Genomic DNA, 72,089 nt, shown 5'->3' on the forward strand with positions numbered 1-72,089 from the left:
AAAGGATGAAAAGCTGGTGGGCCGGCAAGAAGACAAAGAGATGGGATCTCGCAGTCCTTATCAATAATAATAATAATAATAATAATAATAATAATAATAATAATAATAATAATAATAATAATAATAATAATTTGAACGTTATGTAAAACATTCGTGCGCTTTTATATATTAATAAGATTATAATTTAGGAACCTGATCGTAATGTATAAGGTTAGATATTATGCAAATATGTATCTTTTATGGTGATTTGGCTACAATAAACTCTTACTTTTCATGTCTTGGTATCGTTGCATCTTACGGAATTCCTATTCATTGCGAACACCAGAACTGTACATAAGTTTTATTGCTTCATCGGAAGATGCTGTAGACTGGGAGGATATGAAACTCAGTGACTTTCATGTCACGTCTTGTGTTGTGTCCCATGTACTTATAGGTGTACGGAGGTGCATATGAATGCAGTTTGCGGTTGGCTGTAATCTCAAAGAAGAGCCAAGAATGGCAATAACGTTACTCAGAAAACGAAGACACGCTGAGCAAGGCAATAACCTTTCTTCTTCTTTTTTTTTGCAACATCTTAGAAGAAGAATTACTTCAGCGATCGCATTTCTGATGAGATGCAGAGACGTAAGAGAGAAGCTTCCAATCTGATCCCCTGTATCTTACCAAGAGTGAGATCATTACGATTTTGCTCCCCACTTCCTCTTCAAGGTTTCCGATTTGGTATATCTGTCAGAATTTTCGGACTCAGCTTTCTCATCTGACCTCTTCTAGTCAAATCTGTTTAGCTTCCCACCTCAATGGCATTATATTTGTTTGGCCTGGAGAGAACTGATTACGAGAATGCTTTCGACCATGTGAAACATGAAATATTGCTGCATATTCTACATCATATCGACATGGGTGGTAGAGATAACCGAATTATTGCCAACCTGTTTTGAAATCAGAACGCATCAGTTAAGGTTGACAGCACGAACAACTGTGCTATTGAAATAAAGCTAGGAGTGAGGCAAGGCTGTGTTCTATCTCCAATCCTCTTCAATATTTACTCTGAAAAGGTATTTTCAGAAGCACTCGAAAGAAAACAGGAGGGCATCGTTGTTAAGGGGATCACAATCAATAATCTGCGATATGCAGACACACTGTTCTGCTTGCAACAAGTGCTGAAGTTCTGCAGACATGACTAAACTGTGTGTTCGAACAGTGCTGCAGCAGGACTGCGTTTAAAACACACACAAAAAAAAGGCCAAGTAATGGTCATAAGCAAAGCCCGGATTTTCATGCCGTAACAGGTTAGATTGCAAATTAAATTTGGTTAATAGGAAGTGTCGGCCACCCGCTCTTCCATAATGTAGCAAGAGTAACATAAATTATAGGAGTTCTGATGGGGCGTACCCCTAATGTTTATGCAAACTCCATAGCATAATCGTTGTGAAGGTAGATTATACCTACTGCTCGCTTCAGAAACATTGCATTCTAACCTATTAATGCAAAAAAATCCGGGCTCTGGTCATAATTAAAGATGTCATTCAAGCTGTTAATTTGACAGTCGCTGACACATCACTGGAGGAAGTCCAACAATTTAAGTATCTCGGCAGCGTACTTGATCACAACTGGAACAATGCTGTTGAAATTAGGTCCCAGATTGAACAGACAAGGACTTCATTCAAGAGAAAGAGCAAACTTCTCTGTAAATGGGGCTTTATGATCAATCTCCGTCTCCGTTTACTTCGGTGTTATGTATTTTCTGTCTTATGTTATGGTGCCGAGACTTGGATCCTAACAGAAAAAAAACACCATACAACTTCGATCTTTTGAGATGTAGTGCTACCGACGCCAGCTCAGAATATCATGGGTTGACAGAATACGTAACCCTCAAGTAAAATGAAATGTCGTATGGCTTTTAGTGCCGGGATATCCCAGGACGGGTTCGGCTCGCCAGGTGCAGGTCTTTCTATTTGACACCCGTAGCTGACCTGCGCGTCGTGATGAGGATGAAATGATGATGAAGACAACACATACACCCAGCCCCCGTGCCATTGGAATTAACCAATTAAGGTTAAAATCCCCGACCCGGCCGGGAATCGAACCCGGGACCCTCTGAACCGAAGGCCAGTACGCTGACCGTTCAGCCAACGACTCGGACAACCCTCAAGTACTCTAACGCGTGAACAAAGAGCTAGAGGTCATGCAAGACATCAAAAAGAAGAAACTTGAGTACTGCATCATTCGAAACGATAAATATAGACTCCTTCAGCTTATCTTACAAGGTAAAATTGAGGGAAGGAGAAGTAGAGGAAGAAGGAGAATGTTTTGGCTAGGGAATATACGAGAATGGTATGGACTCAGTATCCCCACTCTTTTGCAATGAGGATATGGTACAGGAAGAAGAATTAGAAGAAGGAGAGACTTTCATTTTCAAGTTTTTCATGTTCAACGTGGAGATTTTGCTACCTTTATATTGAGGTATGCATATCAGTAATAATTCTTCTCATGTGTACCAATTCTCTTAAGCTCTCGGTTACGTAGAGCCAGATAATCGGTGGAATTTCATGCTTAAGTTATTTATATCCTGAACTAGTGCGTGCCAAAGGCTTCGCCCGCGTTTCTTTCTTTCTTTCTTGCGAACCGGCCAAACTTAGGACCACGCCAATACCACTTCACTTCCTTCTAATCATCCCTTCTTCCTTCCTCTTTCTCCACAGTGCCTTCATTCTTTCAGAATGTTGCGCTCTTCTCTTTTCAGTCCATCTTCCCCCTCTGCGCTCTTTCTTTTCTTCAACCAGAACTTTTATGTTGGAAAGTCTTTTCCTGAATTGGTTTCTATCACGACATTCTTCATCTGCAATTCCTAACCTCTTGAGTTCTTCCTTCATCTGCTTGGCATATCCCCCCTGGCTCTTCAAGTAGTATATTTTATTAAAAATTTGTTTATTTAACCTTGCTGGATCCATTCTGACCATGTGTCCATAGAATTGCAGCCGTCTTTTCCTTATTGTTGTTTCCAAGTATTATGTTCTTTTGTATATCTCCTTATTTGATCGTAATCTGTAGTTTCCCTCTACCACCCTTGGGCCGTAAATCCTCCTCAATATTCTCCTTTCAATCTTTAGTAGTTTTTCCAGGTTCGTTAGTGTTGCTGTTTCCACCCCATACAGCATCACTGGTTTTACCACAGCATCATAATGTCTTAGTTTCGCAATGATGGAAAGATTCTTTTTGTTATAAATGGCTTTGGTGGCAATGTTTAGCCTTTCCAACTCAAGTCTTCTATTTTCCATGGCCTCTTTATCCATCCCGTTGTTTCAACCGAGAGAGATAATCCACCTGATAGCCACCCCTATTATAGAATCGAAAGATCGGCCTCCTAATCAGTTCATATGGAAAATATTTATTTTAGATGATGTTTGGATTAAGCAGGGCTTGAGTCATCAAACATCAGGCGGATTGTCTCTTTCAGATTTTATTTGAAAAAGAAAATACAACACATGGTACTTAAAGTCGGGGAGTACAAATGGTGTATAACAATCGCCAATGAATTTTTCAACGCATAATCTGCTATGGTCTGGATAATGATGTCCGGGAATTCGTTTATTCATAAGAAGTTCAGCGTCTCCTTAGGAATTGTCTGTCTAGCACCGATCATAAGGCCAATGACTTCCCATTTTGTAATTTCATACTTATTTCCGACATCCTCAATACATGGTTCATATTTTGCCTTTTTCTCCTCACACAATAATCAAGGCTACTGTTCATTTTCCTCGAATCTTTCAGTGGGATCATTCACCATACCGCACCTTTCGCCCGGACGATGATAACAATATCAGCTCGTCTTGTGGATCCATTCGCGGAAAGACATCCTTATTCTTCATACATCTCGAAGTGGTGTTGCTTACGGGGACTTCCAGCAGTCAATGTGTGAACTGCATTGCGTCGATTGATTTTCATCAGCTCTTCCTTACAACAGAACCCTTTCACACGATCCACTGTTTTCCACGCCACTCCACTCCATCAGATGTGTACAAAGGGGCTCGTAGCATTCACACTAGACACTTAGTGTGGCGAACCTCCCTCCACTCTCACCGACCGAAGCTCACTAAATCAGATTGGTTCGCTCAGACGATGAACAATGTGTGCGCCACAAGTACGAAGTTTTTGTTTCAAAATCGGTTCCATTCATAGATGATGAAAAGTTAATAATAGAAATACAAAATCGTCCTTGTCTGTGGGATTTACGATCGACAGACTATTCAAATAAAATAAACTTCAAATGTGGAATTAAGTTTCCCAATAAGTGATTTCAAATTTTGCCGAAATGGCCATGTCAAAAATCAACTGGCAAAGCACAGGAATCAAAATCAATGGGAAAAGGCTGAGCAATTTAAGGTTTTCAGACGACATTACACTTTTGGCCAACGACATCGATGAACTACAAACTCTAATACAAGATCTTGTCTCAGCCTGTCAAAAAGTGGGACTATCCATGAACCTTTCTAAAACCAAAGTAATGCTCAACAAATGGGCCCCAGGAGGAAAGCTGCATGTGGGAAACACCACATTACAACAGGTCAATGAATTTGTCTATCTTGGGCAACTTGTAAACATGAAAGGGGACTTAAGACCGGAAATCTTCCGACGTATCAAACTAGGATGGCAAGCCTACGGAAGAAATTCTTCAATCTTCAAATCCAACATGCCACCCCACCTAAAGAAGATAGTCTTTGACCAGAGTGTTCTCCCCGTACTGACTTACGGTTGTGAAACCTGGGACATTGAGCGAGTTTGTTAAGCAAAAACTCAGAACAACCCAACGAGCTATGGAACGGTTCATGCTAGGCTTGACGAAGAAAGACAGGAAGAGAGCAGATTACATCAGGTCAGTCACAAAGGTCAGTGACATTTTAGAAAGGGTGTTTACCCTAAAATGGCAGTGGGCAGGCCATGTTGTTCGGAGAACTGATGGTAGGTGGACAAAGCTTTTGCTGGAGTGGTGTCCGAAAGATCATCTCAGACCAAGGGGAAGACCACCGGACAGATGGGATAAAGACATCCGGAAGATTACTGGGATCAATTGGCAGAACATCGCTTAAGACCGTCCCAGCTGGAGAGACCTCACGGAAACCTACCTTGCTTCGGACTTAAAGAGGCCACATCGTAAAAACGATTGAATATGGCTGATAGTGATAGTGATATGCTAACAATTTATTAAATATTACAATAACATAGGTCACTGAGGTTTTTAGCAGTCTGTATTTCAAAAGAATTGTTTTCAATTAAATTACATAATAACGTTTTCTTATTCGTGAGAACCAGCAGTGTTTTATTTACAGAAATTAGGTATAGGTAGCAAGGCCGTACTGGTAGCTCACTAATCAGTCGTTCAGACGGTCAACATTGTGCGCGTCAGAAGTTCGAAGTTCGAAGTTTGTCTCAAAATGTCGGTGGAGTAGGCCCACATTTTCTCATGTTGGTGTCCTGACACTGTGAACTTGCTTCAAGATTGGCAATTCATCAAACGAATTCCCACTCATACGAAAAAGAAAAGAACTTTTTTGGATCACTGCTATGTTCATCTAGAAGAAAGGGATGAGCTCCTTGTTCTAGGCGATACGAATTCAATGGATGGACCCAATGAAACCTAGTACTCTTCTTTTCTCCTCAATCTTCTATTGGTAATAATATAAATCCCAAGGATAAGGTTCACGTCCATTTTTCAAACTCAAACTGAGACGTAAAAGATGTGGTGGGGACTAGAAGTTGCCGGAAGTGGAGAGCAAGGAAAAACAGTGTGTCTGAGAGGTGGAGTGGAGTGGCGTGGAGTGGAGTGACGTGGAGTGGAGTGGCGTGGAGTGGAGTTTAGCGGCGTGGCGTGGAGTGGAGTGGAGTGGCGTGGAGTTGAGTGGAGTGGCGTGGCGTGGAGTTGAGTGGAGTGGCGTGGCGTGGCGTGGCGTGAAGTGGAGTAACGTGGAGTGGAGTGGCGTGGCGTGAAGTGGAGTGACGTGGAGTGGAGTGGCGTGGAGTTGAGTGGAGTAGAGTGATGTGGAGTGGCGTGGCGTGGAGTGAAGTGGAGTGACGTGGAGTGGAGTGGCGTGGCGTGGAGTGGAGTGGCGTGGCGTGGATCGTGTGAAAGTGGTCGAAGGTTTCGTACTCGTCACATCTTCCAGGGAGAGATCGAACTGGGATGACCTTACAGTTAATTTTAATTGCTTCTGTCCATTGTCCACATGACATACCTTTCTTATTACTGATCCAAGCGTTTCCTTTCTTCCAAGGGGGAAAAGAATATCACTCCCTTACCCTTGGATTGTAAAGTGCACCAACTTCTAAATGAATCTGCGCGGATTACTTTTCATACGAGCTCCAGAAGAGGGTTTTTGAGATATTCAACTTGTTCCTTGCTAAGTGGAAGGTGTTCAAGGCAATAGGTGATTTCAGTACGGAGCTCTCTGGTGGCTTCTATGTATCGGCTTCTCACACGCATCAACCTTTTGCAAATATTTATATGCGGAATGAGAGGCTCCCACTGAGCTTTGAAAAGTCCAGGTCTTCTAAAACTGCGTGGTGCGTAAATCATTGCATGTGTGGCATCAAGAGGTAAACCAATAATTTCTTTATCGGAACTCCTTATAATGTTATCAAGGTTACCAAACAATTTCATTGTCAGGTTTTTCAGAGGTGCTCACTGGAATGGGTAGATTAAACTGTTTCCCAACCATTTATTTAAAAGAAAAAAGAAATATTATAACACACACAGTTTCTACATGAATTGCATGAAATGCATTATTTTCTTTTTAATTACATTTTTATTTTCAACGCTTTAGATACCGGGTTGGTGGATGGTACAAATAATATTAAAACATCATCAATGACCTCATTATATAAAAATAGAATCTAATTTTCCTTAAAGAGCTTCTGGATAAACGATAGGTGTCCTTCCATTAGGTGCCTTTCCAACTCTTAAACAACCCATGTACAGCTGACAACGGGAGAATCACCATTTTTGAAGATCGAGTCCTACAATTTTAAACGACTGTCCTGTTTTTTACAATTTGCTGTACGTCTTATGCGACGATGGGATAGGAAAGGGCTAGAGTGGGAAGGAAGTAGCCGTGACCTTAATTGAGGTACAGCCCCAGCATTTGCATGTTGTGTAAATGGGAAACCATGGGAAACTCTCTTCAGGGCTGCCGACAGTGCCTTGTTAATGCACATAGCGAAACTCAAACGAATGATGAACTGCAGACGTCTAAAATGAAACGGTATAACAGAACGGATTGTTTGAATCTGAAGAATGAATTCTACTTACAATTAAAATTATTAAAAGTAATATAAGTAATGGATGCCTTTGCTGGCAAGACCTAGTGTTTACACTGCACTATGTCTTCTGGTATAGGCTAGAGCAAATTTGTTACTCGCATTCACCTGCGTTATTCTCATCCTTGGCTTTGTTTTGCAACATGAAATTGACCGAAGTATGAGTGCTTGTAGTACTGCCATTCCTTATGCAGCCAGACCCTGTTATGAATGGTTTGCTCACAGATTCGGTTAGTGCGGGCATTTCAGTGGATTTGACAGACTGATACGTAATAGCAACTTCCGGCTCAGTGAGGAAAGCAACGGGAAACTACCTCATTCACGCCTCTTCAGTGACACCTGGACCACCTATGACGGCTGATGGCAGAGCTGTTGAGGATCCAGCCAGCCTTAGGGCTGAGGACTCTGCATGCATACATACATAAATAATTAATTAAAGCAGATCTTTACCTGAATAAAGATTCATCTAAGATTACGCCTACGTTAAAAATTTCAGATATCTGCGTGCTGTAGATTTGGCTGGACATCGCACACAGGCAAATAATTCCAGATATCACGCAATGAATATGGCTACTCGTGAGGGGGATCGAACATGGCTTCCTACGCTATGAACTTTTAATAATAATAATGTTATTTGTTTTACGTCCCACTAACTACTCTTTTACGGTTTTCGGAGACGCCGAGGTGCCGGAATTTAGTCCCGCAGGAGTTCTTTTACGTGCCAGTATATCTACCGACACGAGGCTGACGTATTTGAGCACCTTCAAATACCACCGGACTGAGCCAGGATCGAACCTGCCAAGTTGGGGTCAGAAGGCCAGCGCCTTAACCGTCCGAGCCACTCAACCCGGTTATGAAATTTTAAAATGGCTCATTGACTTGTATTATCTATCTTATGTACGTTGCCTAGCGATAGTGTATATATGCATTTAATCCTGGTGGCAGCATGTTGGATTGTCATATCCCAACACACGTTTTCAACCGGTTTTTCGTTAATAACTCTCCAAAGAACGCGGAAAGTAAAAATCCGGCTTCGAGGTGGATTTGGATCCCTTTCTATCTACCTATGTTAAAAATTTCAGATCTCTACGTGACGTAGATTTGGCTGGGAATCGCGCACAAACAGACAGCCGGACAGATACAAACTTCCTTCTGTTACAGCGTTTTCCAAACATTTTGTGTCTGAGGCTCTCTTAGCATATCGTATTCATGTTCAAGGACCTCCTAGGCACAGAACATAATACTGAATTCAGTGAACAAAAAACAAAATTTTGTAATGAAACCATGTTTGATTGTATTCATATAATTTAGGACCAATATTTACTTTCCTTAAATTTAAATGTAACTTCATTTACAAAAATATACTTTATATATCCCCCACGGCACTTATGCCCCTTGAAAGGGCTTTGGCCTGCCCAGCGACCGCTGCTCAGCCCGAAGGCCTGCAGATTACGAGGCGCCGTGTGGTTAGCACGACGCATCCTCTCGGTAGTTATTCTGGGCTTTCGAGTCCGGGGCCGCTATCTCACCGTCAAATAGCTCCTCAATTCTAATCACGTAGGCTGAGTTGACCTCGAACCAGCCTTCAGGCCGAGAATCGAACTCGGGGCCTCCGGGCGAGAGGCAGGCACGCTACCCCTACACCACGGGTCCGGTTTGAAGGGAACTGACCCAACGGCACGTGGTGTTCCCAAGCGGTCACCCATCTAAGTATGGACCACGCCCAATGTTGCTTAACTACGGTGATCGGCCTCTACAGTACATTAGTTCTGTTTCTGTACATCGTTTTCGTTTGTGTGAGAGGAGAAAACACACACACACACACACACACACACACACACACACACACACACACACACACACACACACACACACACACACACACACACACACACACAGGTAGGTATGTTGTCACGAAAAACATTAAACTGAGTATTTCCTTTTAATAAATTTTAGGGTATAGGGGGATATCATGGACCCAAAAGAAAAACAAATTTCCCTCAGCTATTTCAGATATTTCTAGCGTTACTAAATCCACGATGACTGACTGGAGACAACGGTTTGAAGCTACATGTCCTTTTTCGACACCACCTGATTTTTTCGGTGAATATTTCAACCTGGGATCCAACAGAAGTCGAACCTCGGCCGTCCCAGTGAAATGTCAGCTGACAACTGATTACATCAGTTTACTAAACGTTCGGATCCCCCCCGCCCCGTTAAATTCGGCTTATGCCATTCACATTGTGCCTTACGTTTTCACAAAGCGTAGTTAGGTGGCGTCAAAATATTTCATGTTAGAGTATTATTTTCAAGTTAACGCAGACACGCTTCAGTAGATACTTTGAGGTTATTTATGAAATGTTCCTACCAAATCGATGGACATAACAGCTTTTCCATTCATATACGCTTTTCTACATACATTAAATGAGGTCTTACCTTTATTCTCCTTATTATTAAATGAAACTATTTATCTTCAGAAGTTGGATCACAAAATATGAAATACATCTTTATAAAAATGGTACTTCAGTGGCACTTTATTTCAAGTAAAGGACTTACATAAACTTGAAACAATGGGCAAAACAGCTTGGACAACAAGTAAGTAAATATACAGAAAAAATATTCAAAATTGTGGCGAATATAAATTGCACCTCCATGTTCGTTTAAAATGTTTCCATCCTACAGATATGAAAGACAAGCACTCGAGACCTAGTTCACAGTTTTTGTAAATGGCTAGGAACTTCGGAAGGATTTAAGGCCACTGGTGTTCTGAAGGAGGATAAACATCTTGTCACGAACAGTCTTCAAGCGATGACTATCAGAGATAGAGGTTACGAAACACACGGTGGCCCACCTGTCGAATACGTGCTGGAGCAGTCCTCTTGCTGCCGAATACAAAAGGACTAGTGTCAGAATGAACTATAAACGAGTATACTACTGACTGAATGAACTGCAAAAGGGTGAACTCGGGGAGGTTGAATTATAAATAAGTGAACTAATACGAGGGTGAACTAAAGTAAAATAGTGAGAGGACGAACTATTTATGAGTGAACTAGAGAGAGGATGAATTATATATGAGTGAACTGCAGAGAGGATGAACTATAAATGTGCAAACTAGAGGGAGGATGAACTATTTATGAGTGAACTAGAGAAAGGATGAAGGATAAACTATGCATGCACGAACTAGTGAGAAGATGAACTATATATGAGTGAACTAGAGAGAAGGTGAACTATAAATGAGTGAACTAGAGAGAGGATGAACTATATATAAGTGAGCTAGAGAATGAAGGATGAACTATAAATGTGCACTAGAGGGAGGATGAACTATTTATGAGTGGACTAGAGAAAGTATGAAGGATGAACTATTTATGAGTGAACTAGAGAAAGGATGAACTATAAATGTGCAAACTAGAGGTAGTATGAACTATTTATGAGTGGACTAGAGAGAAGATGAACTATATATGAGTGAACCAGAGGGAGGATGAACTATATATCAGTGAACTAGAGAGATAATGAAGGATGAACTATAAATGCGCAAACTAGAGGGAGAATGAACTATATTTGAGTGGACTAGAGAAAGGATGAACTATATATGAGTGAGCTAGAGAATGAAGAATAAACTATAAATATGCAAACTAGAGGGAGGATGAACTATTTATGAGTGAACCAGAGAAAGGATGAAGGATAAACTATGCATGCACGAACTAGTGAGAAGATGAACTATATATGAGTGAACTAGAGAGAAGGTGAACTATAAATGAGTGAACTAGAGAGAGGATGAACTATATATGAGTGAGCTAGAGAATGAAGGATGAACTATAAATGTGCAAACTAGAGGGAGGATGAACTATTTATGAGTGGACTTCAGAGAAGATGAACTATATATGAGTGAACTAGAGAGAAGGTGAACTATAAATGAGTGAACTAGAGAGAGGATGAACTATATATGAGTGAGCTAGAGAATGAAGGATGAACTATAAATGTGCGCTAGAAGGAGGATGAACTATTTATGAGTGGACTAGAGAAAGTATGAAGGATGAACTATTTATGAGTGGACTAGAAAAAGGATGAAGAATATACTATACATGCGCGAACTAGTGAGAAGATGAACTATATATGAGAGAACTAGAGAGAGGATGAACTATATATGTGTGAGCTAGAGAATGAAGGGTGAAATATAAATGTGCAAACTAGAGGGAGGATGAACTATTTATGAGTGGACTTCAGAGAAGATGAACTATATATGAGTGAACTACAGAGAAGATGAACTATATATGTGTGAACTATAGAGAGGATGAACTATATATGAGTGAGCTAGAGAATGAAGGATGAACTATAAATGTGCAAACTAGAGGGAGGACGAACTATTTATGAGTGGACTAGAGAAAGGATGAAGGATAAACTATACATGCGCGAACTAGTGAGAAGATGAACTATATATGAGTGAACTAGAGAGAGGTGAGCTATATATGAGTGAACTAGAGAGAGGATAAACTATATGAGTGAGCTAGAGAATGAAGGATGAACTATAAATGTGCAAACTAGAGGGAGGACGAACTATTTATGAGTGGACTAGAGAAAGGATGAAGGATAAACTATACATGCGCGAACTAGTGAGAAGATGAACTATACTGCGTGAATTAGAGAGAGGATGAACTATATATGAGTGAACCAGATGGAGGATGAACTATATATGAGTGAACTAGAGAGAGAATGAAGGAAGAACTATAAATGTGAAAACTAGAGGGAGGATGAACTATATATGAGTGAACTAGAGAGAAGATGAAGGATAAACTATACATGCGCGAACTAGTGAGAAGATGAACTATACTGCGTGAATTAGAGAGAGGATGAACTATATATGAGTGAACCAGATGGAGGATGAACTATATATGAGTGAACTAGAGAGAGAATGAAGGAAGAACTATAAATGTGAAAACTAGAGGGAGGATGAACTATATATGAGTGAACTAGAGAGAGAATGAAGGATGAACTATAAATGTGCAAACTACCGGGCGAGTTGGCCGTGCGGTTAGGAGCGCGCAGCTGTGAGCTCGCATCCGGGAGATAGTGGGTTCGAACCCCACTGTCGGTAGCCCTGAAGATGGTTTTCCGTGGGTTCCCATTTTCACATCAGGCAAATGCAGGCTGTACCTTAATTAAGGCCACGGCCGCTTCCTTCCCATTCCTAGACCTTTCCTGTCCCATCGTCGCCATAAAACCTAACTATGTCGGTGCGACGTAAATCAACTAGAAATAAATAAATAAATAAATAAATAAATAAATAAATAAATAAATACATAAATAAATAAATAAATAAATAAATAAATAAATAAATAAATAAATATGCAAGCTAGAGGGAGTATAAAATATCTATGAGTGGACTAGAGAGAGAATGAAGGATAAACTACACATGAGCGAACTAGAGGGAGGATGAACTATAAATGTGTGAGCTAGTGAGAGGATGAAGTATAAATGGGTGAACCCAGGGAGTGTCGGCTACAACTGAGTGAACTAGTGAACTATACTAATGCTATTTCTTTTACTTTCCACTTACTATGTTTACGGCTTTCGAAAACGCCGAGCTGTTGGCATTTCGTCCCGCAAGAGTAAAAGAAGCATGAATGTATGAACTAGAGAGTCTGTGAACTGTAATTGAGTGAACTAACGAGTGAATGAGTAAACTAATTAATAACGGCGTATGGCTTCCTCGGAAGTCTGGTGCAGATCTTTCGAAATATCGTCTATGGGAGAGCTGTGCATCTGTGAGGAGAGGGCCCTGATTCTAATCTTGAACACGACAAACAAACCCAGTCCCCGAGCCAGAGGAATTAACCACTACAGGTTAAAATCCTCGAACCGGCTGGGAATAGAATCCGGAATCCCTTGCGCCATGGAAACGGACAGTGCAAGAATAATAAAATTAATCGCATGGCTCCAGGTAATGTGTGCTAGCATTTTTAATGGACGCTGTTTAGTTTGCCTGCGTGTCAATTTGGAGCTTCCGTTTTATTTTACCCGATGAAAAAGAAAGTGAAACTGTGATCGGCACTGTATGACCTAATTTAAATTAATTTAGTCATGTGAACATTACATGTGTTACCAGAGATATTTTAAATACCACCCTCGTACGGCATAGTAGTAGTAGTAGTAGTAGTAGTAGTAGTAGTAGTAGTAGTAGTAGTAGTAGTAGTATTTATTCATTCATCATGTCGTTTACATATTTACAGGACTCTGTTTTATATATACATAACTCTTCTAATAACATTATTACTTGAGAAATATTAATCTTGTAACAAAACCACATATATTACTGAAGTAGTAGTATTATTATTAACATATTAATACTTAAAATAAATTGAACTTGTAACTATCTCTTGCACACATTATTATTATTATTATTATTATTATTATTATTATTATTATTATTATTATACAAAATCACACCAGCCTCAACAGAGTCGAGTAGATATCACTAAAATACCACGTAAGGTGAAACCTTGTGTGTAGTAATTTAGAATATTAATTACATAGAGAGAAATATATTTTAAAATTATGCCTGAAGTACGAGTATTGGTATGAGTGAATTACGGATAGAACGCGGAATGGACTTCTTTTCTGTCCTTCACAAGCCCGACTACCTCTATCGGTCTTGAACACGCGATATTGTGACCTGGATGCCAATCAATGCTCTACCACTTATTCCCAGAGGCAAAAATTAAACTTAACTTTATATTTTAATGCAGAAATCATTTTCTTGCCAGACAAAGTAGAGGTCCCCATACAACGAAAAAACGTAAAATGAAGCAATTTCCTCAACTGTGCTGGAAGTTGAAGGGCTAAAGGGCCCGTAAAGTTTTCAAATTGTGAATCTTGGATAGGTATATCAAACTTAAAAAAACACCCACATTTCGAAAATAACTCCCGCCCTAAACGCAGTTCCGGGGAAATAGCCTAAAATCCCTTGTTTCTTTTACTTTTTTCTTTTTTAAATTTAAATCCTAGCCAATTAACATATTTACATAATTCTTTCTGTGATGTGTCCCATGGTTCAATACCCTCAGGCATATTTGATTTTTTGAAAAATGTCTACACAGAATGAAGTTATAAGTGAAACTCTGCATTGACTCACATGAGCGCTCTTAGCGGTAGAAAAAGGCAAACTGCTAATCTGATCAACCGAATAACGATGATTAAGAAACGGATTATAATTTTTAAGAATAAATAAAGAATGTATTCTCATGATTTATTATATTTTATTTACCTAAAATATTCCTAGGATGTTTTTAATATTGAGTTGCTTGCCCGAAGGGCTTTATCCAATTTGCTTTACGTAGCACCGACACCGATAGGTCTTATGGCGGCGATGCGATAGGAAAGGGATAGGCGTGGGACGGAAGCGGTGGTGTCTTAATACGTACTACAGCAGTCTTCTTGCTGTCGAATATGAAAAAATCAGTGACAGAATGAAGTATAAGTGAGTGAGGGAATATTCTACAAATGGGTGAATTCGGGGAAGACGAACTAATACGAGTAAACTAATGATTGGAAAAGAGGGTGAACTATTCATGAGTGAACTAGTGAGAGGTTGAACTATAAATGAGTGAACTAGTGAGAGGTTGAACTATAAATGAGTGAACTAGTGAGAGGGTGAGCTAGAAATTAATGAACTAATGAGAGGGTGAACTACACATGAGTGAACTAGTGAGAGGATAAACTATAAATTAGTGAACTATTGAGAGGGTGAACTATAAATGAGTGAACTAGTGAGAGGGTGAGCTATAAATTAGTGAATTAATGAGAGGGTGAACTATACATGAGTGAACTAGTGAGAGGGTGAACTATAAATGAGTGAACTAATGAATGGACGAACTAGCCTATAATAAATTATTCAAACAGAGAAAATTTAAAAATGGAATACTATCTTCAGGGCTGAGGACAGGTGGGTTCGAACAAACTATCTTCCGATTTAAAGCTAACCCAATTCACGTACTCACTTGCTCGGTATCATCTTAACTAATGAGAGAACTATAAACGAGCTAACCAGAGCTAATGAGCTAGTAAACGAGTGAATTCAAATTTACACCAACAGGTCTTACTGAATATCAGTTTTGTTTCAATTTCACTCCTTGTTTAGAGTGACGACAGTTCACTATCAGTGGTAAGGTGGTAGTGATGGTGATTATTGTTCCAAGAAGAAATAGAACTGGGAAACCATCCTCAATATAAGAGGTGGAAAAGGGGAGACTTATATATACCAGGTCTATTCAACATTCATCTATGAACTATCTACGAACAATATTTAAGTTGGGGTATTTACGTACATATTTCCCGTAGTCCTCTATCACTGTATTGTCCTACATAGGAGGCTTGCAGGAGTGTCTCAATGGCGCACTAACCGCCAGGATCTTGGAAAGGTGTAGCTATCCATATGATGAGCCCACTGCTACACTGGAGCGAAACACTGGTAATTTCATAATTGAAAAAGCCCAAAGATGTTAAGTAATTTCTATAGTGTTATCCAGGCTGCTTATTCGTATTATTTATGTTCGAAACAGACATATAACACAATGGTTTACAGAAAAGGACAATGTTTGTGATTATTTCAGCTTCAAATTAAGCTGTAAATAACTGTTAAATTACTATTCACCAATTCTGACATTGCTTTCAATATAATACTTTTCATCGTTGCAATCTCTATTTTCCTTTTGATGACATGACCACTTTCTTGAAGAACCTATTTCTTCAAGCAAAGTTTTGTTACCTTTGAAATATTTATGAAATTCCAAAAAAATTGAAATATTTCAAATTGTATTGGAAGCTTAGTACTGATTGTATTATCTCTAGTTTAAATTGATTCAATTTTGTCTTGGACATAAATTGAAGAAAACAGTGAGGTACTTACAGGACACTCTTATCTTCTTAATTCAAGGATATTTACTTACCTACTTAACACCAAACACAAAACATAGCGATATTTAAGACTGAAAACTTCGGTAGCTGTACATAAAAAAAATGAAATTGAGATGTGTGGATCAAAGATTCACCTCCTACATCAAACTGCTCATTGACGAAAAATAGAGAAAAGTGAATTATACCGCCCTCCAGTGACCAGCTAGTAAACCACATGTATCTGAGTACGCAGAAGTTAGTGTAAAATACTCGTTCACCGCTTAAAACTATAAAATATTTTAGATTTAGTGGTCAGTAACAATGATTATTTGATAAAATAAAACAGTGATAGATCAAGTTTTCAAATTAACTAATGCAGTCACCTGAATTAGGTAACGTTTTTAACTTGCAAACATACTTCATTATAGACCGTTATGCCTTTCAGCGTTCAATCTGCAAGCCTCTCTGAATTTTCTGAACACCAGCGCAATCTTCTATTTGTAACTAGTTCTGTCGCCTCGTTTATTTCTATGCCTCTTATCTTGGAATAATTGGAAACTGAGTCTAACCATCGTCATCTTGGTCTCCCTCTACTTCCCTTACCCTCCATAACAAAGTCCATTATTCTCCTAGGTGACCTATCCTCCTCCGTACGCCTCACAGGACCCCACAACCGAGGCCGGTTTATGCGTACAGCTTCATCCATCGAGTTCATTCCTAACTTGTCCGACTTGTTGGTTGAATGGTCAGCGTACTGGCCTTCGGTTCAGAGGGTCCCTGGTTCGATTCCCGGCCGGGTCGGGATTTTAACCTCCATTGGTTAAATCTAGTGGCCCAGGGGCTGGGTGTTTGTGCTGTCCCCAACATACCTGCAACTCACACACCACATAAAACACTATCCTCCACCACAATAACACGCAGTTACCTACACATGGCAGATGCCGCCCACCCTTGTCGGAGGGTCTGCCTTACAAGGGCTGCACTCGGCTAGAAATAGCCACACGAAATTATTATATTCCTAACTTAGCCTTTTTACTCCTCATTCCGAGTACACTCCTGCCATATTCCCCGCACTTTTTTTTTTTACCAACAATAATTCTTGCTATTTTCACATACTAGCTTATGAATAAGATATCCTGAGTCCACCCAGCTTTCACTCTCGAAAAGCAAAGTTGGTCTGAAAACAGATCGATGTAAAGATAGTTTCGTCCGGAAATTGACTTCTTCCTTACAGAATAAGTTACTGCTGATCGCAACTTGTATTAGCTTTCCTGCAACTTAATTCAATGCGTACAATACATCCTAAATATTTGAAATGATGTACCTATTCCAACTTCGTATCCTCAGTTTGACATTCAAAAGACCTGCACCTGGCAAGCCGAATTTTTCCTCGGACACTCCCGGCACTAAATACCATACGCCATTTCATTTCAGTATATTAATAATGTAAACTATGAACAACAAAGGTGAAAGATTACAACCTTGTCTAACCCGTTAAAGTTCTTTGAACCAAGAATTCATTCTAGCATAAAGTAAATTCTTTCCACCTTTCATGTAATATGAGTTATACTATATTATATGAAAATGTACTCAAATATAATATAATGAAAACTTCGCAAATCTCAACCGTGAAAATACGGAAAACTCTTATGTCCAATAATAGGCCTATTAAGCATTTTTTAAGTTGGCTACACCTGCAAGTTTCTGAGATGTTATGAAACATAATGATAAATAAACCTATTGAGAGGCTGATTTTGAAATATAAAGGAAAATCGTTTTTGCTTCTCCTGTATAATTAGTCAATCGGCCATACTGTAGATAGAAGGATTTCATTCCTAAGTGACGTTGATAGATCAGTTTATTATTCTGGTGCTATAACATCTGGAATATAAAGCATTGAAACACATAGCATATGCTACCGCAAACATCATTCTTCAAACAGCAACTGGTCAAAGACTAAAATCAGTATTATCCTGTGATCAAGGGCACCAACTCTATGGGGTCCAGGTCTCCTCGACCCATTGAAAATTATTTCGTAGGAGCAAGCCTCCCTCCAAAACTAGGTTATTGAGTGCTCGAAGGACCATATTTCCAAAGTTGTTAGGTTCGTTCGACTACTACGAATGATCCCTAAACCAATGTTTACAGGAGAGATGTAATTCGTGAGTCTGAGAAGAGTGAAAACTACTCGAGATCAAGAATTCAATGCTAAGCGTCTAAAACATCTTGGAATCCTGAACGTTATTTGAGAGTGTTAAACTCTTTAAACATGAATTCTACAGCTAATGCATTCATTTCTAGGGCGCAGATACACGAGTCAACTTTTGCTATAAATATGCAAACTGAATTGTATTTGCCAGATAGAAAGTCTGTAATTTATAATACCAAAATCATCGTGGATTGGTGCAATATGTAATTATGTATAAGGCAATTGAAATACACGAATAAGTCTGTATTCATAGTCTGTTTACTTCTTTCAGTGCTTTTTATTAATGAGATTGTGAGCATAACGGCAAAGACCCTCCGCTTGAGACCAAAAACCAAGTCTAAAAAAGGTGGATATTGTCAGAGGTTCCCCCCCCCCCCAAGCAAAATTTTTAAGATTTCATCCCTGCCTATGACCAAAAGTCTATAGTCGTGATTGAACTCACTTCACTGTGGCTTATGAGTCATAAATATATAGCAGTGATAGGGGGAATCGCTCGCGATTTATATTACAATATCGGTCCAGATCCCAAAAGAGAGGACATTTGCCGAAATCTCCAAAACAATCCTTGCCTGATAAAAGAGGACGTGTTTGGTAACAAATGATGACATATACCAGGTATCCTTGTTCTGAGTCACTCAAATACAATGCACAGACTGAGGGAAGTAATCACATATTTAGATCTTCATCAAGTGATAGAGATAAGGCTTACGAAACCCACAAGAAATCTTCACTTGAGACGATCCAGCTGTCGAGCTTCCAAAAATGTGGAACACTTGGTGTGTCGCAACACCAGTCGTGTTCGAACGCTTTTAACGCGATTCAAATCACGTGCGTTGTACTGCAGCATGGGCCACACATACTCACACACAGACTAAACACTCCGCATATGAATTGAAGCTGCTGTACCTTACTTACAAGGCAGTCACTATAGCACTCCCAGGCAAGAGATGGCCACTAGGCGATCTGAACCCCAAGAAGGAAGGAGGGATGATGAAAGAGTACGGAGAAGATATTACTGGTGCGGAGAAGTAGGCCACTTTACCAACTCTAGAACTGTATAAATTTCTTGAACTTGATTCTCTTCTTGAACCAGTTGAATCATTACTGGACATTTGACTACTTTTAGGAGATGACCTTGAGTTTGAAGCAAGCGACTTTTGCATATTAGCTGTGGTTGATACTCGGCTATTTTTTGGGGAAGACCTTGTATTAGAGAATAATCCTTGTAGTTTAGGAGTGCTGGAAGGAATATTAGTGACAGGAGATGTTTTTGCAGCTGTAAAATCGATGCGCACAGTATCGGGTGAGACAGTTGATGGTGCCCCAATTCTGCTTTGCATTACTGTTGGCGAAGGGGGAATTTCAAGACCTGGTACTGAAGATGATGTTACAGAAGGAGGAGCAGGTTTGTTGACTTCCTTCCCGATACTGTTCTTCATCGGATAACGTCGTACCACAGCATTAAATCCTTTCACAGAATCCACGGTGTATTCGACGACCCGACGAGTACCATCTGGTTCTAACAGACTGTAGCTTCCTTCGACGACGTCGCCGTCACGAGTCTCCCGTAAGGATTTGGAATCTCCGGAGACGCCATCGTCGATGTTGTAACCGTAGTTGTACTTGGGGTTGGAGTCGTATGGCTCTTTGGCGGCTGTCGCTAAGGACAACGTGATGGCCAAGATGATGCACTGCAGAAGATATACAGAAAGATCAATTAATAAAGGATATCAGGCTACATATGGAATAATAATAATAATAATAATAATAATAATAATAATAATAATAATAATAATAATAATAATAATAATAATAATCAAACTAACACTGGGGAACACTATATCGAAAACAAAGTTCTTAGGAGAAATCTGTGACCCGTTTGAAATAACGACAGGTGTGAGACAAGGAGACGTATTAATGGATTATCCCCGATTCTTTTCATCATCGTATTGGAGAAAATACTGAAAACCTGGGAATAAGTTCTGAAATTGGAAGGAATAAGTCGAATACACCAGGGGATAAAAGGACAGAACCTAGTAATCATGTGTTTAGCTTCTGCAGATGGCCTTGCCTGTAGCCAAAAACCGAGGAGGTGCTCAAAAGGTGCCGAAGTGCCGGCACGATATCGCCTAAAAACTGGTCTTAACGTCTCCTATGAAAAGACTGAATATATGGAGTACAACAACCAAAATGAAACATATTTGGAGGTAAAACATTTATTATGCGTTTGTAGGTGGCGAAGTTAGGTCTCTTGCCCCTCTCTTACACTTAACCATTCATCATGGGGACAGAGTTTGATTACTTAATAGTATAGAGTAAATAATAACCTACACAAAAATACATTACACTTTTCTAACTCACATTCATTCGATAATCCAGTCGTAACAAGTCAATCAGCTGCATTCAGCAGGTAGTCTCGGAAAGCAGTCTTAAATTTAAGTAATGAGGTGGTATTTCTGACACTCACAGGCAGGGAATTCCAAAGTCTAGAATCCGTCACAACAAAATAATTGTTATACATAGGCTCGGTTGCATAAAACATTTGATCTGAGTTTAACGAGGAAAAATGGTTGCCAGTCAAGTTGAACTTCGATTTTCCGTTGTATAAACGCTAATCTAAGATCATCTCGCCTCGATCTAAGTTCAGATTTGACTGCCGAATATTCGTCGGTTAATCTCCTTGAACCTAGATCATTATCATTCATATTAAACAATGAACTAGACCTGAAGGCTCGAGACGTGTTTGCTTGTATCATATCTGCTTAAGAATACCGTACCTTAATAATATCGAGGCGAGTTATAAATATCTTGAATGCAAGTAGTTAAATAATGTTGCTAAAGATCGCTCGATTTTTCAGAAGTGAGGTTATGTGAATATCATATAATATCACGATACTGCTTCAATAATTAATTATTTTAAATTATGTTTCAAGTTTACAAAACAAAGCAATTGTGTAACATAAATATTTTCTTTAGCAGGAATGTCAAATTATTCCGACGTTTCGTCTGATGAAGAACAGTTGATTTTACGACGAGCTCCTCGCGTCTTTCGGCACAGACGGAATCCGATGATTGAAATGAGTGATCAAATGTTTAAAATGAGATTTCGTTTATCGGAAGATGTTGTGGAACGACTGGAACTAAAGTCAAGGGATACACTACAAAAACATACTCAAAGAAATTATCCCCTGTCACCCATACTAATAACTCTTAGGTTTCATGCTACAGGAAGTTTTCAAATAGTTGTTGAAGATCTCTTTAACACTGACAAGTCAACGGCTTTCTCTTTCAACTTTGGTATCACCATATCGGTTCTTTTATTTTCTATTATATGTTTGTACCTTGATAGTACAATATCCACCAGATCGTCCTTTTCTTTCGGTGTGAAATTCGCAGAACGCTCCTTTGAAGTTCCTTCCATGTTTACTTCGCGAGATTTTAATATTATCTTCTTCTCCTTCTTCGACAGTCACAGCAATTTCGTATTTCATTTTTTTTACAGTCACGGCCAGCTCAATCCCACCATTTAAGCATTATCCAACGGGCCGAGCTATTTCGTATTTCATTTGTTTTGCGGTGTTGCCACGTCCACTTTTTTGAACTCCGATTACATTTGAACTACACATGTGTAAACCGAGTTCAGTTTTATACAACGCGATGAAGTCGTAACTCAGTTCATTTTCAGAACTAAGTTATTAATTAATCTCCAGTCAGATGTCTCTATACAACCGGGCTATAGAGGATCGGTGAACATGAATAGAAAGGGAGGAACCAAAGCGGGTATTACTGCTGTGAAAACCGAGCTCGATAGCTGCAGTCGCTTAAGTGTGGCCAGTATCCAGTAATCGGGAGATAGTGGGTTCGAGCTCCACTGTCGGCAGCACTGAAGATGGTTTTCCGTGGTTTCCCATTTTCACACCAGGCAAATGCCGGGGCTGTACCTTAATTAAGGCCACGGCCGCTTCCTTCCAATTCCTAGGCCTTTCCTATCCCATCGTCGCCATAAGACCTATCTGTGACGGTGCGACGCAAAGCAAATAGAAAAAAAAAAGCTGCTGCGAAAAGAAGAAAAATACTTAAGCTGGGATGAAATCTATAGTAGTCATTCTTCAGAGAGCGTCCGTAGTTTATCAGGTTTCAGCCATGAAATAGTGTGATAGTACGGGGTGATATGTGTATTGTAACTCAGATTGTATACAGAATGTTTCCGTAAGAGCGTGCAAACATTACTTTTTTGCTATTTGTTTTACGTCGCACAGACACAGATAGGTCTTATGGCAAACGATAGGATAGAAAATGCCTAGGAATTGGAAGGAAGCGGCCGTGGCCTTAGTTATGGTATACCGAGCTCGATAGCTGCAGTCGCTTAAGTGAGGCCAGTATCCAGTAATCGGGAGATAGTGGGTTCGAGTCCCACTGTCGGCAGCCTTGAAGATGGTTATCCGTGGTTTCCCATTTTCACACCAGGCAAATGCCGGGGCTGTACCATAATTAAGGCCACGGCCGCTTCCTTCCAACTCCTAGGCCTTTCCTATACCATCGTCGCCATAAGACCTATCTGTGTCAGTGCGACGTAAAGCAAATAGCAAAAAAATATGGTACAGCCCCAGCATTTGCCTGGTGTGAAAATGGGAAACCACGGAAAACCATCTTCAGGGCTGCCGACAGTGGGACTCGAACCCACTATCTCCCGATTACTGGATGCTGGCCGCATTTAAGCGACTGCAGCTATCGAGCTCGGTGTGAAAACATTTAACAGGACATAGAGAATGCTCTACTGAACAATGTGATGTAGGGAACATGTCTACCACTTGTCTACCACTTTGTCTCACGTTACTGTTTTACCAGCTTATTCGCAACTAACATGCGTACTAGTTTACACGTACCGCGCTGATTATTTACACGTACATTCATTATTTCCTGCAAGGAAACAAGGAGGACGTCATGAAGCAGGTTTTGTTTACTTTATCAGTCCGTAAGGTGGCTCTGTTGTATCGTACTTACATTGTCCCAGGACAGAACGTGCTATGAATCACGCACGCATTGAGGTTGATGGACGTCAGTCTCAGCACATTTTGTGAGATACAGTGAAAATGGTACGTTCATTGTATCAGTGATGGTATTAACTGTAACTAATGTAAATTTAAACGTACACAGTAATGTGATTGTGTATCTATTATCTCCTTAAGCCGGCTTCTCCGACCCCAGGTTACCTACCTCAAATTGTTCAGTGGAGCATCCTGTATGTCAGGGCCTCTCAGGGTGCATGCACTGTGCACGGTGCAAGAGACGACTTGGCTTGGTTGACCAGAGTGCAGACCCCCCACTCCTCGATTTGGAGCAATAGCGCTTACTCTCTCTTTCCTCACGCCTGTCTCGCTCGCTCCGCCTGTCTCCCTCTGCCCCACTTGCGCCGTAGCGCTCCAAATCCAGGCTGACTTGAGCCGAGCATAGGCGAGTTGAGCCGAGCTTAGCCGAGTAGCCCAGAGACGAAGCGTTGATCCGAGCCATGCCGAGCGGCAGCGATGCACAGTGCACGGAGCTCTTGCGCCTCTATCTGCACGCGTGAGATTTTGGGCGTTTGAAAGGCCCTGCTCTATGTCCTGTTAAATTCTTTGCACGTTCTTACAGAAACACCCTGTACAAATCTAAGGCAACAATTAAGCGCTCGTTGAAGTTTCGAAGTCTGCTCTTTTGTTGCGTCTCCAAGAATGACGTCACAATAGTCGAGGATTGGAAGCACTAGTGTTTGTATGAGTTTAACTCTCACATTACACAGGAAAAATATTGGTGTTTCTTTTAACCGAATGAAGTATGGAAAAGATTTTCTTACAAACATTTTTAGTGTGTTTAGAACAATTTAAAATTTCGTTCATTGTCAATACAAGATTTCTCACAGTTTAGCTGAATGGAATAATTCTGCCATTCAGTATAACTGGAGGAATAGTTTCGTATCGTAGTGTTGAAGTAGAAGGGAAGATTAAAAGGACAAACAAGTTCAAATACCTGGGTGACTGGATTCAGTTAAAAGGACTGGATAAAGAGGCAAACAAGACAAGAGCCAGATTCTGGCCTACCAGCTACCACGAAACAGGTCTAACAAACGGGCAATATCCTACAAGGCTAAAATCCGACATTATAACTAAATAATAATTTTGTTTGCTATTGGCTTTACGTCGCACCGATACAGATAGGTCTTATGGCGACGATGGGACAGGAAAGGGCTAGGTCTGGGAAGGAAGCGGCCGTGGCCTTAAGTAAGGTACAGCCCCAGCATTTGCCTGGCGTGAAAATGGGAAACCACGGAAAACCATCTTCAGGGCTGCCGACAGTGGGGCTCGAACAGCTCAATAATAAAAGCGGAAGCATTGTACACTTCAGAGTGTCTTATTTTAAACAAAAAAGGGGAGCTGCAAGAACTCGAGAAGAAGAAAACGAGGATTATGAGGAAAATTCTGGGGCCGCACAAGACAACTGATGGGACTTGGAAGAAAATAGAAATGAGGAGTTCTACAAGTACACTGAAAAATTCCGGACACAATACGGAAACAAAGGCTCAAATTCTACGGACACTTAGTAAGAATGAATGATTAGGACTCACCGAGAATATCTTCAAATATATCTTGGGGTTAAAAACCATCTTTAAGTAGGTAGAAGAGGTCGAGAAGGATGCGGAAGAAGTTGGAATTACATTGCAGATGATCCACAATAGAAGATAATTCAGAAGGAAAGTCGACAGTCTAAAATAATTTGAATAGAAACCACTAAAAAGGAGATCCAAACGGATCATTTCCTAAGAGGAGAGAAAAATGAGAAGCGGAAGAATGAAGAGGTTCTGGGAAGAGAAGAGAGAAGAGAAGAAAAGAGAAGAGAGAAGAGAAGAAAAGAGAAGAAAGGCGAAGCAGTCTTAACTGGCTTAACTTATATACGGTCCATAGTCGGCCAAGTTCGGATAATAATAATAATAATAATAATAATAATAATAATAATAATAATAATAATAATAATAATAATAATAATAATAATTGGTAAAGTGCGGAAGTTTATGCATTTATAGATTAGAATGCAAACATACTAAAGCGTGTAACAAGTATATACGAGCCCGGAGAACGGTTCGGCTTTGACATTTGCGTAAACATTAGGGGTCGCCCTATTTGAACTTCCTGAAGTTATGCTGCACCTAATACATTAGACAAGGGCGGCCTAGACGACATTTCCTAACAGCCAAATTAGTTTGCATTCTAACCTATCACAGACTAATTACCTGAGTTCTAGATATTGGTTTTATATCCCATTAACTATTTCACAGTTTTCGAAGAAGTCGAGGTGCCAAAATTTTGCCCCATGGGAGAATTTTAACTTGGCCGTAAATCCATCGACCTAAGGGTGGTGTATTTGAGTACATTTAAATACAATCGTACTGAAACGGGATCAATCACGCCAACTTGGACTCAGAACCAGAAGGGCAGCGCTGTACCATCTGAACCACTAAGACCGGGAAGTACTGAAAGTTATTTCAACCATTAGCGGCTATGAACATCTCTAGTTAGACCTGAATATCATAACGGACAGGATGATAAAAATAAATTATATCTAAACATTACAAGATGTTTGTCCATGTTGTTCACCAGAAGTCAAGCATCCAACCTCAACACTTACAAGTTAGTGCGCACCGACCTACGAGCCGTAACAGAATGGAGAGACGTGATATACGATAAGTTCGTCATTTATCAGGTTTCAGGTATAAGGATAGACAATTTGTGTAATTGGAAACATAATCTGTGGCATTATTATTTCAGTCGAGGTAGGGGAGGAGATGTGATAAACGAGTGGCATCCTCAGTGGTTCTTCGCTAACAGAAAGAGAGGATGTGCTGTTGTAATTGATTTATGATAAGAAATGTGAAGACATATAAAAACATAAAAACGTTTATTAAGTTGTACAACATCTTAGTCGGGCCAAAACTGGAATACGCGAGCATGGTGTGAAGCCCTAGGTGAGAAATGCACATGTATCAACTTGAAGTAAATTTTCTTGCTACAGAAGGATATGTGCGTCGACTGGACATAGCGGCGATTGGGAACTAGAAATGTGTGTGTGTGTGGGGTGGGGGGGGGAGGGGCAATAAAGTATAGACAGCAAAAATTACAGGGGGTTTGGGGGTTATAGGGGTGGGGGTTCTTTTTAGCTCTTTGAGAAGTGAAGGTTGACAGTTTACCAATTTAACTGCGGTAATAATAGATTTTTGAGATTTTGATTCAATACTATATGTTACAATACAATTTTCACCACAGAGAAAATTAAATATGCATTACAATTAAAGAGAAGTACGACGAGATTATCAAATAAAAACATCATTTAGTATTCGATTAAACTCTAACGGAGTATCAAACACTAGATAGAAACTACACAGACACATTGACTCAGTGAGACTGCCAGACTGACAAATGCTCACGTCAAGCGACAAAAATATGCCAAACATATACACCTGCTACCCTTGTTCACACCCTACTGTGCGAGTCTCCACTACCTTTTGTAGTGCTGTACGAAACGGTTAGCCGCCACGCATGACATTTTATGCGTGTTTCCTCAATTAATTAAAGAAATTACAGGAAATAATTAGGCGAGAAGACAACAGGTTTTGTACATTTTTTGTGATTCCTAGTTCTACGCTGCCTGGCCGAGGTGGTACCGGTGTACTCTGTTCACCCGGAAGGACGTGGGTTTGATTCCTAGTCAGGAAGTCCAAAAATTTAAGAAACCAGTTTTCCACTTCCAGACGTGCACATGACCCTGAGGTTTACTCAACCTAGACAAAAAATAAATAACATGTTAATTTCTGTGGACAAAGACGGCTGGGAGTAAAGCTAACCACTCAACCCCATCAAGGGCCGAGGTTACGGATAGTGGAAGCCTTTACTTTCCACTCCTACAAGAGCCTTCGGGGGCTGCACAGAGATGACTTTGCTTTGCTTTTTTAGGCATAGATTTCACATTTTATTTTGCTTAGTCTTAGAATTCTAATCAGTTATTCAGTTCTATTAATTATTATACATTTTATTGTCCTGTTTTTATTTATAATGAAATATTTTCTAATACTTTCGTATGTCGAGCACGGGCCCAGAGATGACTCCGGAATTCGTGCAACTTACTTGTACCAGGTTCCTCCTGTAATCCTTCCTGTGTAACGTCGCTTCGCCAACTGTTGTCCTTTTCCAACCCCGATGGTATTAGAGTATTTGAAGCTTGAAGAGGGTTTCATTTTCTCGCCTTTTACGTCGATTCCCTTTCCCTTGTCGATACCTTCATCTGTCGAATGTTTGTACTTTTTTTGGCTACTTGTTTAACGTCACACATCGAAGGTTTTCGGTGGTGGAAGGATGGAAAAGGGCAAGGAATGGGACGGTAAGAGGCCGTGGCCTTAATTAAGGCGACACTCCGGAGATAAAAATATACTTTTACCTAATGCATCTATTTTCACGAAACTTTGTGGGAATGTCACCTACATAAAAGTAGACACATCACAAACATTTCTTTCATATACAATTAGTAGTTTTTCCAAAATAATTTCTTTTCAAAATTTTATTCTATTTTTTCTGATGAAATTTAATTAACATGTTAATGTAAACTCGTAATTAGGTAGATAATACTTCTTTTAAAAGCACTACGTATCAATTTTTCTGTACATAATTTATATAAGGAGATATAACGTACTAAAGTTTGTGCAAATTTTACGTTCTAAAATTTTGGACTTAAGAATCCCTACTACTTGAAAAAACTCTGCAAATCAAAAAATCCATACGCAGGTTTCTTAATATAGCTGTGATACATATACCATACAAATTTTGTTACATTTGGCAGAATATTATGGGAGAAAATGGGATTTGTATTGCAAACAGAGCATTATTACAGTGATAAATTGTTTAAATTCAGCCGGAATAACTTCGTGACAAGAAAAAAGGAACTCAATACTTTCAATCTCAGTCATAAAAAATAATTCACTAAAATGATCAAAATATCGATTTTTATCTCTGGAGTGTCGCAATAAGGTACAGCCACAACATTTTCCTGGTATGAAAATAGGAAACCACGGAAATTGCTATTCAGGACTGCCAACAGTGGGGTTCGAAGCTAGTGTTTCTCGAACGCAATCTCACAGCTGCGCGACTCTAATTACACGGACTTCTTGCTCGGTCGTACCTGTTTTATTCTTCCTTCAAGGTGCTTAATAATTTGAGTGTCGAGTAGCCGCTTTCAACTTCGCTCATAAATCTCTACGAAGAACGGGTAGTTTATCAAGACTGGATATATAAAGATATTCACAGATATCTCTGATTGCTTTCTTTATTTTAGTTAATTTAATATTGATTGATTATGAGCCTCTGTGGCTCAGGCGGCAACACTCCGGTCTCTCACCTCTGAGTTCCGTGGGTCAAATCCCGGTCACTCCATGTGAGATTTGTGCTGGACAAAGGGGAGGCGCGACAGGTTTCTTTCCGAGTAATCTGGTTTTCTCTGTCATCTTTCATTCCAGCAACACTTTCCAATATCATTTCATTTCATCTGTCAGCCATTAATCATTGCCCCAGAGGAGTGCGACAGGCTTCGGCAGCCGGCACAGGTCCAATCCTCGCCTCTAGATGGGGGCTTCTTTCATTCCATTCCTGACCCGGTCGAATGACTGGAAACAGGCTGTGGATTTTCATTTTTTAATGTTGATTCGTTGCTACAGAACTTTTTAAAATCCTAATTACAACAGCATCTTTTTTTCGTGCATGGTAAAGTTACGGATAACAACTTACTATTACCTAACCTAATGTAAATAAACCTAATCTAATATAAATATTGTTTGACACCACAGCTCTGCACTCCCACCGATTGTTACTTTCATTGATCTGTCTCAGTCTTATCCTTGGCTTTGAAAATATGAAAGTGACTGAGGTATGAGCGATGCTAGTAATGCCAATCCTTATGCAGCTTGGCAGACAGATATGTAATAGCAACTTCTGGCTCGGTGAGGAAAGCAACGGGAAACTACCTCACTCCTCATTTCCCTAGTACGCCTCTTCAGTGATACCTAGGCCATCTTTGACAGCTGATGGCGGAGCTGTTGAGGATCTAACCAGCCTTAGGGCTGACGACTGAACATACATTACCTAATCTAATGTAAGTAAATCTAATCTAATCTAAATCTTGTGTAATTCCACAGCTCTGCACTCCGACCGAAAAATCGAGCAGAGAGGGCTCTGCCGTGACTCTACGCCTCTGTATCCGGGAGACGAAGAGGGGCTGGTCCTCACGGTCGGCTGTCCTGAGGATGGTTTTCCGTGGTTTTCCATTCTCCTGCACTAAGGCGAATGCCGGGACATTTCCTAGTATAGGCCACGGCCGCCAACCTTCTCACCTTATACGCACATCTCCTGGTCTGAGAGACGGCGTCACAGTGTAGGAGGCCCGCCTCCCCCTTCAGGGAAGGAATGAATACGTTTTAATAGTATCCCCAACCTCTACCACTCTCTCCTCTTCACTTAACGCGGTATCGTACTCCATTCCCTCCGGCTCCCATTCCGTTCTCATAATAATAATAATAATAATAATAATAATAATAATAATAATAATAATAATAATATTTGCTTTACGTCCCACTAAGTTCTTTTACGATTTTCGGAGACGCCGAGGTGCCGGAATTTAGTCCCGCAGGAGTTATTTTACATGCTAGTAAGTCTACCGACACGAGGCTGGCGAATTTGAGCACCTTCAAATGCCAGGGCTGAGCTAGGATTGAACCTGCCAAGTTGGGCTCAGAAGGCCAGCGCCTCAACCGTCTGAGCCACTAAACCCGGCTCCATTCTCATACCTCCCACTTGTATATCATCATTCCCTTCCCTAGATTCGAATCCTATGTCCTAATCCACATCCAACGTGCCTTCCTTCGAGTCCTCACCAAGAACACCCCTCCCTTAACAAAACTCCTGCGTGATCTGCACCCCTCTTCCCCACTCTTTATCCATGCTCCTCTAGAAAAAAGAAGACATATCAAATACGATTTTTCTTGCTATCTGTTTTACGTTGCACCGACACAGACAGGTCTTATGGCGATGATGGGGTACGAAAGGCCTAGGGATGGGAAGGAAGCTTTCGGTAAGGTACAGCCCCAGCATTTGCCTGGTGTGAAAATGGGAAACCACGGAAAACCATCTTCAGGGCTTCCAACAGTAGGCTTCGAACCCACTATCTCCCGGATGCAAGCTCACAGCTGCGCGCCCCTAATCGCACGGCCAACTCGCTCAGTCAAATTCGGTTAGCCAATAGGCCAAATCCCTCAAATCTCCTTATTTCCACACGTCTCTTACCCAACTCCTAAATCCGTCACTTCAGCTTTAACCCATCTGAATCTACTGGCCAGAGAGAAGGCATCATGTTCTAGGTGGCCCGCCTCCCACCTCAGCGGAGGAATGAAACCTTGCTTAATAAAAATAATAACCTGTCAATTTAAGATCGTTTCTTGACTATGCCAATCCATTTCGTAGCGTCTGTGGTTTAAATCTATTTTCATTGGAATACCAGAATTTCTTTTGACATTATTGACGTATTTTTATTATTATTTCTGTTTTATATTCGCCGGAATATGGACTGAATTTCAACGAATTCTCTCGAGTTCTTCAGTTCACAGTTCTCGAGTACGACGAATTTTCTTTTCCTCTTTTGGTACTAGGGCACGTAACAGTTCTACAGACACTCCAGCTCAGCTGCCCATTTCAACATTAACTTGAAGAGAACAATCTTAACGTAAATAACAGTGACTGATTTAGGCAACTTCATGACTAGAGCCCAATTTTTTTATGCATTAATAGGTTAGATTGCAAACTTACTGAAACGAGTAGCAAGTATAGTCTACCTTCACAAAGTCTATGCTATGGGGTTTGCATAAACATTAGGGGCATGACCCCATCAGAACCCCTATAATTTATGTTACTTTTGCTACATTATGGAAGAGCGGGTGGCCGACACTTCCTACTAACCAAATTAGTTTGCAGTCCAACCTGTTACTGCATAACAGTCCGGGCTTTATTCGTGACACTACGAGATAAAAGTAGTATGAAGGTTTCTGACTGGTCTGCCAAACAGAACAGGTCCTTGATTATACCATTTTAAAACTAATAAAAAGAGTTGTTAACTCAGTCGTCTGAGCAGAGAGAATGATATCCTTAATCCAAACCAGTTTAGAAGTTGACGGGCTCTTTGCGTCCTTGTAGGGACAAGAAAATAGAACATATCAAAAACCGGTGAGGTAGCTATATAGCTCACGAATTGCTTCCAGCAGACGCGTGTGCGGACCATGTATTTCAAGATAATGTTCTCCGAGAGGATTAGGACAGTCATTTCGGTGGTACAGACTGTTCGCCAGAAGCTGCAGTTGTATATACACAAGAACTAAGCTGTGGGCTTGCATTCGAAACCTACTGTCGGCAGTTTTCAAGATGGTTTCCCATGGTTTCCCATTTTTCATATGAGGTTGTAACTCAATTACCGGTCGATTCTTTCCTACTCCTAGACCTTTCCTATCCCATCGTCGCCATAAGATCTGTATGTGTCGGTGTGATAAAGCAAATTGTAAAGAAAATGGACTCTAGAGTCCCTTCCTCTAGGACCTAAGGTATTATATTCTACTGTTTTTGAGGGTAGGTTAACATCGGAACCACTAAGCCAAGCCAGACTGATAAACGTAAAGGTCGTTCTCGACGGTTTCAGAGTGGGTCTCGGCCCACAACTGGTCACGGCTGGGCCGTGGCCCGACAGCTCTGCAATCCGACAGGCCAGCCTAGCAGACGAGGGGTGGCCACGGTTCTACCGTAGCTCTACGCCTTTGTATTCTGGAGACGGAGTGGGGCTGGTCCCCATCTTCGGCTGTCCTGAGAATGGTTTTCCTCCCCCTGTGGGCGGGTGCGGTAGAATAACCCCCACGGTATCCCCTACCTGTCGTAAGAGGCGACTAAAAGGGGCCCAGGGACTCTGAACTTCGGAGCGTGGGTTGGCGACCATGGGGCCCTTAGCTGAGTCCTGGCATTGCTTACACTTACTAATGCCGGGCTCCTCACTTTCATTCAACCTACCCGACCTCTCTTGGTCAACTCTTGTTCTTTTCCGATCCCGACGGTATTAGAGCACTCGAGGCCTAGAGAGTCTTTCATTTTCACGCCCTTCGTCGCCGTTGTATTTCTTTGCCCGATACTTCCATTTTTCGAAGTGTAGGATCTCTTCCAACTTTTTCTCTCTAATTAGTGTTATGTAGAGGATGATTGCCTAGTTGTACTTCCTCTTAAAACAACAATCATCACTACCACCAGAATGGTTTTCCATGGTTTTTCATTGTCCTGCACTAAAGCGAATGCCGGGAAAGTTCCTAATAGAGCACGGCCACGGATAGGAAAGGGCCAGGAGCGGGAAGGAAACCACTGTGACCATAATTAAGGTATATGCTGGTTCGTAAATTGAAAACCACGGAAAACCATCTTCAGAGCTGCTGACAGTGGAGTTCGAACCCACTACTCCTCTAGTGTCTGTAACTGAGAATGAATGAAGATATACAGCTTGGAAAAATAAATCTGGCCCGGGAAATATTTGTGAGACTGACGCGAAATTAACCCTTGCCAATGGACAAGAAATGCTGGAAACCGCGATTTCTATGCACCAATAGGTTGCTGTCATATGTCTCCGCGTACGCATCTCCGATATCTTCCGAGTACGTTGCTGCGTCATTACATGTGAATGAGTGAGAGGAGGAGACGTATTTAGTGACCAGTTGTCTGCAACATAAAATGATGCTCACGATAATACAACGCGTGTTTTTGTCGAGTGTTATGCGAAGTACGATTCAGGGAAGACCTGTCTGTGCAGGAGTTTAAGACTGGAAGTGTTTTAGCAAAACCTCCAGCAAAGTCTGCAATACAGAATTTAAAGGGGGAGGGGGGGGGGAGACCTAGCTCAACACGGGGAAAATAGGCCAATATTCATTCGATTGTTATATATGCTACAAACGTTGTTGACAAATGCTGCACATATCCCAGTATTGGCATGCTTAAGAGCAATCAGAAGCAACTTCAATAATGTCAAAATTCTAATTATAACATTTTAAAATAGAATGTTCAAAATTTCCCGACTTTTTAACAATATATGCCAACGGCCGTAGCCGTGTTGAAACACCGGATCCCGTGAGATCTCCGAAGTTAAGCAACATTGGGCGTGGTCAGGAGTTGGATGGTTTGCCACGCGCTGTTGGTGGGGGGTAAGGGAATGGAGGAGCGGAAAGGAACTGGCCACCCTACCGCACGTAAACTCCGGCTCAGGAACACCTCTGCGGAGGTTCGGACCTGCCTTCGGGCAGAATAACCCTTACCTTACCGTAACAATATATCACGGTTTCCTTCATAACTCTCTTACTGATTCACGGATAATTATGATTTTTTCAGAGTTTCCTCCCATAATGTTGTACTACAATCTGTACCTCATTCAGATCAATACGATTTAAATTCGATTTTATATGACATTTTTATTTAAAAAGCTATTAATAATTTCTGGTGTTCGGAATAAAAACGCGACAAAAAAATCCAAATCACAGTCTATTTTAATGATTGAGATTCATTTTGTAGCTGGAGTTTTGATACACACTTTAAAAATGGAAAAGTACGAAAATTCTTATAAACTTGGAATGTATAAGGGAAACAGTCATATACTGTTAAAGAGGTGGGAAATTTTGAATATTTTTAAATATTTTAAAATATTAAAATTATTAAATTCTGACATTATTGAAGTTGCTTCTGGTTGCCAGGAAGCATGCCAACACTGGGATATGTGCAGCAATTGTCAACAACAATTGTGGCATATTTAACAATGGAATGAATATTAACCTATTTTTTCCTTTGTTAAGTTGGGTCTCCCCTCTTAATGGTAAATTGGGGTGAAACAAGCTCTGTAGCGAATAAAATCCGTAACTATCCGAAAATGGTTCGAACACCAGAAAACATTGCTCGAGTGAAGGAAAGGCCTGGACCGAAGTTGAACTCCGTTTGTCTGTGCAAGTGGGAATTAAGGGACCGTCATGTCGAAACATTATCGAAAAGGACCTGCTTCTGTATCCTTACAAAGCGTCCAGATGAACCTTCGCGTGTTGAGTTTCGCCGGTGGTTTCTGAATTAAGTAGAGTCAGAACTTTTAGGATCCTCTGTTTTTCATTTTTTCAAATGAAGACATTTCCAGCGTCTTCTGTGATGTTCGTTAACAAAGGCAATCCCCCGTCATTCCTATTCTAGTAGCAAGAGCAATTCTGATGCTGTTACTCTTTCGTCTTTGTGGTCGAACCGTCGGAATATTTACAACGCCAGTGCGCCTTAGGACCCCCCAAAAGAAGAGACATTATTTGTCGGTCAACATTCTGTCGAGTTCTTCATTCACGTGACTTTCATCACCCTTCCCTTCTGTTATCCGTTTCCCCGACTCTCTTATTTCCTTCTTTCAACTCTTTCGATTACGGTACCATACACCTATAATTTAAAAGTATTATCAATCGAATCATAAACATGAAAGAGGGAACCAGTGAGTGGGTGAGTGAAATTGTTAGCGAACTATGAAGATAACATAATGTGAACTACAAATTGGCGGATTAGTAAGTAAAATAAAATTTAGGTACTGTAATTATGAATGAGAAACCAATAAGAGAATTATGAAAGAGACAATGTTCTGAAACAAATAAGTAAATGAAATACAAACGAGGGAACTAGCTACTGAACTATAATGATGGAACCACTCGATGAATTATAAACAAGACCGAAAACTAAAAGAGCAGACTAGTTATTGAACTGCAAATGAGTGAACTAGTTAGTGAACTACGACTGAATCAATGAACCGACTGTCAGCGATCTAGTTGATGAATTGTGACAGATGTCCGACTCGTTGGCTGAACGGTCAGCGTACTGGCCTTCGGTTCAGAGGGTCGCGGGTTCGATTCCCGGCCGGGTCGGGGATTTTAACCTTAATTGATTAATTCCAATGGCACGGGGGCTGGGTGTATGTGTTGTCTTCATCATCATTTCATCCTCATCACGACGCGCAGGTCGCCTACGGGTGTCAAATAGAAAGACCTGCACCTGGCGAGCCGAACCCGTCCTGGGATATCCCGGCATTAAAAGCCATACGACATTTCATTTCATTGTGACAGATTCAGTGGACTACAAATGATTGAGCTAGTTAGTGAATTATGATTGATTCAGTGAAGTGCGAGTGAGTGAACTGGTTGAATCGTGAACAAAACCTTGAACAACGAGGATTGTACTAGTTATTGAACTACAAATGATTGAAGTAGTTAGTGAATCATGAACGACTCAGTGACCAGCAAGTGTTTGAACCAGTTGGTGAAATATGAATAATTGAGTGAACTATTTAGTGAATTGTGAATGATTCAGTGATCTACAAATGATTGAACTAGTTAGCAAATTATGACTGATTCAACAGACCGCAAGTGAGTGAACTAGTTGGTGAATTATGAACGAGACTGTGAACTAAAAAGAATGAACTAGTTATTAAACTACAAATGAGTGAATTATGACTGAATCAGTGAACTGCACGTGAGCGAAGTACTTGGTGAATTATAACAGATTTAGTGAACCGCAAATGATTGAACTAGTTAGTGAATTATGATTAATTCAGTGAACTACAAATGAGTGAACTATTTGGTGAATTATGAATGATTCAGTGAACAATGAATGACTGAACTAGTTAGTGAATTATGATTCATCCACTCAACTGCAAGTGAGTGAAATAGTTATTGAACTACAAATGAGTGAACTAATTAGTGAACTGAAAGTGAGTGAATTAATAGGTGAATTATGAACGAGACCCTGAAGTAAAAGGAGTGAACTAGTTATTGAACAACAAATGAGTTAACTACGTAGTGAATTATGATTGGTTCAGTGAAACGCAAGTAATTGACCTACGAACGAGACAGCAATCTCACAGGAGGGAACTAATTATTGAACTACAAATGGCTGAACTAGTTAATGAATTACAAATGATTCAGTGAACTATAAAGGATTGAAAAAGTTGGCGAATTATGAATGAGAGGATGAACTAAAACGAATTAACTAGTTATTGAACTACAAAGTGAGTAAGTGAATTGCAAATGAATGATATAATACGATCCCATTAAATGAATGAACTACTGAGTGAATTATACGCGAATGAACTAAAGAGATTAGTGAACGCACCAGATAATTTTAGTTTTCCCTCTATGTCACAAAATAAAAAAACACACACGGCTATACCTGCGACATATAGGGAGCTGAGGGCAAGAACCCCAAATGTAAACACCATATTAATCGAATATTCATATTTCACTATAGGTCACAATGATAATGCTATTAAATAAAAATTAAAAAAAAACCTTTTGGCACAAGAGCCCCGAAGGGCGTTGGTCCACCAAGCGACCGCTGCTCAGCCCGAAGGCCTGCAGATTATGAGGTGTTGTGTGGTCGTATGTCGTGCCCCTGTAGAAGTGTATTATTAGTTACTTCACGTGGTGTCTAATTGTCCTAATAATAATAATAATAATAATAATAATAATAATAATAATAATAATAATAATAATAATAATAATAATAATAATAATAATATTGTCATTATACCTACCGGTAACATGGTGAGATGCCAACTCCTCGAGCTTGTCATCCGATATCCATACAGCAGGTACGTCAGGTGTTGGCAAGCAGATCCTTCTTAACTGGCAAGCAAGGCTGTCAGGTTTCGTATAAATACCGGTATGGCCACACCCATAAGACCAAGCCGTAACCCTTGAGATCTTTAATTACAATACTTTTGGGCTAACATTCGGTCCCACGACCCGTGTATTCGACTTCATTGATAGGCGGTGCAAGTGTGAAGACATTCTTTGATTTACTGTAGCGTAGCCAAATCGATTTGCCAAGTGTTGTCGGGGCTTAATTATATACGGGCCAATACTGTGGATGTTACGTAGGACCAATGGTTGTAGGCCTACTTCCTTATTCGGGCAAAGCTTTAGGCTGAACTCAGGTCTATCACAGGTTCTTGACTATATCTTCTAGTTCTGCCTATTGCTATTTCTTCATGAATGAAATATTTTGAACATGGATATGTTTTTTGGAGCCTCCGTGGCTCTGAAGGCAGCGCGTCGGCCTCTCACCGCTGGATACCGTGGTTCAAATCCCGGTCACTTCATGTGAGATTTGTGCTGGACAAAGCGGAGGCGGGACAGGTTTTTCTCCGGGTACTCCGCTTTTCCCCGTCAACTAGCATTCCAGCAACACTCTCCATTATCATTTCATAGCATTTATCAGTTATTCATAAATCATCTTAGGAGTGGCGACCCCATTGTAATAATAGCCTATATACTGTATGGGCCGGCCCCGAGGTGTAGGGGTAGCGTGCCTGCCTCTTACCCGGAGGCCCCGGGTTCGATTTCCGGCCAGGTCAGGGATTTTACCTGGACCTGAGGGCTGGTTCGAGGTCCACTCAGCCTACGTGATTAGAATTGAGGAGCTATCTGACAGTGAGATAGCGGCCCCGGTCTAGAAAGCCAAGAATAACGGCCGAGAGGACTCGTCGTGCTGACCACACGACACCTCGTAATCTGCAAGCCTTCGGGCTGAGCAGCGGTCGCTTGGCAGGCCAAGGCCCTTCAAGGGCTGTAGTGCCATGGGGTTTGGTTTTGTATACTGTATGGTTCATTCATTACATCCCTGACGCGGTCAAAGACTGGAAAACAGGTTGTAGGTTTTTTCATATTTTTTTGGACTGGGGGTCCATCTGAAATTAGTGTCATCAATACAGCCCGGATTTTCACGCAAATGCATATTCCTAAATAAGCTACTTACACATGTAAATCTTTGCAAATATTCGTTTTTCACTAATCATTTCGAAACAACAGTACTTTTTCCGTGTATGTTTGCATGTTTTGGCCTTTTAGAGAGAAAAGTCATGCATAATGCATATTTTGGAAATTTTGGATTTAATAGCGAATAATTGGACATTTATATTGGATTATATGACTTTTCTTCTCACTTTGACGCATATATTATGTTAGCTTGCGTGATAGTGCCCTTTTTTGAACATGGGTTTGCAGAATTTGGCACTGTACGTCCACGTTATTTGTCTATTATTGAAACAGAAAGAAAATGTATTCCTGGTATACTACTTGACAACAAAAGTTAGATGCATAGAGGTCCTATAATCCAGTTAGCCACGCACGTTCTCATCTCTTACCTGAGTAAACATTGACATAAGCGGGAAAAAATCCATGTTGACTGCTCTAATCCTTAGAAATAAGGTGTCTCAGTAAAAACTGAACCCTAAATTTTGCTATACTAAATGACTGCTATTTACATTTTTCGTCCATGTTAGACGAAGAAATCAAAACTTGAAACACACTTCTGTGATGCCGCGTTACTTGAGATAGCAGCTTACAAACCTTAGTTTCGCGCTGAATCCTGTTTTGTTTTCCTGGAATTTCCTACCCCGAACTCCGAACTTTCACTGGTCACACGTCTGAGGCCAAAATAATTGAGAAAAGAAGGGAGTTGCAAGGCAGCACACTTACACGCTTCAAATTGTAATTTAGTGTTGGACTGTGCCGTGAAGTGTTGGTATCATACCACCTGTTAAAAGTCTACGAAGAGATCTCGTATCTAAATGGATTGAGGGAAAGGAATTTGTAAGTCCATTCTTTTGCTATTTGTTTAACGTCGCACTAACACATCGAAGGTTTTCGCCGAAGGAAGGGTGGGGGATTGGGAAGGTAGCGGCCGTGGCCTTCATTAAGGTATAGCCTCAGCATTTGCCTGGTGTGAAAATAGGAAACCACGTAAAACCGTCTTGAGGGCTGCCGATAGTGGGGTTCGAACCCACTATCTCCCGAATGCAAGCTCACAACTACGTGACCTTAAGAGTACGGCCACTTGCTCGGTTAAGTTGACTTTAGAAAAGAGATAACTTAACATAGGCCTATACTTCGTCCTAAATGTCTTCATTTGAGTATTAACCTGTCACTTCTTGGGAGGTAGAAAGATCATTTTCTGCATTCAGGAATGATGTGTCAAATAAACGAATTATCTTAAATGAAAAATATCCGTATAAATTAGTTGTTGTACAGCGTTTCAAAAAGAAATCATAATATAACAATGTGGAACTGAATTTTAATAGTGCTTATTGTCTAGTTTATTGTGCATGTTCCGTCATTTGATAGTGCATGGAAATACGGGCTCTTGTCATCAGTTTAGCGTTAACAAGTTAGCGCGGACAGAAAACCGATAACTTGGTAACTAGGCAACCGGTGTTCGTCCTTTGTTTATACGACTGTAAGACTTAGACTTAGTCTTCGTCATCTTTCTCACGTTATTACCGAGTGCCATTTTGTTGTTCTTGAAGGTAATTAAATGAGAGTCCCGGGGCGAAACCTATGCCCTTTTAGTTATCTGTTTCCCTCCTTTGCTCGGATGGTCGTTCGGAGTGCAGAGCTGTCGATCCACGGACCAGCCGTGGCCACTTGCGGGCCGAAGCGAACTTTGCAACCACCTGCCAGAACTGAACTCGTTTTGGGACTTCCTTGTGTGCCCTTCGGGGGCACACAAATGGATAATGAATGGTTGGACCACCGACCGTTAGGTTAGGTTAGGTTAGGTTAGGTTAGGTTAGGTTAGGTTAGGTTAGGTGAGGTCCTATGTCTCATGACGGTTTGTTAGTAATTTCTTGTTTAAGCTCTATTTACGTTGAGAAGTAGTTTAAGGTACAGGCTTACGTCTAAAAATAATTATTTAAAAATTGCATTACATTTTTCTACGCCAAACGGTACTTACCTCGTACTTACGAAACACGCCTCGTATTCCTTGCCACGAGTCGATATGCGTAGAACGATATCGTCTGCAAATCAGATGCTCATTTCTCAAAGGCTTTTCATAATAATCATGTTAACTATTTTTACGGTTTGTGGAGACGCCGAAGTGCCGGAATTTAATTCCACACGGAGAGACTTTTCACTGGAATATATCATTAATAATACAAAAAGTATTATATGTGACAATATACAAAACAATAAACCAAGAAATACTGAACAGGAATTCGAAAGCTTCGTAATTTTATTTTCAAGTGAGAAATCTACTCTGGGATGATAAAATACTCCGAAAAGCTAAACTGACCATGTTCTATACCTAGTTAATTCCAGTTCTCACCTATGGACTCGAAACATTTACCGTATATTACAAGGTATATGGTCCAGTCAACAGAACATCAGAACAATGAACCAAAAGACCAGGAAAGACAAGGTTAGAAACGGAGCAAACTGGAAGGAGGCTGGCATCAAAATACCTGGTACCGAGCTTTCAGAAAGATGCAGGCTACAATGGTTTGGACATGTCATGAGGATGGACGGCACAAAAATAGCAAGAAATTACTTTGACCAAGAAGTAAAAGGGGAGAAGACAATAGGCAGCTCAAGGAACCGACGGTTGAACACAGTTAAATGGAAGGCAAACAACAGCAATGTCAAGTGGGAGGAGATAGAGGAACAGAAACTACACTTTGACAGGAAGAAATGGCGAGCGCTTGCACACCACACCCGGGAAACTGAAGCTGGAAAATGATGATGACAATTAACAACCCTGTTTGAGACAAAATTTGAAAACATCGCCCCCACCGTTACCGGATATTAATCCTGTTTCTATACACGACACACGACATCCGGTGACTTGAATAATAGCAATCACCGGGCAGGTCTCAATATAGAATATTTTCTCGTCTGACTCTAGAGTAGTAAAGCTGTTCATGGATAGAGTTGTGGAGGATAACATGTTTGAGTGCATTTAGAAACTCTGTAATGTAAACAAACAAGGTGTTCGTTATGTATGCGGGTGGTGCAGATTTCTCTGCAATGCAATGTTTGGCGCTGTGTAGAGAGGCCAATCTTTCGATCTGAGTGATGTAATACTGGCACACGAGAGAAACTCGCGTGGGTGTGACAGAGGTCACGCCTATTTACCTGTCAAGATTCTGGCAGAGTTACCTGGTATTTCTGATGATATTATGATGCTATGATGTTCATATATTTCCAAAGAAACCCTTCAAAACATATCATCACTTGAATATTTTAACCGCAGAGGCTCTCGTGTTGAAAGCGTGAGTTGGGGATCATGACGCCTCCAAGTAAGTATGGCATTATTTTCACTTGCGCCATGACTTCCCTTTCAACTTTGCTATCTGACCTCCCTTAGAAAATTATTGTTCTCTTCCGAACAAAATGGTATTAGGTTTCCAAGGCCTAGGGAGCCTTTCATTTTCACGCCTATCGTGACCCGTCACTTTCTAGTGCCAAAAATTCAATGTCAAAGGTTTTGACTTCTTCATTATCCTCATCTGACTATTAGACCTACAACCTGTTTTTCCAGTCAGTGACCGGGTCAGGGATGGAATAAATGAAACCGCCATCTTGCGGCGAGGATAGGAATTGTGCCGGCTGCCGAAGCCTGTCGCACTCCTCTTGGACAATGATTAATGACTGACAGATGAAATGAAATTATATTGGAGAGTGTTGCTGGAATGAAAGACGAAGGGAAAAACCGGAGTACCCGGAGAAAAACCTGCCCCGCCTTCACTTTTTTCAGCACAAATCTCACATGGAGTGACCGGGATTTGAACATGGGACCCAGCGGTGAGAGGCCGACGCGCTGCCGCTTGAGCCACGGAGGCTTCTAGTAAGAGATTAGAATGCAAACTATTATTAGGAAATGTCGACTAGCCCGCTCTTCCGTAATGCTGTGAGAGTAACATGAATTCTAGGGCTTATGATGGACCGTGCACCTACTATTTATGCAACCCTCATAGCATAACCGTTGTGTAGGGTAGACTATACTTGATACCAGCTTAAGTAAGTTTGCCTAAACAACCGGGCTATGCTGAGAAAGGATCGCAGTTTCGTTGAACTTCCACTGAAAATAATAATCATCACCTAACACCAATGAAGGAAAATGTGAAAGTAGAGCAGGGGATGGAGGGGAATAAGAAGAATATAACAAGGAGGAAGGGGGGAGGAGGACAAATAAAAATGAACTTTCCGGACGAACTGGAGGACGAAGAGGAGAGGGAGGAAATACAAAATGAGATGTGTGTGTTGAGAACTACAACAAGATGAATGAGATAAAGGAGGATTATTAAACGAAGTATGAAGAACTAGAATAAGATGAGAAGGTAGAATAATTAGTAAAAAAAAACAAAAGGAGATTTGCTCTATAGATTCACGATGAGGCAACGCAGGCAGTTGCAAGAGCTACGGGAGGAAGAAGAGGCAGAATAAGTAGTAACCGAAGAGGTGTCTCTGAACAACTAGAGTAAGAGGCAGAGACAAAATACTAGTAAATGAAGAAGTGTGCCTCAACTAGAAGAAGACGAGCAAGGAAACACCTGATAAATGAAGAGATGTCTCCATAGGGAGAATAACTAACAGAAGAAGTGTGTCACAAGAATTATAAGGAGAAAATTTTGCCGGAGAAATACGAGAAAGAAATGGAGATGAAGAACCAGAGGAGGAAGAGGGGGAGCTGGAGATCTAGTAACAGAACAGGTGTCTCCGAAGCAGTAGAGAAAAGAAACGAGTGAAGAACTAGAGAAATATTTTTTGTTACAAGTTGTTTTTCCGTTGCACCGATACAGATAGGTCTTATGGCGACGATGGGATAGGGAAGGCCTAGGAATGGGAAGGAGCGACCGTGGCCTTAACTAATGTGCAGCGTCAGCACTTGTCTGAGTCAAAATGGAAAGCCACGGAAAACCATATTCAGGGCTACCTACAGTGGGGTTCGAAACTATTATCTTCCGAATGTAAGCTGATAGCTCCGTGACCCGAACTGCGCAGCTCTCTCTATAGAAACTAAAGGAAGACGCAGAGGCAGAAAGCCAGCAAATGAAGAGGTGTTCCTTAAGAGCTAGAGGAAGAAAATGCCTAATAAATGAAGAAGTGGCTCTGTACAACTTCAGGGAGAAAAACTGGTAACAGAAGAATTGTGTCTCAAGAATTAGGAGGAGAGCTAGTAACAGAAAAGGTTGTCTGAAAACTATAGGGAGGCGAATAACAAGAGGAAGAGAAGATCGAGCAATAGAACAGGTGTCTCTGAAGGGCTAGAGAAAGGAAACAAAGTACTAGAAAATGGAGAAAAGGTGTAGAACTAGTTACAGAAGAACGGGAGGAAGAAACGTAGGTGAAGAACAATAATAAAATGGATGTGTCTGAATAATTAAAGGAAGAAGAACAATTTTTAAATTTTTTGTACCATACCACATGGCACTACAGCCCTAAAGGGCCTTGGCCTACCAAGCGACCGCTGCTCAGCCCGCAGCCCTGCAGATTACGAGGTGTCGTGTGGTCAGCACGACGAATCTTCTCGGCCGTTATTCTCGGCTTTACTATTTGCTTTACGTCTCACCGACACAGATATGTCTTATGGCGACGATGGGATAGGAAAGGCCTAGGAATGGGAAGGAAGCGGCCGTGGCCTTAATTAAGATACAGCCGCAGCATTTGCCTGGTGTGAAAATGGGAAACCACGGAAAACCATCTTTAGGGCTGCCGACAGTGGGGTTCGAACCCACTATCTCCCGGATGCAAGCTCACAGCTGCGCGCCTCTAACCGCACGGCCAACTCGCCCGGTAGAAGAACTAAAGTTGTAGCAGAAGAAGTGAGTCTCAAAAAATTGGGGAATAACTGAAGGTGAATCAACTCAGACAACATGTGTATGAAGAACTAGAGGAAGGAGACGAGATGAAGAACTAGTAATAGAAGAGGTAGGTTTGACCAACTAAAGGAAGAAAAGGAACCGAAGGAATAGTAAATGAAGAGGAGCGTGTGAGAAACCAGAGGAAACAGACTTGTTACAACTCTGAAATGAAAGATGTACAGTCACTACATTTCCACAGCGGCAGGTCAGCTGCAGTGGAGCAACAAAAGGAATCTATTAATCTCAGTACCTGGCCTTGATCTACACTGACATTGAGATATAAGACAGTGTGTGCCTGGACTTGTAAAACATTCACTGCGTCTCAAGGTTCTGCTGGTTGAGTCTGGCCGGAAGCTAGAGATGATATCGACAACTAAGTGGGAACAATAGGATGATGGATTCCAAGTTACTTCAACAGATGTGGGGCTTAGCGTGTACCAGTTTACTCATAAAATTCGTTTCGTCGTAACTTTGTCATTTCTTCTTCTTCTTCGTCGTCGTCGTCGTCGTCGTCGTCGCCGCGAATGGGTCAATTAGGACGACGCGGAATCAACATTTGTTGGCTTTTGCTTTTAGCCCTGTTTTCCTTCATACGTAGTGAATGGGTGTGTTTTCATGTAGGGACCAAACATGCCGTCTAGTCTTTCTGTCACCATTCTTAAAACCCCGTTTGAGTGCGATTTTTCTGATTTCTTCTCGGCCCAGTAGATCTGGTGACCCTAAATCTTCAGGTCTTTCTCTGTTTGTACCAATTGGATCTAGTGGTTTTACTCTTTATTAAGAATGTGTAAATTCTGTGAATCAGTTTGTTTTAGTCCATTCGTTCTAAGCGCCTCGCCCCCTACCCGCCTGCCGCGCTGAGTGGCTCAGACGGTTGAGGCACAGGCCTTCTGACCCCAACTTGGCAAGTTCGATTTTGGCTCAGTCCGGTGGTCTTTGAAGGTAGTGGTAGATTTACTGGCACGTAAAAGAAGAACTGCGGGACAAAATTTCGGCACCTCGGCGTATTATATTATTTTATTATTATTATTATTATTATTATTATTATTATTATTATTATTATTATTATTATTATTATTATTCTAAGTGCCCCCATGAATTGTATTCTTCGCATGCGCATTGCGTCCGTAATTTTGGAGATTCTTTTGTATATTTCCTCATTTGGTTTTGGAAAATCTACTTCATATTTGATTCTCGTTCCTAGGATTTTTCTCATTTTACGTTTTTCCACTTCTAATTGTCCTTTTAGTAGCACTGCCATATGCTACTACTACTACTACTACTACCACAACAACAACAACAACTACTACTACTTTTCTTCGTTTTTCGTATCATTATCTTTATTATTATTATTATTATATTTTATTACGTATAATTCACAATTTTATAATTGGGTTTATGACCTTCTTCGGTACAATGTACATGGAAGAAGTACTATTTAGTACATACGCACATATGCTTCATACATATCGGTATATTCTTACATTGTTGACAAATAAATTTGACAGATATTTATGGGATATTTACTAGACATAAATGGTCAAAATTTGAAGTGGTCGATTTCCATTAGTCCTCTGCATATGGTGCATGGTTCATGCCAATAAACTTCCTTACTATATAGCAAGTGGCCAGGATTGCTGCTTTTTGTAATTCTCTGTAAGTGAGAGGGTGGAGATTAAGGGCTTCAATGCTCCTGTGTAGTGTCTTCGGTATAACACCTTTATATCCAATCACTACTGGAATTATGATAACATTGTTGAGTTTCCACATGGTTTTTATCTCTGTGGCCAGATCTGTGTATTTGGAAATCTTCTCTGTATGTGTTGATTGGAGATTGTGAATATTAGGGCGTACTATGTCAATTATGAAGCAGATTTTCTTGTTTTTATCTACAAAAGTTATATCTGGTCTATTGCAGGTAATAGTTTTATCAGTAATGATACTTCTATTCCAGTAAATTTTGTAATTTTCACTTTCCAAGACATTGGGGTTTGTATTTCCAGTATGCTGTGGTACAACGGATTAGGTTATTTTGTAGGGCTAATTTCTGGTGAATGATTTTTGCAATTTGGTCATGTCTGTACTTGTAGTCCGTGTTTGCCATTAACTGACAACCTGAGGTTATGTGCTGGATGGTTTCTGGAGATGTATTACATCGTCGGCACAGATCTGAATAGACAGACGGATCATGCAGTATATGCTTTCTGTAGTTCCTTGTGGCAATGACTTGATCTTGTATGGCGAACGAGAAGCCCTCTGTTTCTGGGTATATATCTGAGTGTGTCATCCACTCATGCGACGCTTGTTTGTCGATACATGGCTGATTTAACTCATTTGGATACCGTCCATGAAGAGGTTTCTTTTTCCACAGAAGTACCATAATAATAATAATAATAATTATTATTATTATTATCCGAGCTATTTGGCCATACGGTTACGGTCGCTTAACTGTGAGATTGCATTTTTTTAGTCAAAGACTGCAACGTTTCGGTCATAACTCCCCTTAAATAGCATCTAAGATGTAAATTTGAAGAAGCAAGCATTATACAACGAGAGACTAGAATGCACGAATCGCGAAATCAATCCCAGCATATACACTGACTGACAGAGCAAATGCAACACCAAGAAGGAGTGGTCAGAACTTTATGCCAATTGCAGGGTAGACTGACGTCACTGAGGTATGCTCATGATGTGAAATGCGCCGCTGTGCTGCGCACGTAGCGAACGATAAATGGGACACGGCGTTGGCGAATGGCTCACTTCGTACCGTGATTTCTCAGCCGACAGTCATTGTAGAACGTGTTGTCGTGTGCCACAGGACACGTGTATAGCTAAGAATGCCAGGCCGCCGTCAACGGAGGCATTTCCAGCAGACAGACGACTTTACGAGGGGTATGGTGATCGGACTGAGAAGGGCAGGTTGGTCGCTTCGTCAAATCGCAGCCGATACCCATAGGGATGTGTCCACGGTGCAGCGCCTGTGGCGAAGATGGTTGGCGCAGGGACATGTGGCACGTGCGAGGGGTCCAGGCGCAGCCCGAGTGACGTCAGCACGCGAGGATCGGCGCATCCGCACGCCACGTCAACCGCCATTCTTCAGCATGTGCAAGACACCCTGGCTGTTCCAATATCGACCAGAACAATTTCCCGTCGATTGGTTGAAGGAGGCCTGCACTCCCGGCTCCCTGTGTCCGCTCAGAAGACTCCACAGCATAGACGTGCACGCCTGGCATGGTGCCGGGCTAGAGCGACTTGGATGAGAGAATGGCGGAACGTCGTGTTCTCCGATGAGTCACGCTTCTGTTCTGTCAGTGATAGTCACCGCAGACGAGTGTGGCGTCGGCGTGGAGAAAGGTCAAATCCGGCAGTAACTGTGGAGCGCCCTACCGCTAGACAACGCGGCATCATGGTTTGGGGCGCTATTGCGTATGATTCCACGTCACCTCTAGTGCGTATTCAAGGCACGTTAAATGCCCACGGCTACGTGCAGCATGTGCTGCGGCCTGTGGCACTCCCGTACCTTCAGGGGCTGCCCAATGCTCTGTTTCAGCAGGATAATGCCCGCCCACACACTGCTCGCATCTCCCAACAGGCTCTACGAGGTGTACAGATGCTTCCGTGGCCAGCGTACTCTCTGGATATCTCACCAATCGAACACGTGTGGGATCTCATTGGACGCCGTTTGCAAACTCTGCCCCAGCCTCGTATGGACGACCAACTGTGGCAAATGGTTGACAGAGAATGGAGAACCATCCCTCAGGACACCATCCGCACTCTTATTGACTCTGTACCTCGACGTGTTTCTGCGTGCATCGCCGCTCGCGGTGGTCCTACATCCTACTGAGTCGATGCCGTGCGCATTGTGTAACCTGCATATCGGTTTGAAATAAACATCAATTATTCGTCCGTGCCGTCTCTGTTTTTTCCCCAACTTTCATCCCTTTCGAACCACTCCTTCTTGGTGTTGCATTTGCTCTGTCAGTCAGTGTATAAAGAAGGGATAGGTCTAATGATCTAATGATAAAATACTAACGGCCTGTCGCAGCGATAGACTAAAGATGAAACTGAGGATAAAGGAAGCATGAGAAGAGAAATGGAACTCCAGGATACCATTTATTAGCCTTTAAACTTACACTTCCGTTATGACTATACATAAATGAAATTTCTGAACCATGGAAATTTATAGAATTTTCATAACAAAATCTGTTCGCAAGACTTGAATCTATCACATAAATTTGGCCGTATAATGCTCGGCAGTTTGCAGTAGGCAGTGAATCTAAAATGTACCAATGAATCATCCCCTGAATCTTAAAACAGTAAGGACGCTTAGCAGAGAAGGATGCCTTACTGGGTTCATGAAATCATTATCATACCTTTAAGTAGCTCGTTTAGTTGAGGTTGTGGATAATAGACCAAACCATTGTGGCAACACGAATTAAAATGTCCATTTAGCATTTTCGTGGCGAAATGTTTTACATGGCAGCGTATACAGATTTCATTTAACAACCCTACATTGAATAATTCAATGTGTCTTAATAAAGGCTTTCTTGAAATATAGAATATCGTGCGATAAATTCCCTTCTGTTTCTCGCTTATCAGAAAAAGCATGCAGCAGCAACTAACATTCTGGTGATAACATGATTTCACAGAGCAATCTTTCGGACTAACATAGAAAGATCTGCATGGACAACTTTCACAGAGACCTCTATTGGGCTGGCATAGAAATATCGAGGGAGAAAACTTTTATAGGGCCATCTACCGGCGAATACAGTTAACTGCAACGACGTACGCATCATACGTAAATGAAGGAGTTAATGAAATTAATAATACTTTTCTAGTAAGCCTGAGATGGAGACCTTTCTTTTGATGTTTTACACATAGTTTTCTCATAATATTATGTCACATGTATGTATACAATAGATGGGGAAACACTATTATAAATATGCCCTACAGTCTGTATACGTATAAGCCTGAAGCTGATGTAGACACGTTAAATGCTGATGTTAGTGGTGTTTGTTATTGTGCTCGCCAAGTATAACTGGTAATTTTTGTGAAAATGTGTATTCGTGTAGGACAAGGTGCGATCGAGTGTAACTCCCAAATTTTGGCGGGTGTTCAACACAGCAGTAGGTTACCTTTCCTCTGAATGTCAAGCTCTCTTCTTGCTTTCCTATTACGCACACGAAGTGTACACACTTGACTTAAAATGGAAGGATTTGCTAGGAGAAAACTGGACTGATTGTGGGTCAAATAAATAGGCAATTTTGCCATTAAGCTTTGAATGAATACTTTTTATTTTTTACGGTAAGTTTTCAAGTGATCATAAATAAATTATGGAGAAAAGCATCATGTAACTTGTACTTGAAGGCAGGGAAATATTTACAAAGGTACACTTTTGTTAAAATTTCTTCTTAACCGTGGATAAGTGCGGGGGCAGCGATACCAGCACGGGCCAGACCCAAGGGGGCAGCGATACCAGCATGAGCAAGTCCCAAGGGGGCGGCAATACCAGCGCGGGCGAGACCCAAGGGTCCAGCAATACCAACGCCAGCCAGACCCAAGGGGGCGGCAATACCAGCACGGGCAAGACCCAAGGGGGCCGCTGCAATGGCGGGGGCGGCGATGGCAGGTGCGGCTACCTTAGCAACAGCAGCTACAGCAGGTGTCTTGTGTACGACAGCGTTGAATCCGTTGACGGGATCAGCGGTGTACTCTACTGTACGGATCGTGCCGTCAGGTTCAGCCAGGCTGTAACTACCCTGGACAACATCTCCACTACGGCTCTCCTGCTGGTTCTTGGAGTCTCCGGTGAGAGCGTCCTGGACGTCGTAAGCGTAGCTGTACTGTGGGTTAGGGTCGTAGTCGGTGTCGATGGCAGCGGCAGCAACTGGAGCGGCGACAGCCCTGGCGATGGGGGCGGCAATAGCGGCACGGGCAAGTCCCAAGGGGGCGGCCAGAGGAGCACCAGGGGAGAGCACGGCGGGGGCGCCGAGGATACCAGCCTTAGCGACGGCCACGAGGGCGGCGAAGACGACGAACTGTTGGAGATAAAATGTACACAGTGATCAATTATCTAGTAACCGTGTCTGGCGGATGGTGTTTGGCGGCTACTGCCACCTCATCAGCCGGGTAGGTCAGCTGCGAACTGGCCGGGTTGCATCTAGGATGCCACATCAAACAGGAAAAGAAGTGTGTGTAAAGTAGCAGATACTCTGATTGAAAGTTAACGTGGTACTAATTGATCTACATATCTGATTGGTCCTGTTTCACTATTATATTCCTACCATCAGAAAAAATGGTTCAGTTGCAATGAAAATTTATACACAAATAATCGAGATCATTTTACAAGTTGTAGTGGTTATAATCCTTAAAGGAAGTATCCCTCACCGTTATGAACATTATTAGTGAACGAATGCCAAAGTTTTAAAATTTAAACAAAGATAAAGCAGGAGTTCAGAGGACTTAATGGGGTTAATATTCACTTATAGGAAGAGGAATTAGGGATTGGAATAATCAGTTACGGGAAATGTTCGTTATTTTTCCAAGTTGTTCGAAATTATTTAAGAAAAGTATAGGAAAACAACTGATAGGGAGTCTGGCATCTGGGCGACAGATCAGTGATGATTTGAATAAAAGGTACACTATTGAGCTAACAATTCTTTGTAACTTGGACATTATGTGAGTTAGAATCATGGAACTTTGCACACATTTAAATGCATTGTTCTTAGTTTTCAATTAATTTAGACTTTAAAACATTCGCAAAAAACATTTTTTTCATATTTGAATTTTGGTCGTATTGATGTACCTTTTCCACAGCAACGCTGAGGTACTGGACCTTGTAATGTTTTAGTGACATCTAAGAACTTGATGGTTTAATACCTGCAGGCGTTTTTAATTTCATGTCTATTCTGATTTTCGAAAATTTCAATTTGAAAACTTTACCAAAATACATATGTATTAAACTTTAAAGTCCATAAAATGATATATTTTGTAATTTCCTTCCATAAAAATGTGTGAAGGCGTTTAGTCTGCTTCTCTATCAAGTTTCAGATTGATACAATTAGTAGTTCCAAAGAAAAGGTACATTTGTCACGGGGAAAGGAAGTCTAACAAGTGACAATTGAATTTCACAACAGGCAAACTCGCACTGAATCTCTCAAATCGAAATAAAGTTTCCGCGGTAATCAAAATACTTGACCAACCGGAAATGACGCTTCACAGCCTTCTTTAATACTCCTAAGTGTGATACTGTCAACTGCCTGAAAACACAGACATAAGAAGTTCAGTGAAGATTATTAAAAAAAAAACAACGCATTTGTTAGGTACTGAATTCAACTAAATCCTTTTGGGAATATGTTCTCAAAATAATAAGCTAGCAATTTTAAAGAATGAGATATTGAAGGATTTCGTGCACATGTCCCTTTAAAGTAAGAATTTTCAAATTAGGTACCCACGGATAAAAAGAATGCAAATGTTAGAACCAAACGAAGCATACTTGGTCTAGTTTTTCAAGTTTTTCTTCAGTTTTATTTTTGCAAAAATATATTACCGTAGTTATGAAAATAATTTAAGATAATTTTCTCAAGTTCTACTAACAGTGTAATTATTAATGTTCATATGTATAATGCACAACACTCAATGAACATATAATCTTAATTTTCATTGACTGATGCAGGAGATTTTGAGATAATGAACTTTGTTCTCATGAAAATGAAAGTCGAATGATCTTGGCACTGAAACAATATCTAAAAAATGTTAAAGACTTTTTCTATATCTTTAATCGTTTTCCAAGAAAATTATATTACTTGTATTAACATTTTGAAATCAGCCTTAGTATGAATCCACGGCAAGAAATGAATTGTGATTTCTTTTCACTCAAACTTATGTTAGTACCGCTCAGGTTATTGCTTATTTAGTTTTGTGGTGGTGGTTTATGTTCTGACAGGAATTATAACTAAGCAACCATCCTCAGTTATAATAAACGCCGTGGATACCGTCTGTGTGTTCGTGTGAACCAGAGTATTGAGCAGACATTTTATGATGATGGTGAGATTAAATATTGCTTTCCGATTATCAGGCAGTCTAGGGCTCTCTAAAGACTAGGTATGCTCGCCCGCCATTATGGTTCATTCCTGCGCTACGTTGGTAAGGCAGTTGACCGCCCCAACCTTGTATATGCTTCCTTTTTACTGTTCTCCACGCTAGAAAATAACGCTAAACTAACATACTGTAAAAATACTCATTCTCAGCATTACTCAAACGGTTACTCAACATAAATATTAGTATATTTCGTACATTATTGTGTAATTTTCACGCGAGACGGTGATTATAAAAGCAAGGCCGTTGATAATTTGCCATTTAATAAATAAACTAGGCATGTACTCTCACTGGATACACATTAGAAAAAAAACCTTACTAATAAAACAGTTTTATTATTATTATATTATTATTGATAAGTAGAATAGGTTGTTCGTAAGCTATGCGTCGCGGTACCGTCAAATGAAATTAGGGACACCGTGGTATTGATATAGGCTACTGTCATTCTTAAATCGAGGTATTTGACGTGGTAATCGGTCAGTGACGAAGATATATAAATTGTGATATAATATTTTGATACCATATGATCTCAGTTGGTATTTCATACCTGCGTGAAATTGATTCAGCGCTATTTTCAATGTTGTCGAAATAATAAGAATATTCTTCGAACAAAAATAACGCTGAAATGTGTACGAAGACGAACACACCCAAGTAGCTGGGATTCTTTAAGTTTATTCCTGTCTTCTAAAATGTAGTCCCTTCTCTTATTTAGTAGTATTTAAAAAATACATTCTATGTGCAAAATAAACTTAATTTTTGGTGAGTGTCATGAATCTAATCTGCTTATGCAGTTGTAATGAACAGGGAATTTTAGTTTATTCAACCGAAAATTCATGAAACAGTCCGGCTCCATGGCTAATTGGTTGGCATGCTGTCCTTTGGTCAGAGGGTCCCGGGTTCGATTCCCGGCAGGGTCGGGAATTTTAAACATAATTGGTTAATTTCGCTGGCACGGGGGCTGAGTGTATGTGTCGTTTTCATCATAATTGCATCCTCATCACGACGCGTAGGTCACCTACGGGTGTCAAAACAAAAAGACCTGCATCTGGCGAGCCGAACTTGCCCTCGGACACTCCCGGCACTAAAAGCCATACGCCATTTCATTTCATTTTTTTCATGAAACAAATGTTATATTATTATAAACTACATTCGGGAAGAAAATAGGAATAGTGTAAATACTTCTATAGCTGAATCTTCTCTCCCAACCTGAATTATTGCACTGATAATCAGATACCAGTGACTTGTAAGGGGATTGACCCAAATATTGATCATTTTGACTTTGGCAAAGTTAGCAGTATATTTTTTCACAGAGATTCCTCTGGTTTTAGCAGAAGTAGTATTATTTTTCAACACGACTCACCTTATTAAACTTCAAAGAGTTACAACATTGGTTAACTTGCTCAGGCAGCACATTTAAAAAATATACGATATTTAAGTAATACTTTACAAATTGAATGTCTCCTTTTATTACAGTATTTAAAAAACAATAACATTCCATTCTTTGTTTACATTTTTATCTTTTCCGAAGAATACCCATGCATTTTACCTCGTTTCCGTACATTCTTGTTAGTCAGCATAGGATCAAATTTTGAAGAAGTGTCTAACATTTTTTCGTTTAAATTGCAGCACGTTGGAGAACATGTACTGGTCGATTTATCATTCAAAATTTTCTCAGTTACAAGATTTGCACCATTTTGCATTGTATAATGCTTATAGTCCTATAGAAGACCTCACAGTTACAAATTAATGTCATAACTTCTCAATTGAATTTCCTTAGACTACCCAAATTTTTTTAAAAAAAGTACGAATGTTTTAGAGCCTGCTTCAGAAAGCTCATAGTTTAAAACCTGTCAGCAAATAGGCCTACCACAGATCTTGGTTTTCAATAATGTATTTCTTGTACTACGGTACCACCAACATTAAACAAATTATTTGTTATATGAAGTTAGTTTTGACAATTACCGTAATTGTGGTGTTTGGATGTTGAACTCCTGTTGCCGCACTTTGGGGGCAGAACTTAATATTGAATGATCAGTGTGACTGAATTAAAGAGGTGTAGGCCTAGTAATGTCAATGGGAGCTGGGTGCAGGTTTAAGTCAGCAGCTGAAATAGGTGTAAAACAGAGGCAGTGGAGGAATAATACAGACCAGAAGGGAATTTTAACAACCTGTATCCCGCAGTAGAGACGCTACTACTACTACTACTACTACTACTACACCCACCATTATGTAATAAATATCCCCACGAATATAGCACTATTCTGTCCATGCACGCGGTGAATAAAGCAATACGTTCAATGTGACGAAGTGAGCGCTCGTAGGAGAAATTAGAGTTTGATCACATGGCCCAATGCGCATGTATGAACCAAAATGGCGGCTAAGCATACCCATCTTATAGAGCCTTAAGGCAGTCAACAACGTCACCCATCCTGGTAATGGGCAAGACTGCTGGTGTTAACGATTTAGACCCTAAGGAACGACATTCTTCTTTCCTGCCGCAGAAGTACCCATAAAATGGGCACTCCCAAGTTCGCTCGGAGAGAATGGACCAATTACGGAAGCGGTGTTTAGACGATATCTACGGTTAAACCATGCCTAAGTATGGCTGACGCATTGCAGATACGTTATTTATCACTTAGGCACTGTCTTCAACCCGTCATGTTTAAACACTGCTGAGAGCACTGTTTAACCTCAAACGACAGGAGTGAATCACAATCAGAGGTTATGTACCAAGATAAACATTTAATTTGTATTTTCATTTTGAGACGATTCCGGGAAGAAAGGTTAGACCGACGGCCTCTCTGTGGGTCGCCCCCTGCTAAATCGCTGCAATTCATTTGACATGTAGGGGGAGATAGATCTTAAAATAAGGTTTCGCTTTTAAAGAGACTTGTTTCTTGAGACTGACAAAGGGACTGTCCCGTAACTGTCAACTTCATGGCAACCGATATACTTTATTGTATATATGGGGTAATTTCCATGGAATTATAGGTCACGTCAACTACATACATGTCAGAATTACGTGTCCCTATAGTCAGAGGGCTGTGACATACATCAACCGGGAGGGATTCGCTTATATTTACTGCCAAGTGAACACACATAATAGTGAAAACTAAAAAGTATGTTTATGTGGTTTTTATATATATAATAGTATTTTTCGGCAACTATCAGATAGGAAAAGGCAAATGGTGGTGATGGTGGTGATTACTATTTAATTAAAGGAAGAAGAGGCCTGGTATTTGCCTGGTGTAAGGAATGAAACTACGGAAAACAATCTTCAGGGCTGCCGATGATGCGTTTCGAACCTACGATCTCCAGAATGCAAGCTATATCTATATGACCCGCACAACACACTCGGTTACACATTACTATTGCTTAATCTTCCCTTCGTCGAAAGTACCGCATTTATAAGCAGATTACACTCACTGTAACAACGCTATATTCAAAGCTACACTTTCCCGTACGGTGGCGTGTCGCTTTAGTGACGATAATATTATGAGATTTAATTTCCACAGAAAGCGATACTCTTATCTGTGGGAAAGTCATGCTCATGCTTAGCCATATTTGAGTAATGTATAGGAAGACAAACAGCTGAATGGCGTTCGGCGCGCGCATCGGCGAATTTCATTGGTTGCGACAGGCAAATCGTTGCATGAAAGATACTTGTATCTCCATTTTCAAACCGATATTGGAATTTTAAATGATGTCTAGTTAAACATCCGCTAAACATTGTTTATGCAATGGAAGATCGTGCTCGATTTAGACGTTGTTTAGGTAAACGTTGTCTAAGGATTAAAACTAGTCATCGTCTCTACACTCGGCCCAAAATGTCTGACGTTCTTGTACCAGATCTAATGGCACTTCACTTTTCCTTACGGCAGCCTCAGCAGTTCGTTTCCATGTCGCCTTAGGACGCCTTCTTCCTCTCTTCGGCTCTTCGATGACAAGAGCTTGCTGTACTAAATGGTGTCTTCATTGCTTATTCTGACGTGATCATAACAGCGGAGCTGTTTTTCCTCCATCTTTGAAACTCTAACTTTGAAAGATACTTGCTCACTTTGTCATGCAGAGTGAATCCCGCGGACCGTCTCAACATCGGAATCTCTGTCAAATACATTACTTGGTCATGCTTTTTCTGCCTTGCCCAACATTCGGAGCTGTACATGAGGGCAGGCCGGGCAGTGGTTTTGTACACTTTGCCCTTTAATTTGACTGGCACCCGCTTATCAAAAAGAACACCAGTAGGAGACCGCCATTTCATACAACCATCACTGATGTGGTGATTAACATCTGCGTCGATATTACCATCAGATGTGATGACTGATCCAAGATATTTGAACCTGTCGGTCAACAGTGAGTGAAAAACGACATGTCGTGAAGAACTAAAGAAGAAAGTTGCCATAGTCGATGGTAGTGTTAAAGTTTCAGTTCGGAGGTTTCGAACATTGTGGGTTCATGATAGGAGCTCGCAGATTCAGAGATATCTAGTGTTTAGATTGTAAATTGCAGGAATGTTGGAGGCAGGACAATTAACCGAGCCTCAGAGCCATAGGAATTAAGTGGGCTTAAAATTCTAAGACTCCGTCGAGAATCGAACCCAGAACCCCACGGTAGGAAGAGCAGAATGGCGACCATTCAGTCAAGGATCAATAAGTGACGGGTTACAGTAGTGTGGGATTAAGACGGAAGCACGAGAATATGGTCTAAGCCTGATGATCCATCATATTCTTAGAGTTTACACGGTATCTTAATTCATCATGTATGAATTTCCAACATATACTGTGATAAGTGAAAGAAATAACCTTTTACATTTTTGAAATTAGATTTAGTACGATGTATGTCATGCCTAACACGCTGGGCGCCAATTTTTGTTGTTGTTGTTGTTGAAATTTTGTACTGTGGGGCGAAACTTTACTTTTATCCTCAGCATGCGGTGGTCTAGCGGAAAACCAACAAATACTCACCAGTGTCCGCCGTGACATTCAACATGTTAAGAACTGATGTTACCGGGCGAGTTGGCCGTGCGGTTAGCGCCGCGCAGCTGTGAGCTTGCATCCGGGAGATAGTGGGTTCGAACCCCAGTGTCGGCAGCCCTGAAGATGGTTTTCCGTGGTTTCCCATTTTCACACCAGGCAAATGCTGTGCTTTAATTAAGGCCACGGTCGCTTCCTTCCCATTCCTAGGCTTTTCCTGTCCCATCGTCGCCATAAGATCTATCTGCGGCGTCGGTGTGACGTAAAGCAAATAGCAAAAATAAACTGATGTTATTCCTTTTTTGGTTGTTGTTGTTGTCATTTCCTAGTCTACCACACGAAAGCATTCAACCATGAACAAAAAAAAAAAAACCACATCTGCGGTGCTCGCCGCAATAACACTGTAACCTTGATTAGGTTTTTCTTCCATTTTCTACATCATTGGTGTTGTTTCCTCCGCTTGTGTAAGTACAAAATTCTGCTATCAATATAGACCGTGGAATGGAACATTAGAGTTGCCGATCACTTACGGGGTTATCGCATGCAGTTGGTAGGTTGCATTACGTTCAATGGCTAGCTGTACAAGGGTAATTAAATTTGTGTTTGTAAGATATTATCTGAAGTAGCTTGGAACTATTTTAATTACAAAAGCAAAGTCATGTGAGGCCGCCTGGGCGAGGTACTGGTCATTCTACCCAGTTGTAACCCCGACCAAGAGTCTGAAGCTCCAGGAAACTGCCCTTGAGGCGGTAGAGGTGCGATCCCTCGCTGAGTCCGAGGGAAAGCCGAACCTGGAGGGTGAACAGATGATGATGATGAAGTAAAGTCATCTCCGTACAGGTGATGAAGACCCTTGGACGGGTGGAAGGAAAAGGCTTCCACTATCCGTAACCTCGGCACTTGATTGGGTAGAGTGATTAGCTGTACACCCAGCCACCCTTGTCCCTAGGAATTAACCTGGTATTCATTTTTGGTGTAGGCTGAGTGAACCTCAGGACCATATGCACCTTCGGAAGTGGAAATCTCGCTGACTTTCTTCCGGGTGAACCGTTGAACATCATCCAAAATGTGTGGCATATAAACTTGTTTGCCTTATCTAAATTGTGCTATGTTGCACAAATTCTATCCATGCCGGTAGAAATAAGCCAGCGAGTTGAACTATGTATTAGTTATTATTCATGGCGAGGATGTATGTTTCGTGTAGCAGTAGAGAAAGGAGGACTGGGTCTCATAGCAGTCGGTAAAAAATTCTAAGCGCTTTTAATGCAAAAGTTAATGATTGCAAAGACAGGAGTAGGAGCTGCTCATCATACTTATTTTTGGAATACACGTTAGCGAAACCCAATGTATTTTGTGCCGACACGATGTTTTAGAAGAGCGCTGCAAGCGATAGTTACGATACCAGTGACAGGAAACAACGTTCCTTCTACAAGAGTAATATACACTCATCTATTAGAGAAGAACGACACACAACCCCAGATTACGGAGAAGTGCCCAAATAGGAAATGGAATGAAATGTGGATAAATTTCAAAGATGCTCACATATCAACTGACTGGAAATTAGCCGCATATAAAGCTATAAACGAAATTATTCCAACAGAAGATCAAAAGTTCCGTCACATCATCAGCCAATCCCCACTCTGTAAAAAAATGTCTGGAGGTGGACACACAGAGGCATAAACTTACTACATGTGGAAGTGTCAAAGTTGTCTGGAAAGGGTTTTGTTCTGTGCTAAGACAGATGACAGAATCAGCTAATCCTAATCCAGCTTACAGAGCAGCATTAGAGCTAGATTTCGGTACGCAGCACTTGAAATTTGCGCAAATCTGGCTTGTCATGGGGTATCTGTATTATGTCCAGAAAAACGAACAGTGCTCCCTGAATACATTCATCCGCTTTCTAAAAGATGCCAAACAAAAATTATTGAAACGTGTGACACCGAGGGAGAAACACTGCGTTAAGGAACTCGCGAGTGTTTCATTATAACAGTCGAATGGTCGTTTCACGCAGAGTATTTTGTGCCTATGGCTTTTTAATTCTTTTTCTTTTTTCTCAGTTGATATGACTGTTTTCTACAACAATAGGGTACGAGAGAAAATGCATTTTTTTTTCAAGGACAGAAGGACTTATGACAAGTGAACATTATACTGTAATAAGAGATTGAGTGAATTGTTTGCTGTGTTACCTTTGTATGTTAATACTGTATCTTGTTATTTGTGGGGAAAAACCGAGCACGCCTTTACTTCCCCCGTTAGGCAGTTCCACCATTTTAGTTATATACTTCATTATATATGGTTATACCTTACAGCGTTTGGTCTGCAAGCCACTGCAAATTTACTAAACACATCCAAAATCCTGTATTAGTAACTATCTCTGTGGCCTCGTTTAATTCTATACCTCTTATCTTTCTTTAGAAACTGAGTCTAACCATCGTCCACTCGGTCACCCTCCACTGCTCTTACCATTTTATTTAGCGTCTTGCTATATTAAATTATGTTTATTTCTTTAAATATGATCTGAAGAAGATTGGAGCCATTTCATAGAAATTTTAAATATTGGTTCATTTTTTCGTCATCAAATAGCCGAGTAGTTGAAGTGGAATTTCTTTCAATCATTGAATTAGGAAGAGGTTTAAGACAGGGCTGCTCTTTATCCCCGACACTGTTCAACATCTATCTGAAAGTTTTAATGGAAAAAGTGGAGTTGTGTTGGAGGTAGGAGAGTAGAGTGTATAAGATTTGCAGATGATATGGTTGTGATGGGAGAAAGCAAACGTGAAATGATAAAACTGTTAGATAAACTCAACATGAAACTGGAAGAATGTGGAATTAGAATTAATAAGAAGAAGACCAAAAGTAATAATTGGAGGAAAAGGTAGAAGTTGTCGTATTAGTATAGGGGGAGAAGATATAGAGCAAGTCAGTAACTTTAAGTATTTGGGAAGGATGATCAGAGATGATATCTATTGCACGACAGAAGTTAAGAAAAGAATTGCCATAGCAAAAGAAGGCTTTAAGAAAAAATCAATATTACTTTGTGGACCACTAAACAAAGATTTTAGGAAAAGACTTGCTAAGTGTTACATTTGGAGCATAGCGCTGTATGGCGCAGATACTTGGACATTGAGAAAGAAAGATGAGAGAAGATTGGAGGCACTAGAGATGTGGGTATGGAGGGCTATAGAACAAGTGAAATGGGAAGACCGGGCAAGGAATGAGGAGGTATTACGAAGAGTTGGAGAAGAACGAAGTATGTTGCAAATCATTAGAAGGAGAAACGTGAACTAGATCGGACACTGTTTGAGGAGGGACTGTTTACTGAAAGAAGGAATGGTGAAAGGCAAACGAGGAAGAGGAAAGAAAAAAATATCACCTATTGGACAATATCAAAGGAAATAAATATTCGGACATGAAAAACTTGGCGCAGGACAGGCAACACTGGAAGAGGTTCGTCCCATGTCAAAACCTGCCATAAGGCAGAATACCCACATGATGATGATTAAATTCAAAGTATAACTCTTAGGTTCTTCTTTTTTCAGGTAGTTGTTAAATATATTTATTCATGTATGAGGTTGTTTCTTATTTTTTTAATTTGCTTTACGTCGCACGGACAAAGATAGGCCTTGTGGAGACGAAGGGATAGGAAAGGCCTAGGAGTGGGAAGGAAGCGGCCGTGACCTTAATTAAGGTCTGGTGTGAAAATCGGAAACCATGGAAACTATATTCAGGACTACCGACAGTGGGGTTCGAACACAATATCCAAATATTAGTTAGTTACTACTGACTGAGGAACCAAACTGAGTCGATAGTGAATAAAATATTTTCAGATATTACTAGAGCCCACATTTTTATGCATTAATAGGTTAGAATGCAAAGTTTTTGAAGCCAACAGCAAGTATAGTCTACCTTCACAACGATTATGCTATGTGTTTTGCATAAACATTAGGGGTACGGCCCATCAGAACTCCTACAATTTATGTTACTCTTGCTACATAATGTAAGAGCGGGTGGCAGACACTTCCTATTAACAAAATTTATTTCGCAATCTAACCTGTTACGGCATGAAAATCCGGGCGTTGGATATTATAAATCATTACATTAAAAATGAAATGAAATTAAATTAGCTTTCGTGAAGTAGTAATTGAATTAGCGTGTAACCATGGCATGTCTGTGCTAGCAGAAACGGAAGAAGAGCTCCACGTAATGATGACGGAGAATATTGTAAATGTGGGTAAGGAATTTGGAATGAAACTGAACATCGGCAAGACCAAAGTGATGAAAATAGGAAAACGAGACGACAGAATTAATATATCAATAAATGGAATAGTATTTGAACAGGTTCAATCATTCCAGTATTTGGGAAGCTTGATAACTTCCAGCGGAAGTTGTACAGAGGAAGTGTGAGGCAGAATATCCATGGGACAGAGGGCTTTTGGGAGAGTGAAATGTTTGCTGACAGCTAGAAGCATACCAATAAAACTTAGGAAGAGTTTTACCAAATGTTTTGTGTGGAGCGTGGTATCTTATGGTTCTGAACCTGGACAGTCAGACAGAAAGAACAAAACTACTTAGAAAGTTCTGAAATGTGGTTATGGCGAATGGAGAAAGTGAATGGACCGATAGAGTGAGAAATGAGGTGGTGCTGAGCAGAGTAGGAGAGGAGAGGAGCTTCTTGATGATACAGAAGAGGAAAACATCTTGGATTGGTCACATATTACGCAGAAATTGTCTACTGCAGAGAATCATGGAGGGAAAAGTTGACGGAGAAAGAGGGAGAGGACGAAGAAAGTTTGGAATGCTGACAGATGTGAAGAGAGGAAGAAGTTACAAGCACATGAAGGAGATGCTCAGGACAGAGAGAAATGGAGGACATCCAGTTGATACCTGTCTAAGGACAGATTTACTGAAAGAAGTAGCCACGTGATTTATACTCTTTTAAATTAAAAGTTTGAATTATTGTTATTACATTTAAATTTGTTTTAGTTAATTTCTGTATGTCTAATAAATCAGAGCAGGAAAAAGAAGAGATCCGACACTTCGAAAAATGAACGTATCGGAAACAGAAAGCGAAGGGCCACAAAGGGTGTGAAAGTGACGCCATGCAAGCCTAATACCGTCGGGGTTGGAAGAGAACAATAGTTGATCAAGGGTGGTCGGATAGGAAAAATAAAACTGAGGAGCGTGAATCAATTAGGTAGAACCAATGTCAGGCTCAGCTAAGGGATCCGTCGTCGCCAATGCACGTCCAGATAAGAAATCGCCTGTGTCCCCTCCGAAATCAAGAGTTCTTTGGATTGGTTCTAAAAGGGCCAATGTTTAAAAACCTGTTTTTGAGCTATGAGAATTTGAAGTTTTGCTTATAGTTTTCCAATTAGTTTTTTAAACAACTAACTTTAAATAACTTTATACTTTCTTTGTGGAAGTCACCTTATTAAACGCTATTTTTTTCTATCGTATTATTTAAAAATTGCCAGGTCTCTAATCTTTATTGGTAATCTAACATTATTGCCAAGGGCTTATTTAATTAAACGTTAACTGTTCGTTTAGTACTTAACAGAGACATTGGCCCTTTTAAAATGTTGCAAGCCAGGATAAAACGCGTTTGTATCAGTTAATATCTCAATTTCGATAAAAATGACATTGGCTCTTTTAGAACCAAGCCACAGAGTTAACAATACGCAGTTTACATCCCGACGCGGTCTGGAATCGAACCATGGACCTCTGAATCGAGGGCTGACACGGTGACCACTCAACCAACGAGCCATAAATTCTCTGGTATTTTGTTTATGTTTCTTACTAATTTCCGAGTTATAGTATGCCTCTACATTTATTTCATGTTTTCGGGGTTAGGGGGTTATTGCAAACTTCTCTATTATGGACTGCTTCACATCCTAATGGGAGACAGAATCTGAGTAATTGAGCGTTTGAACACCAGAACACATCTGCAGCAACCTAGCTGAGGAGGTATTTGTTTTACCTGGAAGGACATTCTTTCCACTAGTTCATACGACGGAAAAGTATGATGAATATGCAAATATTAATTCCTACAAAGAATTTAATATGAAGGTTCCATCTATTCAATATTTAAAATCGACCTTCAATAATTACGAAGTCACACCTAAAACTAGAACATATTTCGGCCTTCTCGGTTAGAACTATTAAATATTTTAGTCACATTAGAGTTACACATTGGAACATTTTGTATACATTAAAATAATTAGGCTCATTATTCTATGATTGTTCTTGCTTACCTCATAAGTTGTAATAATTATGATGAAGATAATTTTTGAGGTTTTGGGAGACTATGTGATTTCGAACATCTGCCCTGAATACTTAATAGCTAACAAATGTGTTATTTTTAATAGTGAAAATGTGTCTTAGCAGATAAACTAGAAGTCTCCATACTACTAAAAACGTACAATTAAGCAAACTCCTCAATTGTGCCGAAAGCTGAAAGGCTAAACGGCCTACATAGGTTTCAAATTGTGAGTCTTGGATAGCTCTATCAACTACAAGAAAACACATTTCGAAAATCACTTCCGGCCTACATGCAGTTCACAAAAAAAAGCTTAAAATTACTTGTTTCTTGACTCGTTTTCTTTTTCATTCAAATCTTAGCCAAATTAATTTAATTATATAATTATTTCTGTAATGTATTCCTTGGTTGAATATCCTGAAACGTTGTTTGAGTTTTTGAAAAATGTGGACACCGAATGTAGTTATAAGGGTTGAAATGCTATTTGCTTTACGTCGCACCGACACATGTGTCTTATGGCGACCTTGGGATAGGAAAGGCCTAGGAATTGGAAGGAAGCGGACGTGGCCTTAATTAAGGTACAGCCCCAGCATTTGCATGGTGTGAAAATGGGAAACCACGGAAAACCATCTTCAGGGCTGCCGATAGTGGGGTTCGAACCCACTATCTCCCGATTACTGGATACTGGCCGCACTTAAGCGACTGCAGCTATCGAGCTCGGTAGGGTTGAAATGAAACTCTGCATTAACTCACATTACCGCTCATAGTGGTAGGAAAAGGGAAAATGTTAATCAAATCGAATGGATAACGATGATTAAGAAAAGGATTGTAAATTTTAGGAATAAATAATATAGTATCGTGCTTTATTATATTTTATTTACCTAAAATTCGTAGCTCATATCTCTAGGATGTTGTCAACATCGAGTTGCTTCCCTGAAGGGCTAGAACTGTGAATTTTAGTGTTCGCACTGCTGCGTGAGTAATTAATATTAATTCAGGGCTAAGAATGGGAAGGATACCATCGTGGTCTAAGTGTTACGACCACTGGCATCGAGTTTAAGTAAGAAAACAAACTGAAAGACACTTCTCAGCTCTGTTATTTATATCTCATTACAGTGAAAATTTGGTAGCAGAGTGTGAATTGTAACCCGAGCTAAATGGGCAGTAGACTTTATGGTGGAATCTTTAATATTGAAATTTCTCTCTAAGTAGAAATTATTTAGTACTAACCTTGAAAGCCATTCTGCTGCTCTGTGTGTTGTCTTGCTGTGTAGACGATGTGAATTCTGAGTACTACACCAAAAATATTCCTCTTAAATAGGTATAGAACTGCACTCCCACCACTTTCTAAATCCACAACCCCACCCTGCTCCACACTGGGTCTAGGTACAACTTCATGTTTTTAAATGTCTCTCCGAACTAAATTTGATTGCAAAATATATCAAAAGGTTGTAAGATAAGTTCGTCTGTACAACGATACTTTATAATGATAATATAACATTAATTGGGATTTTTATTAGAGTTTACTATTCAATAAAAATAATTCTACTTGATATAAGTTCAAAGTTCAGTAACAAGTTCTACAGTATAAAATGTATTGGGTCATTGCTGTCCACATTATGTGTAGAGGCAGTGAACTTCAAATGCAGCTGATGCAACCTTACGTCAGATACAGAGCATTACCACTGGTATGAGCTATATAAAGACTCTCACACAGCCGTATTCTACTCAGTCATTAGTCTTCATGGAAGTGAGTAACACCAGTGGCTTTTTTATCGGACCAAAATCAATGTGAATCAAGCAATCAAATCTCCATTTAATCTTTACCCTGGCTTTCTACCTTCAGTTCTTAAGAGTTACTGAAATTAGGCAGAGGAACGAATGTCCTGCTGCTTTTTCAATACCGTATAGAGGTCTTGGATGTTAATTGTGTCGAACATATCACTCATACCAGGCAATAAGAAGATAAGTAAAAAACATCAAGGTCTGAGTGGAAGGGAATTGGCTTTACGTCGCACCGACAATTATAGGTCTTATGGCGATGATGTGATAGGAAAGGCGTAGGAAAGGCCAAGGAATAGGAAAGAAGCGGCCGTGGCTTTAATTAAGGTACATGGGACAACTCTTTGTAAACTGGAATGTATGTATGTGTATAAAGTAATCAATTACTAAACTTTATTTTCTGGATATTTTACACAGACTTCACCCTGTTAGGAAACGTGTGTGGTAAATTGACTGGTAATTGTTTCAAATCCGAAACATAACACGTTGTAGAGCTCCTTTGTAAACCAGTGATTAGGCAACCCATTCATCAGTGTTGCATACGGTACACTTGTAATTAGAATGTATGTGCCTGGAGGGCCATCTGGCATTTACGAACTAGGAAAATGGAAAACCACAGAAAACCATCTTAAGATCTGCTGACAGCGGGGTTCTAACCCACTATCTCCCGGATGCAAGCTCACAGCTGCGCGTCCCTAAACGCACAGCAAATTCGCCCGGTTGAGGGCAAATTTTTTTTGTTTTATAACAAAACGAAATCACCTTTTTATCAAATGTTATCAAACCATTCTGCGTTGTATGAAACAGGTTTTTAAATAAAACTAATAGGCTAATAATAATTATTAACAAATACATAGCAATCGGGAAATATCCCGGTGGCAATGGTCACTTACTGTAGTGTGATAATAAAGTAAGGTTGTGCAGAATAGACTATATTTGTTACCCGCTTCAGTACTTTTGTAGTCTAATCTATTACTGGCTAAACATACGGGCTCTAGTAATTACTGAGTTATTCTCGAGGAAACATTTTGCGATCAGCACTGTATTTGGACGGGGGCTGTTCTTGCTGGTTAATAGCATCTTCATTTCTTTGAGGCTTCGTAGAAAATATCTTCATGAGTATGCAGTTGTTTAAATTTTTGTTTAAATAAATATTACATATTCATTATTAATACGATATTTTTAAGCGCATTATTTGCATACAGTACCAACTACATTCAAATGAAACAAATATTATATTTTTGAATTGAAGTGGAGGGGGTTTGCTTAGCCAAATCGCTCGCACTCATAGGAATAATTTTAAATAATTAAATATGGTTCTAAATTAAAATAAAATATTAAATTATATAAAAAATCTATGCTGTCCTTGGGAATATGGAAAATAACATACGTTTTCAATCACGCCAAATATCCTAGTTCGTAAATGCCATGTGGCCCTCTATGCCCCATACATTCTAATTACAAGTGTATCGTATGCGATACTGATAAATGGGTTGCCTAATCACTGGTTTACAAAGGAGCTCTACAACGTGTTATGTTTCGGATTTGAAACAATTACCAGTCAATTTACCACACACGTTCCCTAACAGGGTGAAGTCTGTGCAAAATATGCAGAAAATAAAGTTTAGTAACTGATTACTTTATACACATACAGACATTCCAGTCTATAAAGAGTTCTCCCATGAACTACCTATTAGCTCTTAGGGGAGGTGAGGTACATCTTTATGAGTGTAAAAATATACAGATATTTAAACATTTCTACTTCGGTATCCCTTAGTTCTGCTGAAATGGAATTTCACACACTCATAGTACTGTCCTTCCTCTTTCCTATTCCGTTTGAACATTTGAAAATTAACTATCCTTAGTTAACAAAATATTGGATTAAGTTATACACTCAACATGCTTTTCCTTGATAGTTTGTACAAATATTCAAACTGCTGGAAAATTATTATTTTAGAATGCTCAGAATGCCTGTGTTAATGTAAACTAAAATACTGTACTAGTCTTTTGAAATAATATTTTACGCTTCATGTTTTGTAGGAGTAAACATTTTGGACATTTCTGTCAGTTATGTTCTCTCAGAAAATATAAAAAGCAAATGTTTCAGCAATGGTTCTTGTTTGCATTGTTAAGACACAAAAGATACATTTACATACAACATGCCATCAAAATATTTCAAGAACTGTTTGAGTTGTGAAGGAAAACAGAAGTAAAATTTAATTTTTTGGAGAATAAGGGTTAAAGTTACCAATAGGATGAAAGGACATCAAAACCCTCCTGGTGCATACACAACTCCCTCCTGTTGACGTTGTCTTCCTCCTCTAACATAAGGCATTTCCTACATATTCTGGCCTCTTTTATAAATTTTAGTGCCATTTTATTTGCGGAAAGCAAAAGCATGTACCATCTGTGTGCAGTAATCCCCAAAACCAAGTTCCAATTTTTCCAGCACCTTTAACCTAGCCCTGATACTACCATTAAATCATTTGCAGCTATTTGTACAGTTTTTCTACAAAACCAATTTTGGGGGATACTTTCCAGACTTTTGAATTCGAAGATTCATTATTATTCTGCAAGTGGCCACCTATATAACTGTCCAATATACCTGTTGCGACCAGATTTTTGAAAAATGGTTTTATTTCTTCCATGATGACTAGTGATAGATTGTTTTTGTGGCGGTAGCTTTTCTCAGTTCCTTCAGACACAGCTCGTTGGAATGGGCATAATGCGTCTAAGCTTTTGGACAAAAGTAGTGAAAATTTCTGGGTTCGGAGAGCTGTATGGCTTAGAAGTGTCAGTTTACAACGAGAAGTTGAGGAACGTGCGTACACGTTACGGGACACATCTCGGGTACCATAAGAGATATTTACGAAATTCCTTCAACATATTAAAGAAACATAAATTGAAAAATGTCATTTTTTAGCATTAAAGGTGTACCTCGCCCCTTTATTGCAACTCTGTTCGGCGAAATATATGTATAGAATTCAGGCGGCTATCTAGAAACTCTTGGGCATATCTATATGTATTCGCCATTGCGAAACACACCAGCAATTGTCGAATATGTTGTCGGGAATTGTAGCGTTGCTGTACCAAGTACCAGCCTACTACTATGCGTTCGAAAACGAGGCTTACTAACGCAAGGGGTAGCATTAGATGGCATGTAACCGTACAACAGGGTTACAGACTCCATTCTGTATTTATTATTATTATTATTATTATTATTATTATTAACCTGATTCATTAGATTTTATATATTCTGTTTCTCATCATTTAGACTGTAATAATTAGGTATCGCGTATATTATTGTATTTAATCATAGGTTAAGTGAATATGTTTGTAATTATTCTGTATTGTAGTAAGTGAGATTTGTTGGTTTCATATTGTCATGCTGTGGCTTGTAACTTTGGCTAGATGAGCTGGCATAGTATTTTGCAATCGAGGCTGTTTAACTGGGAATGTTGTGTACAAGGAGATTTCCCGGTGACGCATTCGGTATAGTCATTCTTGGTCCGCTTGGGTACGCTTAGACAGCGCGTGACTGATGACATCAGTGCGTGGACACGTGATTGCGACCATGTGTCAATATTCGCCAGCTACTGTATGTGGAAGTGGAAGGGATGAACAGTGAGTGGGGAGATGAGTCGTCATCGCGAGGTGATATAAGGTGATGCTCCGATGGGGAGAGGTACTCAGTTCATAAGCAGTTGATATCGTGCAGATCATATGTAACAGTCAGATGTATCAAATGGAAGAAGTGGTCTTAGTGTGATGGTCAGAGCTAAGAGTTGTGTTTGAAGAGGTAATCGTCGAGGAAGTCTACAAGTGGTGGTTGTATCCGAGCAGAGACGGGTACTATGCTGATAAAGAAACATCATCTTCTTGTGAGGATGGACTTCACAAGATGTCTCCATAATATTTTCAAATCTCTTATAATATATTGAGTGGACGTAATTACATTGGAGCTCCCTACACGCGTACATGGTATGTAGGCCAACTCCTTGTTATATAAGAAGATAACAACAGACGGCTCCCGACTTCAGCTCACAGGTTTTCCCAAGAATTTCAAGTTCAACAGCGGTGTATGCAGACAACAGGTAATTAAAGCATCAGACATGTTATGCATTCATAACATGAAGAAGAGTGTAATCAGCGGCGATATCACATCTCACTTCAAGTTCATGCCAATAGCTTTTTTTGTTTAGATTAAATTTTCCTTTTCTTTGTACCGCAAATCTCACAATATATTTCTTTTGTTAAATTAAAAAACGTAAATGATTGTTCATTGTGACGTAAATTATAGTCATAAACTCAGTTTTATTTTAATTATAATAAGTGATTCCAGTTCCATGTACAATCCTCAATTGTGGAAATGCAACAGTAATTTAATATTGTCCTGATCCATATCCCTGTATATTGCCAGATATGTGAGTTTATCACCTCACGCCTTGAGATAATTGATATAAGAGGTATGCTCTACCGAATTTTGTTGTTTTTCTTAAAAAAGCAACTGGCGCTCAAACAAATGTTATTTATATTATGTGGAAGATATGAAGGTATAAGAGTAGTGGTCGGAGTAGCAACAACGTGTCGCCAGCAACGTGGGACTCGAAAGGTTCAGAAAAAGTGTTTCTGAATGGCAATATACATGGATCAGTTCTTTTAAGGAGTACGCACATGTTAAATTCACCGAGTAATGTTAGGAAGGTCATTTTGTTGAAGTTTGTATTTAAGGGGTAATGTCAGAGGAATTGCAAGGGGAAATAGCTTTGAGATCGCGAAAAATTAGTAGGAAACCGAAGATGGACAAGGATAGCAATATGCAGTCAGGTGATGAGGCTGAGGTTATTGTGTCCAAGGAAATCCAAGGTGGTAACATAAATAGGAAGTTGGTGACTAAGGTGGGACCTGCTGAAAGTCAGAAAATAGTAGAAACTGAGGAAAACGCTGTCATGCAAGATCAAAGTAAAGGAGTGATTGACCTTGGTTTATTTAATTTGCTGATGTCCAAAATGACTGAGCAGAATAATGCTATGAGTGAGAAAATTGAAACGGTCATTAGTGAGAAAATTGAATCTCAGAATAATATTATGAGTGAGAAAATTGAATCTCAGAATAATATTATGAGTGAGAAAATTGAATCTCAGAATAATATTATGAGTGAGAAAATTGAATCTCAGAATAATATTATGAGTAAGAAAATTGAAGCGGTCATTAGTGAGAAAATTGAAGCTCAGGGTATTAGTATTAATAAGAAGATCGATGATGTTAGTAATAAGATAGATCATAAGGTGTTAGAAATAAGTAAGCAAATTAATAATTTAGAAAGTAAGGTAAATAGGGAGTGTAGTGACATCAGAGCTGAGATGGAATTGGGTCGGAGCAATCTCCATACGGAAATAGAGCAAGTTAGTGAGACATGCATTAAACAAGGGCATAAGATTGATGAATTAGGTGCCAAGATCGAGTCTAATAAAGGAGAAATCAATGAGTTAGTAGAAGAAAGGTTTGAAAAGATAACCAATACAGTGGGGCAAGAAACTAGGAAATGTATTAGTAGGGTAGAACAGGTGGAAAGAAAACTTGGAGAAGTAGGTGATCTAGAGAGTGAACAAAAATCATTATCACAGAAGGTGAGAGAATCGGAAGAAAAATTACAGGAGAAGTTAAGAAAAATTGAAGAAAATGCTGAGGAAACATTGGAAGAAAAATTTCTGAGTTGCCAGAGAGTACTCCAGAAAGAAGTGCGTGATAGTAGAAATGTACGCGAAATAATTGTAAATAATGGTTTAATCACTAGAGATCATGACTTACCTAAGTTTTCTGGGAAAGAATTTAACCCGATGGAATTTATGAGAGTAGTAGAGAAGAAATTTGCTGTTCAATTAAGAGACAATATTATTAGCTGGGAAACTGTATTGGAGATCTTATCTAATGCTTTCGTAGGAGAAACTAAGTCTTGGTTTCAAGTATATAAAAGCTCGATGTCTAGTCTAACTGAATTTAAGGAGAAATTCATGGCTAAATTTTGGAGTGAAGGTGTTCAGAGTAGAGAGAGAGAGAGAGTAATGTTTGGCAGGTATAATTCTAACGAGGGTGTTAGAATGACTGAATACTTTTTGGCTCATGTTTTGGTGTGGAGAAATTTAGAATGTATTGGACCTGAGGCTGATATAGTTAGACTTATGGCTAAGCACTATCCCGATAGAATAAGAGAAGCTGTTTGTATGCAAAGAGTGGAGACTATTAAGGAAATGGAGATTTTGTTGGAAAGTTTTGATGCTTTAAGTAGTAGCTTGAATAATAGTAGGACACCTAATAGGAATGTAGAAGGAAGGGGTAACCAATCTAATAATCAGGACAGGACTATGAATAATCGTAACTACAGAAGAGAATATCAGGAGAGACCTAATAATAATTTCCACAGGGAGAGAAATTATCAGAATAGTTCGGAAAATTTCAGGACTGGGAGGCGTGATTATGGTAGTCAACCAGAAGCTGGGAGGCGGGAGAATACAGGCCATTATAATAATAATAATGACGCTAGAGGAAATAGGCAACAGGGGAGGCCGACTGAGGTGTGTAACCAACAAGTCGTAACCGAACCAAGTACTTTAAACGCGCAACGGACTGTATAAACAGGTCACTGAGACAGTCCGTAAATGGTGAGTTCACGTATAAGGTAGATAAGTATGGCAATGTCGACCAGCCTATAGTGGTAAGTGAACATGATTGTGACCTAAGTAGCAATAATTCAAATGTTTTAAGTGACGACTTGATCGTAGAC

At 40.2% G+C, this 72,089-nt stretch overlaps 2 protein-coding genes across 2 annotated transcripts; both read right to left on the reverse strand.

Annotated features, from left to right (window-relative positions):
- Positions 1-19,320: 19,320 nt before the first annotated feature.
- Positions 19,321-37,119, reverse strand: LOC136884790 (cuticle protein 19.8). The gene is made up of 2 exons (XM_067157082.2): positions 37,091-37,119; positions 19,321-20,100 (listed from the first exon to the last, which is right to left on the reverse strand). The coding sequence occupies exons 1-2, from the start codon at positions 37,097-37,099 to the stop codon at positions 19,321-19,323; spliced, it is 789 nt and encodes a 262-aa protein (XP_067013183.2). The 5' UTR covers positions 37,100-37,119.
- Positions 37,120-49,608: 12,489 nt separating this feature from the next.
- Positions 49,609-56,696, reverse strand: LOC136884789 (cuticle protein 18.6-like). The gene is made up of 2 exons (XM_068230035.1): positions 56,415-56,696; positions 49,609-50,235 (listed from the first exon to the last, which is right to left on the reverse strand). Exons 1-2 carry the CDS (start codon positions 56,694-56,696, stop codon positions 49,609-49,611), a joined length of 909 nt encoding a protein of 302 aa, XP_068086136.1.
- Between the last annotated feature and the right edge of the window lie 15,393 nt (positions 56,697-72,089).

Source organism: Anabrus simplex, chromosome 13, assembly GCF_040414725.1.
Source record: "Anabrus simplex isolate iqAnaSimp1 chromosome 13, ASM4041472v1, whole genome shotgun sequence".
Lineage (NCBI taxonomy): Eukaryota > Metazoa > Arthropoda > Insecta > Orthoptera > Tettigoniidae > Anabrus > Anabrus simplex.

Excerpts from the sequence above, each read along its gene's own strand:
- LOC136884789 (XM_068230035.1), bottom strand. The coding sequence starts at position 56,696 with ATGGCAACTTTCTTCTTTAGTTCTTCACGACATGTCGTTTTTCACTCA. Across the intron at positions 50,236-56,414 it reads GGCAGAAAAAGCATGACCAA|TTCGTCGTCTTCGCCGCCCT; the intron begins GTAATGTATTTG and ends TATCTCCAACAG.